This window comes from Nicotiana sylvestris, chromosome 8 (genome assembly GCF_000393655.2).
Source record: "Nicotiana sylvestris chromosome 8, ASM39365v2, whole genome shotgun sequence".
NCBI classification, from domain to species: domain Eukaryota; kingdom Viridiplantae; phylum Streptophyta; class Magnoliopsida; order Solanales; family Solanaceae; genus Nicotiana; species Nicotiana sylvestris.
The window spans coordinates 149,700,479-149,772,567 of record NC_091064.1 but is presented as its reverse complement, the minus strand read 5'-3'; the positions used below and the strand labels follow the sequence as shown (position 1 = coordinate 149,772,567).

The following is a 72,089-nucleotide window of genomic DNA, read 5'->3' as shown; positions in this document are numbered from 1 at the left end:
TCTAAGTTCAGGACTAAATGTCCTTAACTTTTGAACTTGGAACTCAAAGTGAAGGACCAAGTATCTTTAACTTTTGAACTTGGAACTCAAACTTCAGGATCAAGTGTCCTTAAATTTTGAACTTGGAACTCTAAGTTAAGGACCAAGTGTCCTTAACTTTTGAACTTGGAAATCAAAGTTAAGGACTAATTATCCTTAACTTTCTAACTTGGAATTCAAACTTCAGGACAAAATGTCCTTAACTTTTGAACTTGGAATTCAAAGTTAAGGACCAAGTGTCTTTAACTTTTGAACTTGGAATTCAAAGTTTAGGACCAAGTGTGCTTAACTTTTGAACTTGCAATTCAAAGTTAAGGACCAAGTGTCCTTAACTTTTAAAGTTGGAACTCTAACTTAAGGACTGCCTATTTTGAATTTGGAACTCAAAAGAAACAAAAAGCATGTAAGCGCAAAGAAACTTTGAAAATTCAGGACATTTGCTCAAATAAAAACAATCTAAATGAATCTAATTTATAGCAAAAACTTAAAATAGTAGATAAATATAAGTGTATATATCTACTATTCTCTATGCTTCCTTAAAAATGGATGCACTACCGGAGAATATATACAAGTTGTTCTATTATGACCAATTCTTCTGCAACGACCACATTTGAATGTTATTTTTGATGAGTCGGTAGCTGGAATATGCCTTTTCTTCTGCCTTCTACCTGGTGGCACTTTGAAATCTGGAGGTTTAATAATTTGTGACTTAAAACTCTCTGGTACAATCCAAGAATCAATATGTCCTACAGGATGTATTTGTCTTTCATATGTTTTCAGCTAAGATTCCTTTAAGTACCAGTGTGAGCAAAAGTTAGACTTCTTGATGTTTCTCTTCTCGATAGCTGCAATTGCATGTATGCATGATAATTTATCAAATTGAAACTGAAAACAATCACATGTTCTTTTGTTTAAGTCCACCAAGAAAGTAATTCCTTCTTCCTCAACTCTAGAACGACATAAATCAATAGGGAAGACCTTCAATATTGAAAATTATAAGTTAGTACGTTATGTTAAATTATCATTACAATAATAAGCTAAACAAAGAACATAATACTTGCATTCAAAGTAAATTCTAAATCTATCTTTTTCTTTAATTCCTCTTCTACCCAACAAGAAATGTCATAAAAAGCTACTTCTGCTTCATTTCTTCTTTCATAAAACCAACGTTGTAGCTTCACTTGGATGAAATCCATCATTCTTAATATAGGCAGCTCGCTTGCTTCTAATAGCACAGAATTCATTGACTCAACTATGTTTGTTGTGAGCATGTCATATCTTCGTCGTGGACTACAAAAACATGCCCACCTTTCTGGTGGTTCTTCCATCAAGTAGTCATCAGTCTTCTTATCTACTTTTGCTATATCTGACATGTATAGATCAAATTCTTTGCGCCAGTATACTCTTGCATCACTTTGAAAAAGTTTTATGACCTCACTTTTCACTTTTCTTCGCTTTAGGTTCTGCTCCACATGATAGATACAAATCCCATGGTGGCTTTTAGGATATACCTTTGCAATGCCATAAGCAATAGCTTTATGCCTGTCTGATAAAAAAATTAAATTCTCACGGCTCCCAATTGCATTGCGAAGCTCACTAAAGTACCACTCATAGGAATTATTATTTTTCACATCCTGCAATTGCAAAGGCTAGTGGGAAAATTTGGTTATGTACATCCTTTGAAACTGAAATCATTAAAACACCACGAAATGTTTACTTCAAAAATGTTGCATCAACAACAATCACTAGTCAACAATGATTCCAACCAGTTATTGATAATCCATATGCATAAATCATATAAAGAAACCTGAAAGTATAGTATAACAGAAGGTTAACAGAAGTTAAGGACAAGTAGTCCTTAACTTAGACTAACAAGGTCAAAAGTTAAGGACATGTAGTCCTGAACTTCAGGTTAAAAACCCAAAAGTTTAGGACAAGTAGTCCTGAATTTAGACTAACAAGCTCAAGAGTTAAGGACACTTGGTCTTTAACTTAGAGTTACAAGTTTAAAAGTTAAGGACATGCAGTCCTTAACTTAGAGTTACAAGTTTAAAAGTTAAGGACATGCAGTCCTTAACTTAGAGTTACAAGCTCAAAAGTTAAGGACATGGAGTCCTGAACTTAGAGTTACAAGTTCAAATGTTAAGGACATGCAATCCTTAATTTTTTAACTTGCAACTCTAATTTAAGGACCAAGTGTCCTTAACGTTTTTACTGCACACATCAAAGTTAAGAATATCACGTCCTTAACTTTTTCACTGGTTAAGGACAACATGTCCTAAAGTTTATAAAACAGACTAATAATCTCTTTTTTGATTGTTTACCTGTTGTTGTCGTCCATTTTTATGTTAGAATATGTTCCCGGGTTTTTACTTTACATCATATACAAGTATGAAGACAAAAATTCATAATTCTCTTCAGGGGTTCTCTTATTAAATCTGAAGCACATTGAATAGCATGCCACGCCTTGCGATACCCAATGTCTAGTCCATGAAATTTTTGCATTTCTGCCATGACAAAAGCTGGTGTAAGTTCGAACCTTGGGTCCAGAAGATTGTCAATAATGTAACTGCTAATCAACTTTGAAGTTGCATGCCTTTGATCAGCTTTCATAGTGTTAACTGAACGGTCATGATTTTTCTCAATCTTTACTATCTTGAACAGTGTTGAATCTTTAACTCTGAAAGCACGCACACACCACCCACACCTATCATCATTGCATTTCAACGAATATCTTGTTGAGCTTGATCTAACAACCTTGAATTCAAAATGTCCTTTAATTGCTATATTCGAAAAACAGTTAATTATACTCTTCTTTTTGTCAAATATTGATCCCACTTTTATTTCATCCAACAAAGCAGTTTCTCTTAATATCATCATTGGGAATTCTTTTTGTTTCGAATTTGAGCTTCGTCTAGCTAGTTACGTAAAGGTTTTTTCAGCAACTTATTCTTATTACCGGTGCACTCTCTAAGACTTGAATACCCAAAGCTTGTTCGTTACCAATCTCTATAATGTTTTATCCTTCCACTTGAATAGAATCAAATGTTTGAAGCACCTCTTCAGTTATTGGTTGAGCTTTAACCATATCTATTTCCATTATCTGTTGACATTTATTTTGATTGCCATGTTGATTTTCTCTATTGACATATTCAAAGGTACTTGTAGATCCAAATACTCTTTTCGAAACAAAAACAATGAAACGACAACCCTTGAAGAGTGAATGACTTTTTAGTAACTCTATACATGTGTGAAGATCTAAATCTTTGGATACAATCATTCCCTTGCTTGTTTCCAGGTTGATATCAAACCCTATCATTGCTTCAAACTTGTCTCTATCCAATTCGACAACTTCAAAGACCTGTTTAATGAAATCTTCAAATCGAATTGCCTTAGGTACTAGAACAAGCATTGTTTGATTATCAAGATATTTATGTCTGCAGTCCATCTACCGTTAAAAGCAACTATAATACATATTGTTTCTATCCTGCGAGTCAAGAGAATGGGAAATTCAGTACATATTTATTGAGCAATCCTTGTATAAATTAAGGACAGGAACTGTAAGTTCAGGACCAAGTTAAGGACCAAGTGTCCTTAACTTTTGAACTTGGAAATCAAAGTTAAGGACCAAGTGTCCTTAACTTTTGAACATAAAACTTGAAGTTCGGGACCATGATCCTTAACTTTTGAACTTGGAACTCAAACTTTAGGACCAAGTATGCTTAACTTTTGAGCTTGTTAGTCTAACTTCAGGACCATGTGCCCTTAATGATGTTTTATGCTTCAATACCACACAAGAGGGGGGTGATTTGTGTGGTACCTAATTTTCACTTAGCTTGATTATAGAAGGACCTAGTTCTTCTATGTGTTCCAACTACAACTATTGCGGAATAATAAATACAGAAAATAAAGAACACAGAGATTTTACGTGAAAAACACCTGGCTCAAAAGGTGAAAAACCACGACCTACCTTCCAGTAGGATTTTCCCAAACTCTCCACTAACATCACTGAGCCAAAAACTGCATTTACAAAAACTCTTTTGTAAACCTAGGATTAACTCTAATCCCGTTGTGGCACAAAGCCTCAACTGTTGCGACAACTTCAACTTAACTCTAACTTGAAAACTCTAAGTACTTAATATAATTGCTTCTATATAAGCTGAAAGGTACAATGTAAAATCACCTACTATAATTGAACTAGAATAAAAGATAGACACTTGGAACTGGTTCTTCTATCTGGTTCAAGTAGCTTCAGGATTGCACGCTTGAATCACACATATATTGCCTTGCTATTTTGCTCTAAATTCATGTTTAACTTCTGCTTATGTGCATTACCTGTAAAAGAGAACAACACTAATATTTAAGGAGTTAGTAATTAGAGAGACTAGGATACAGATACTACTCTTCTATGGTGGAAGAGTTATAGTTGATCTCATACTCTAACTCTATCCTTTTCCTAAATCGTGTTCTCTTTATGTAAGAAGTCTTTCTCCTTATCCAATATGCAAACTTTTCGATCATGATCAGGAGATATCACTTCTGATAAGTTAGGTTTATCTCCTTCATGTGCATCTCACATGTTTGAGTTGATCATAACTGTCATTCACAAGATGGACCTGGTCCATGTCTGATTTCCTTTTTCATTCTTCTAAACTTCACCTTTACTTGGGCCAAAAAATTCCCCCTTTTTGATGATGACAAACTTTGTCCTTTTCACTCACTTTGGCTCTGTCAGAACTCAACTTATTCATCAAAAAGTTAGAAAAATTTACTTATCATCAAGGACTAGTTCATTAGGTTATAAACATCACTTATTCAGAATATGTAAAGCAAACACAATATCTCTTCCCCCTTTTGGCATCATTGAAAAGTTGCATAAACAAAGTGTAAGTCCAAGAATTTTAACAATTACTCATGGCCATTGGGGCAATTGCAAGTGCAATCATGGATCAATCATCAGTAATCAGGCAAATATATTTAAACTATCAAGGAAATATTAACAGCCAACAAGAGCAAAAATAGTAGATATCATTGATAGAAGATATGTTGCTACCACAATCCACAAATAGAAAGCAAAAATATTCAAAACATGAGCAAAAAGAAAGAGAAATCCCTAATCTGGGTCACTGTGGTACTAGACAGGTTCAGGAGATGAAGGCTAGAATTCCTAAGGCTTGGGGGAGCTAGAGGGTTGGTTTTGGGCTTGGAGAAGATTCAGAATATTTTGAAGAATGCCATCATTCTTATCCTTTTCCTTGGTAAGCTCATTTCTGAGAGCATCCCTCTCAGATTCAACCTCTTCTAAGTGAGCCTTCAGCCTAGATATCTCAGTATCCTTGGCCCCACTTTCCTGAACTAGAGCCCTGACTTTACTATTAATAAGGGTCTTCTTAGATGAACCAGGTTCATTGGGAATGGCATTGAATAGATAGTCACAAGCAATCAGAGTATTAATGCCAAAATGGTCCTTGCTTGTGGCCATTTCCCACTTCTTCAGAGGAACCTTGCACCGATCCAGAACAATAGTCAGAATAAATCCATAAGGGGTGGCATGGGCCTTGGAGCCATTGATAACCCTGTCTAGTAGCTTGATGATGAATGCATGCTAGTTGATTTGCCATCCACTTTCAAGGCACTCCATCAGAACTAAGTCCATATAGTTAGCAATGTGCCTTCTTTCCTGCCTGGGCAGTAAGCACTTGTTGACAAACTCAAAGAGGACTTTGTGTTGTGGCTTCATTTCACACTTGTGCACAAACTTGGCCTCATTCACTTCTTCAATATCACAGAATCTCCTAGTGATTTCAAGGGAAGGAGGAAGGGAATCCAGACTTGGCCATATTTGCCTAGTGTAGTCATCATATCCCTCAGCAGGGATGTCAAGAATCTCTCTCAGCTTCTCTGCATCAAAGGTCACTTGAACTCCTTTCATTTGGCTGGCGACTCTGCCATCTTTGACCTCTGCATTGGCCATGAATTCAATGATTTCATTCCTTGCTAGCCTTCCATCCATCTGAAGGACCATGTCCTTCCAGCCCTGAACAGCTAGTGCATCAACCAAACAAACCATTCCTGGTTCCACCAAGTCTTTCAGCAATCTACCCTTCAAAATATTTCTTTTGCCAAACTTGGCCAGCTTGTTTTGTTCACCATCAGACTCACTCTCTTCTTCACCACTCCATTCCTCTTTTTCAGCAATATTTTTAGGTTCAATAAGAGATAAGAATGCATCAAAAGTACATAGATTCTTTAATTGAGATCTAGTTTTAACTCCAGAAGTTGGGTCAGTAAGGATGTTCTCAATGGGATAAGAACTTTGATACTTGTAAGGTTTCACAACCAACTGATTTCTGTTTGGAGTTTCTCCCATGTTCTGTAGCTGAGGAATAGGCTCATGAATAGGTTCCATTTGAGAGTTAGATTCACTTTTTCTTTGTTCAGTTCCCCCCTGTCAGGTTGCCCTGGATGGAAGAACATGTTCCATCACCTGTTCCTTCTTTTGGTGCAACTTTAGCTTGAGTTGTGACTTCACTCAATTATTTTACCAGCTCAATAGCTTCATCTTCATGTTCATATCTCTCAGAAAGAATGTTAGTTTCATCAAAAACCATATGTACACTCTCTTATACACACAAAGTTCTTTTGTTGTACACTTTATAAGCTTTACTATGTGAAGAATATCCCAAGAATACTCTCTCATCACTTCTGGGATCAAACTTGCCTAGGGAGTCCTTTCCATTATTTTGCAAAACGTACTTGCATCCAAATGCCCTAAGATGGGATATATTTGGCTTTCTCCCTTTAGGTAACTCATAGGGAGTCTTCTCTATAAGAAGTCTGGTCATGCACTTATTAATGATGTAACATGCAATATTTACAGCCTCTGCCCAGAAGCTATGGGGCAGTTTACTAGAAAGAAGCATAGTCCTAGCCATATCTTCAAGAGTCCTATTCTTTCTTTCAACTACTCCATTTTGTTGAAGAGTCTTAGGGGCAGAGAAATTATGATCTATACCATGCTTATCACAAAATTCAGCAAACTTAGCATTTTCAAATTCAGTTCCATGATCAGACCTAACTGATGCAAGTTGATTACCTAGTTGTTTTTGAGTTTTTATAACAAAGGCAACAAACATGTCAAATGCTTCATCCTTAGATGTTAAAAACAAGACCCAAGTAAACCTAGAGTAATCATCAACAAGTACCATCACATATTTCTTACCACCTCTGCTCAATGTTCTCATTGGACCACAAAGATCCATATGAACCAGTTCCATCCACCTGGTCGTGCTTACCACTTTCTTGCTTTTAAAAGAGGATCTTACCTGCTTCCCCCTTGCAAAATCGTCATAAACTTTGTCTTCATTGAACTTGTTGTTAGGTAACCATATCACCAGGTCCTTGGAGACTAGTTTGTTGAGTTGATTTAGAATTGCATGACCAAGTCTTTTGTGCCATAGGAAGGGATCATTGTCCAACACACTTAGGCAAATGAGTTTGTTTTCTGAGAGAGTGGACAAATCTACAATATAAATATTGTTAACTGTTTTTCCCTACAAAACAATCTTGTCAGTGGTAAGATTAATCACAAAATATTTGGTCGAGGTGAATGCTACCAAGTTACCTCTGTCACACAATTGTGATACACTGATTAAGCTATATTTCAAGCCATCTATCAAGTAGACATTCTAAATGGAATATGAGTCTGTCTTACCTACCTTTTCAACTCCAATGATCTCACCTTTCTTCCCATTTCCAAAGGAGACATTACCTCATTTTAGGTCCTCAAGTGAAAGGAAATGGTTCTTACTTCCAGTCATATGCTTTGAGCAACCACTATCCATGTACCATATTTGGCTACTTCCCTTCACTTGGTCCTGCAAAATGAAATCAGGAGTTAGTCTTAGGAACCCAAACTAGTTTGGGTCCCTTTCTATAGGCAAAAGGGTTAATTAAATTCCTTTTAGCCCATCCAGGCAGCCTATTTTTCTCTTGAACAAAGATTTTATTCTTTTGACTGACCTTTTATTTTGTATTACATTCACTTTTGTAATGACTAGTCTTGCCATAGTGTGTGCAGATTTTGTTCTCAAGAAGTGTGATGTACTTGCTTTTCGGATCCCACTTAGGTGTTGGGGTTCCATATCCAAGACCTCTCTTACTGCTACTGTGATGCTCTTGCAGCTAGGAAAACTGCCTCAGCGGACTTATTCCATTTGCAAGTTCTTTCTAGTTCATGCTTTACCTTGCCTAGATCTTCTCTTAGGACTCTTATCTGCTCATCTCTCTTGTACAACTTATCCTTCCTTTTTCCTAGATTTTCTTCTAAGGTGAGATATGTGTGATAAGCTTTCTTTTTACCTGTCCCTAATTTCAGTTTAGATTTTCAGATCTAAGTTCTAAGATAGTGGTGTCAAGTTCAAGAACCTGGTTCTTCAACTCAGTATTTTTACTATCACTTTCACTAGCCCTAAGTTCCAGATTTTTGCACTTGGCTTTTAGGATCACACATTCCCTAGACAGATGTTCCTTCTCATTGTTTATGACCTCAGACTCATCAATGAAGTCTAGCAGTAATTCAGATAGCTTTTCTTTAGACAGAAATTTAATCTTGTCCTTTAGATGAATCACACTTACCTCTTGTTCATCGTCTGATTCTCCAATGGCCATAAGTTCTTTTTCATCTCCAGCTTCATCTTCTGAATCCTCATCTGAACTTTCTCCCCACGTAGCAACCATAGCCTTTGTTGATCCTTTGTTTTTCTTGGGTTGAACCTATTCCTTCTTCATGTTTCTTCGTTCAGCCCTTTCTTTCTTCCATTCAATTTCCCACTAAGGACAATTCTTAATCATGTGGTCAGTCTTACCACATTTGTAGCAGCCCTTGCTGGTCTGTTTTTCAGGGGCCCTTGGTTTGTTGAAGGTTGCACCTCTTGAAGGACCCTTTCCTCTCATTAGGTACTTCTTGAAATCCCTTGTGATCATAGCCATTTCATCATCCTCTATGTCTGCACCTTCAGCTATTCTAAGAGCTAGGCTTCTTTCCTTCTTGGGCGCATCCATCTTCATGGTTTGCCTTGTCAGTTCATAGGCAGTGAGATTTTCAATCAGCTCATCCAACTTGAGAGTGGCAATGTTCTTTGATTCCTGAATAGCAGTGATTTTGCTTTCCCAAGTTACTGGCAACACCCTTGTCAAGATTTTCTCAACCTTGTCTTCTTCAAGAATAATTCTTCCAAGAGACTTAAGTGCATTTGTCAGTGTTGTAAACCTTGTGGACATTTCTTGGATGGTTTCATCTTCCTTCATGGTGAAATTTTCATATTGAGAATACATCAGCGTTCCTCTTAATCTCTTTACTTGAGGAGTTCCTTCATGGGTCACTTGTAGAGTGTCCCAAATCTCCTTAGTAGTAGTACAGCTTTGAATTCTGCTGTACTCGTCTGGACCTAGTGTACACACAAGCCATTTCTTGGCCTTGGCATTCTTTTCCCATTCTTCAAATCTTCAGCAGTGCAGTCAGCTCTCTTCTTTCGCACGTCCACTCCTTCGGCATTCTTCTTTGTAGTAGCTAGGGGACCATCAATAACAATGTCCCAAAGTTCATAGTCTTCTCCTATGATGTGGTCTCTCATCCTTTTCTTCCACCATGAATAGTACTAGCCATTAAAGAGTGGAGGCCTAGCAGTGGATTATCCTTCCCAGTTTCTAGGTGGTGCACTCATCTTGATCTGTTCCTAAGGAGTTAGCCTCTTCAAGGATAACCTACTCTGATACCAATTGATGTTTTATTCTTCAATACCACACAAGAGGGGGATGATTTGTGTGGTACCCAATTTTTGCTTAGCTTGATTATAGAATGACCTAGTTCTTCTATGTGTTCCAACTACTACAATTGTGGAATAATAAATATAAAAAATAAAGAACACAGAGATTTTACGTGGAAAACTCCTGACTCAAAAGGTGAAAAAACCACGACCTACCTTCCAGTAGGATTTCCCAAACTCTCCACTAAAATCACTAAGCCAAAAAAACTGTATTTACAAAAACTCTTTCGTAAACCTAGGATTAACTCTAATCTCGTTGTGGCACACAGCTTCAACTATTGCGACAACTTCAAGTTAACTCTAACTTGAAAACTCTAAGTACCTAATACAATTGCTTCTATATAAGCTGAAAGGTACAATGTAAAATGACCTACTACAGTTGAACTAGAATAGAAGATAGACACTCAGAACTGGTTCTTCTATCTGGTTCAAGTAGCTTCAATATTGTACGCTTGAATCACACATAAATTGCTTGAAAAATTGCCTTGCTATTTTGCTCTCAATTCATGTTTAACTTCTGATTATGTGCATTGCCTGTAAAAGAGAAGAACATTAATATTTAAGGAGTTAGTAATTAGAGATTGACTAGGATACAGATGCTACTCTTCCATGGTGGAAGAGTTCTAGTTGATCTCATACTCTAACTCTATCCTTTTCCTAAACCATGTTCTCTTTGTGTAAGGAGTCTTTCTCCTCATCCAATATGCAACATTTTCAATCATGATCAGGAGATATCACTTCTGATAAACTAGGTTTATCTTCTTCACATGCATCTCACATGTTTGAGTTGATCATAAATGTGCTTCGCAATATGGACCTGGTTCATGTCTGAGTTCCTTTGTCAGTCTTCAAAACTTCACATTTACTTGGGCCAACACTTAAATTTTGAACTTGGAACTCAAACTTCAGGACCAAGTGTCCTTAACTTTTGAACTTTGTAACTTTAAGTTATGGACGGAGTGTCCTTAACTTTTGAACTTGGAACTCTAAGTTAAGGACCAAGTGTCCTTAACTTTTTCAAAACAATTTGCAAAACCAGGACACTATGTCCTTAATATTCAGAACAACAGCAAAAAAGTCAAGGACATTGTGTCCTTAACTTTTTCAATACAATTTGCAAAATTAGGACACTATGTCCTTAATATTAGTAACAACAGTCAAGTCAAGGACACCAAATCCTTAACATTATGTCCTCAATATTTATAGAATATTCACAGGACGCGATGTCCGCAACGTTATCAATCCAGAAAGGCAAAAAAAATTAAATTCCTAGTAACGAAATAAAAATCAACAGAAACACACAAAAGCATAACTTACTATAATTTTATGTCAATTTTGGACGAGAAAATTGAATCCAATAGTTTGAAATCGGAAGAGAAGCTTCTGCAATTTTGGACGATCATAGTTTTTGCTGTTGCTTCGGAAATTAGTTACGTGCTGCTGCTGCTGATTGTTAATAAAGAGCGTAGGTACAAGCTTATAACAGAAGGGTATTTTCGTCCAGGCAGGTAGAGTTTATTAAAGCAGTGGCTAAAGACTAAAAATATTTAAAACAGTGGCTTAAAAATAAAGACATGTGCTATTAATGGCTATCAATACACATCACCCAAAATATTCATTGTCTTTGCTTCAACAAATGGATGCCTCTGAACAAGTATAGTGCGACATACGTGCTTCTACTTAAGCTTCCCACTAACTTAGACATTCTATTTACAATAGGAGAAGCAATACTCTATTTTTATTGGACTCGCATCAATATATTATGTCATGAAGTTTAATCTAAAGAGACCATTATATCTAATAAATTGAACTACGATTATTGACCAAAGGGAGTGAGAGAAAAAAGAAAGAACAAAGTGTCGAGAAAGGATTTGAAAAGTATTGTGCAGTGTTTTAAAGGCGCGACACGAGGTGAAGCATTTTACCTAATATATGAAAACATAAGCCTCGGAGCGTTGAGGGAAGCCCCATGGATCTTTAATTTTTTATATTTTATAATTAATATAGTAAAAATAAATATTAAAATAAGATAAATGTACATTAAAATATAAAAATTTCAAAAGAATATAAAATATGTGGAATGTAAATATAACAACTTCATTAATGCTAATTTGAATTAGCAATGAACTATAAAACTAAACAAAAACGCTTTATCAAAAAAATTAATTAGACTCTAAGAAACAAATTGAGTAGAAATTTATAAATTAACTTGAAATTAAAGAGCAAAATAACTTGAAAAGAAAGAAAATCAAAGAAAGAACACATACTCAGAAGCATCGGACCATAAATCATGAAGGATGATGGGTTTTTATTTTATAGTTTGTAAATTAATCATTTTTATTCGTACCCGATAGAAGACGAAGAGAAAGAATAAAAATTACGACTAACAATAAAAAATCTTTGTACCTTTTGATTTTTTAACTTTTTAGAATGTAATGACAAGTTGAAATTTTTGTTTTTTGTTAAAAATCTCTAAGGACTCGTTTAACAATTTTAATTCTAATTTGGAAAGATTTATGGGCTTAAGCCCCACGCAGAATGAGAAAGTTGATGGGCTTAAGGTCTCTTAGTCTATATTTTGATGATCCAACAAACTTTCTGTATAGAACCAGATAAAGGACTTGATACATGCCTGGTATAATCATTCAGCAATGGACTCAAGATAATCTGGGCAGAGTGCCTTTAGAGTCCACAAGAACCAGTTTAGGGACCTGATCCCTTGGTGTTTCCCTAACAGAAGTATAAGACAACTCTATAGCTAGAAAGCAACTTCAGAAAGTGACTGCCTGCAACTATGCACGCTACAGTGCAGCAGTCACTTCCCATTGGGAAGATGCTTGTACCAACCAAGAACAGACATCATCCTTGGGATGTCTTTTGAAGTATAATGATATTGTGTAAGGCATAAGATATTCACATGAGTATTTTTTTGATATTCTCTCAAGCATTGAAGATCTCATCCAGCATTAAAGTCACAAGTGTGTCAAGAACAAGAAGACAACTACTACAGACCAGTTTCACTAGGAGTCTATGTGTGTCCTTAGTTGAGTTGTAATCTTGTGTTTTGTTCTTCATTGTAACTCCTATCTTGCTTTCTTAGAAGCTTTGTTTTAGGAAACTCAAAATCATAAACTATTTGAGGTTGTGTTGTGCCTAGAGTTAGTCATAAGTTGAAGTCTTTGAAACTAGTGAGTGACAAAGTGGCTTGTGATAAGTGTATTACAAGTTAGAGTGAGTAAAGTCTTTGTAATAGAGTCATTACAAAGTGGCTTGTAATAGTGTAGTGACAAGCTAGTGAAGTTGAAATCCTACCAGTGTAGATCGTGGTTTTTGTACTCTTAAGTTGGGATTTTTCCACGTAAAAATCCTGTGTCTTATTTACATACTGTTTCAGTAGTTAGCACTAAGAGAACTGATATAGGACTAGGTCTCTATACAGTTGGTGGACTCATATAAACTATCAATTGGTATCAAAGCAGGTTCTTTCTAAAAGGTTAACACCTAGAACGGATCTCAATGGCTACTCTACCTAACTTTGAGGAAGAACAATCAACCTACAGACCTCCTAGATTTAATGGTCAGTATTACGGCTGGTGGAAGACTCTTATGCATCATTTTATAATGGCAGAAGACTCCGAGCTATGGGACGTCATTTGTGATGATCCATATGTTCCTATGAAGAAGCTTGGAGAATCTGGACTAATGGTGCCAAAAACCAGAAAAGAATACGGCGATATTAATAGAAAAGCTATTGAGAAGAACTTTCGTGCCAAGAAGTTCTTGGTATATGGTATAGGACCTGATAAGTACAATAGAATGTCAGCCTGTCAATCTGCCAAGAATATATGGGAAGCATTGCAAACATCACATGAAGGAACTACTCAGGTTAAACAGTCCAAGATTGACATGTTCACCACTGAGTATGAGCTTTTTAGGATGAAAGATGATGAGTCTATACAAGACATGCACACTAGATTCACATCTATCATAAATGAGTTTCATTCACTTGGATAAATTATTCCTAAAAACAAGCTTGTAAGGAAGGTTCTTAGTGTTCTACCTAGCTCTTGGGAGAGTAAGGTGAATGCCATCACTGAAGCTAAAGATTTACAAACTCTAACCATGGATGAGCTCATTGGAAATCTGAAGACATACGAGATGAAAAGAAAGAAATACAGTGAAAGAAGAGAGCCAAAGAAGGAGAAGAACCTGGTGCTCAAGGCTGAAAACAATGACTCAAGTGAACAAGATAGTAATATGCCTATCTCACTAAAAGATTTCAAAAGATGGTTCGAAGAAATGATGGCATACCTAAGAGGGGCAGTTCAAGTAAACCAAGGAACTATGATCTCTGTTACAAGTGAGGAAAACCAGGGCATTTAATCAAAGACTGCCCACTTCTGAAACAGGAGCATTACAAACACAACTCTGATAAAGCAGCAAAAAGAATTCAGTTCCTGACAAACGATTCAGCCGAAAAAGTGTAGCTGACAATGTTGTAAAGCAAGCTCTTGCTGCATGGGGAGACTCCTCCAGTGAATCAGAAGAGGAACCAGATGTAGGAAACAGTTCCATGATGGCAGTGGAAAATGAAGCAAAGGAATATGATTCATTGTTTGCATTGATGGCTCAGTCCAGTGATTGATGAAGAGGATGACAATGATGAGGTAAATTTCAGGGATGTTCAGAGAAATCTGAAGTCCTACTCTTCAAAGAAATTGATGTTCTTAGCAAATGTTCTAATTGATACATATTATAGTCTTGTTAATGATAAAGATGTCCTAATCATAGAGCTAGGAGATGCTGAACAATCTAGAGATGATCTGGTGGTCTGTGTGGTTGATTTAAATGAGACCATAGGCAATCTTGAAAAAGAAAAAGAAGTTCTAACTGAAAAAATAAATATTGTAGAAAATGAGAGAGATGATTTGATGGTAGTGGTTGTTGACTTGAAGGAAACCGTAGAGAACCTTAGCAAAGAAAAGAATACTCTAGTAGTGTCGCACCCCCTTTTTTGCCTCCGCGGAGAGAGGTCCGGGTTTCGACAATCATGGGGTGTAATAACTCATTTCCTTTTGGGAATTGGGTATTTGAAGAGTTGCCACCTAACGGGTTATGGTGCATTAGGGCACCTAGAGTGATTAACTCTTGGATTGGTTTGCATTACTAGAAATTAAGGTAAGGGCTCGAAATGACCTCGAGGGGAAGGTGTTAGTCACCCCTCTTGGTCTACAACTGTAGGTCCCGGCCAAACTTATATTCACAAATTAGTCCATTGCAAATAAATAGACAAATCAAATAGGTTGCAAGAAAAGCACATTGGATAACTCAAATAATAAGACAAAGATTTTGAGCAAGTGTGACGACCCGACCAGTTGTCTCATGAGTTACCGCTCTATTTCCCCCATTTCTGCTTCTTATTGCATTGTCTATTGGTTCTATATTTGATCGGATTGGTTGGCTCGGGTTCAGAAAGGATTTGGTAAGGTTTGAGACACTTAGTCTCTTTTGAGGAAGTTTAAGTTGGAAAAGTCAACTGGATGTTGACTCATGTGATAGAGGGCTCGAATGTAAGTTCTGATGGTTTGGATATCTTCGGGAGGTTATTTGGGACTTAGGAGCATGATCGGAATGAGTTTTGGAGGTTCGGAGTAGATTTAGTCTTGACTTGGCGAAGTTGTTATTTTGGCGATTTTTGGTTAAGCGAGATTTTGATATAGGGGTCGAAATGGAATTCCGAGATTTGCAGTAGTTCTGTTGTGTCATTTGGTATGTGTGTGCAAAATTTCAAGTCATTCGGACATGATTTGGTTGGGTTTTTGATCAAAAACGTAATTCAGAAGACTTTGAAAACTTAGGCTTGAATCCGATGTGTTTTAGTTGATTTGATGTTGTTTGAGGTGTTTTGAAGATTGGTATAAGTTTGAATATGGTTATAGGGTATGTTTGTGTTTTTGGTTGAGGTCTCGGGGGCCACGGGGTGATTACAGATGGTTGACGGAGAAGTTTGGAATTTTGGTGAAGCTGCAGATTTGTTGTTTCTGTTGTTTCCGCACCTGCGGATTGGGGACCGCAGGTGCGACGCCGCAAATATGGAAGATTGGCCGCAGAAGAAGAATTAGGCTGGAAAGGCTGGAGCCGCAAAAGCGGTTCAGGAGCCGCCCCTGCGATGGCATAGGTACGGGCAATGCATCGCAGATGCGGTTTTGGTGACATAAGTGAGGACGGCAAATGCGGTGGTCTTGACCGCAAAAGCGGGAATATGGCCGCAGATGCGAAATCCCTGGGCCAGAAAGTATAAATTGTTTTCTTCGCGATTTTTGAGCTATTCCACCATTTTTAAGCCAGCTTTGAAGCTTTTTGGACGATTTTGAAGAAGGATTTCAAGGGAAATTCATTGAGGTAAGTATTTTGGACCTAAAACTCGTTCTTATGGTATTATTTGACGTATTAGAGCTATAATTAATGGAATTTAACGGTTAAGACTGGGAAAAAGTAGGGCTTGGTATTTTTATTTTTTTTGGCAATCCGCTAGGCAAGCGCCTAGGGCTAGTTTTTTATATATAACAAAATTAAAAAACAAAATACAATGTCATGATCTCCTACAAAATAAAAGGAATTAAATTTGAACTAGACTATTATCAAAATTGAGCACTGCACTCAAAATTGATATCACATTAATTTAAACCACAAATCTAGGCCGAAGATGTCCTTTGCTTCCTTGTATTTCCAGTCCATTGAAGCCCAATTCAAATGTGTACCATGCTGGTATTGGAGACCTATACTTGAGGATTTGAGGGACCATTTGTGGTTGGTTTTTGGTACTTTTGATATGTATGAACTCGTGGGGAGATAAGGAATCTATTGATGTGAATTTTTTTATTGAATTCCGAGACGTGGGCCCTGGAGTCGGGTTTTTATAATTTCGGGATTTAATTAGTTAATTGATTATTTTTACTTGGGCTTCGTTCCCTGAGCATATTTTGACGCCTTGATTCTGATTTTGGATAGATTCGACGCGAGTGGAGGCCGATTCGAGGGGCAAAGGCGTCGCGGGCTAGAGTTTGGACCGGATTGAGGTGAGTAATGATTGTAAATGATATTCTGAGGGTATGAAACCCCAGATTGCACATCATTGTGCTATATTGAGGTGACGCACACGCTTGATGATGAGCGTAGGGTCGTGCACTGTTGGGGATTGTGACTTAGTCCGTCCCGAATGACTATCTTACCACGTGTTTGACTGAAATCTATTTGCTATCATCATTATCTGAGTTGAATGCCATATTTGGGCTTCGTGCCAACTATTTGAACCCTTCGGGGACTTTTATTGATATTTCCTCATTGTTTTGACTTTATACTTGAACTCAGTCATGTTATATTTTACTGTTTTCGTTCTCATCCATGTTTACTTTGTTTTAACACTTAAATGATCTTTTAAATGATATTTTGGGCTGAGAATCGTGTTTTACTATGTTGTGAGGAAACATTTGATATTGATTATGAGGCCAAGGGCCTGAGATATGTACGCCACGAGGTGGCTTTTTGATATGAGGCCGAGAGCCTAGTGATGATGCCACTAAATGGATTGATATTGTGCTTGGGCCGTAAGGGGTCCCTCCAGGAGTCTGGACACCCCCATTGAGCGCGGGTACCCATTGTGACGTGAGAGATAGCCTGGGGAGCTGGTGTTGTTCTATGATTTTACCCGAGGGGTGATCCTTTATGTGTTTACCTTTCCTATTTGCCTGTCATTTGCTTGCTTAATTATTAAAAAGGCATTTCATGAAGTTTAAACTGAACTCAGTGATTTTACACATCTTTATTGTTTCACTGTTTTTACCGAATTTTTACTGCTTCCTTATAGCATGTTATGTGACTTACGTGTTTTCTTGCTCTCGGTCTTTATTTATAAATATTACTCACTGAGTTGTAGTACTCACTTTACTCCCTGCACCCCGTGTGCAGATTCAGGCGCTGTTGATCTTGCTTCCGAGGGTTGAGAGCTCCCAGTAGATTTCGGAGTTCACGAGGTAGCTGTTTGGCGTCTGCATTCCCGTGTTTCTCCCCCTTTATCTCATTTCTTTATCTGTTAGTGATTCTATAATAGTTTAGTAGACACTTCGAACTTGTAGTACATTGATAGATGCTCATGACTAGTGACACCCCGGTATCGGGTTGTATTGGGTTGTTCTTCTGCATAATTGTACTGTTGACTGCTTAAACCTTGGGTTATTTTATCATGCTTTAAACTTGAATCTTATTATTTAACTACTTAAAAATTGAAATGGGAAGTGTGAGCTGGCCTTGTCTTCACGAGAGGCGCCATCACGATCAAGTCCGGGTTTAGGGTCATGAAAAGTTGGTATCAGAGCCTAGGTTACATAGTTCTCACGAGTCATGAGCAGGTTTAGTAGAGTCTTGCAGATCGGTACAGAGACGTCTATATTTATCCTCGAGAGGATGGAGAACCTTTAGGAAAAACTTCATATTCTTGAAATTCTTGTCGTGCGAATTTTTTGATCCGAGTACTAAACTTCTGTCATTCTATTCTCTCATATATGGTGAGGACACGCGCTACCGGTCAGGATGGACGACCACCAGTACCACTAGTTGTGGCCACTAGAGGCCGAGGACGTGGTTGTGGTCGCGATAGTGGCAAAGGTGTGGCCCGCACAGCAGCTAGGGCAGCACCGACAGATCCACCAGTCGCCACAGTTCAGGATCAGGTTCCAGTTATGGACGCTTCAGCAGCACCAGCTCATGCACCAGCTATGCACATTGTGATTCCGGGTCTTTAGGAGGCCTTGCCTCAGATTCTATCAATTTGCACGGGCCTAGCTCAGGCGGTCTCAGCTACTACAGCCGCAGCTACTTCTCAGGCCGGGGAGGCAATCAGGCTCCTGCCGCTCGCACACCTGAGCAGGTCATGCAGGGACTTTAGACGTCAGGGGCACATCCAGTCCAGCTGGTTGCAGCCGCTCAGGACTATGTAATTCCTTCCATGCCAGAGGATGAGCAGCGTAGGTTGGAGAGGTTTGGTAGACTTCAGCCTCCGACCTTTAGTGGTGTAGAAGGCGAGGATGTACAGTGTTTCTTGGATAAGTGTTAAAGGATGCTTCGTACAGCGGGTATTCTGGATACCAGCGGGGTCGCTTTCACTACTTATCAGTTTTCTGGAGTTGCCTTCACTTGGTGGGAGACTTTTGAGTGTTGTAGGCCTATTGGTGCAGCACCCCTTACTTGTTAGCAGTTCTCCATTCTCTTTCTGGAGAAGTATGTGCCGCAGTCTCGCAGAGAGGAGCTGCGTAGGGAGTTTGAGTGGTTGCTTCAGAGAGAGATGATTGTGACGTAGTATGAGATGAGGTTCTCCGAGTTATCTCGTCATGCTAATTGGTTGGTTCCGATAGATAGATAGAGGATTAGGAGGTTTGTTGATGGCCTCACTTATCAGCTTCATATTCTCATGACCAGGGAGAGGGTGACTGGTGCTACTTTCGAGGAGGTTATGGATATTTCCCGTGAGATTGAGTCTGTTTGTCGCTAGGAGCGAGAGGAGAGGGAGGCCAAGAGGCCTCGAGGATCTGGTAGATATAGTGATGCTTCTTCGAGAGGTCAGTTTCAGCACGACAAAGGTTGTCCATTCAGGCATGCTCAGCCAACTCGCCCATGTTATCGTGGGGTGTCATCGGGTCATGGTTCTCACAGTTCTCATCAGGTCCAGTCATCACTTAATACCCTTCCATCTTAGAGTTCGTCCCGTGATCCATCAGTTCAGAGCTCTTCTATACCAGGTGCATCATCTAGTCATTCCGGTGCGAGAGGATCCCTTTAGTCCCCTTCTCCAGCACCTGGGAGTTGTTATGAGTGTGGAGAGATGGGTAACATGTAGAGGCAGTGCCCTCATCGTCTTGTGAGTTCATCTTAGCAGATGGGTCAGTCATCGGCTTCAGTGCCAGTTACTTCACCACCACCCGCCTAGCTAGTTAGGGATGGAGGTCAGTCAGTTAGGGGTTGCCCCAAAGGGGAAGATCGATCAGGCGACGGTCAGGCCCGTTTCTATGCACTTACAGGAAGACCCGATTGATATGAGCATGCTCGATGAAATTACAATCAAGGATCTATATTTACCATCTGGACCAATCATGAGAGCTAAAGCTAGAAAAGTTCAAGAAGTAATGCATGTGCTGGAAAAGAAACTACGTGACATGAAATCAGAAGTCATAGGTGTGGATGAGAATTTAAAATTTATACACGTATCTCAAATGATCCAAAATGGAGATACTCATGATTCTTAATCAAATGGTGATTAACTAACTTGTGATTAACTATTTTGTATCTCTCTTAATAATATATTTTGTAATACTTTATTTTTAGAATATATTACTTTGAGTGTGTTTTTATTTTTGTAGGCATGCAATATTTGGTAAATACTTTGGGAGAATTGGAGCAAAGGAGTGATATTTAATGCTATCCAACATTCACAAAACTGTCCAACCAATGGCCTAACTTCAAATATTAATATGTTCAAGTGTAGATAAATTTGTGCTACAAAATTTATCAATATTAAAGTTATTGAAGTCTAGATTCTAATGAGCTAAACCGTTCTTAATTTGAAGCTTCCTACCTCAAGTTATGGCTATACAAGCTACAGCTGTACAAATCTGGACACAATTACACTAGTCCACTTCAAAATTAGCTGTGGAATAGAATACAATGAATTTAGCTGTGAAACTTGCCAAACGTGTAGCCTCATATGTCTTATTTTCATAGAATCAAGAATTGTGCAATTTCAACACTCCAACACAAAATTATGGACTTTCTACCAAGACTTCACCAATCTGCCGAGATTTCCAATACAAGAGATTCAATCATTCATATTTGGTGGAAACATTGAATTGAATTGTTCTTGTGAACTCATTTAAAAGGTGCAGCAAGTAGTTAGATGATATGACTACATTTGTAGGCCACCATAAGATTTCTTGTAGGACTTTTAAGGCCAACATTGTTGAAGATTGCATGTAGCCACCATTGAAGACCATTTTAGTATTTGTTTTCATATTTGTAGTTTGGTAAAGAGTAGTTGAAATGATTCTATAAATAGCCATTACTCTTTCATTGTAAGATCAGATTATTGAGTGTTATATGAAATATATTCATCTCTTTGAGAGTTTAGGAGAGTACTCCTCAAGTTCTACCAAGAACTTGTCTTGATTGCTTCAAGGATAGTTTCTCCTTGTAAGTAATCTTCTATCTTAGGTGATAGATTAGGTTACTTGATTATTGCTCTTGATGTTGTGGACTTAATATATCCATGGTTGTTTGCGCTTCTAATCTTGGGGTCTAATCTCCTTGTAAGTTTCATAATTTTATCTTTTATCCTACGTCACTTCCTATCATATTCGTCATATATCTTTTGATCTTTGGGTTCCGCATCATTTGGTATCAGAGCCGTGTTGAATATATTGTCCTATATATTTGTTCAAGTTTTGAGCTCTTTATTTAAAACAAAAGAAAAAAAAGCAAACAAAAAAACAAAAATTAAACAAAAAGACAAAAAAAATATATATCCAAAAATACTCTAATCTAGAGCACTCTTTTGATTTTGCATTTTTTTAGTCATCTATTCTTTTTATTCAACAAGTAGTATTTTACTTAAATACTACCTATTGTGATCCTTTTTTGTGCTCTCTGAATCAAATTATTTTATTCGGGTATCTCAAGTTATGATTAAATCCATATAGTTAATCCTCTGTATTCAGCTATTCTTGTTGAATTTTGTTGTTTCCTTAGTTTATTTATTTCAGCATCATTGTTTCTTCTCTTGTCAACTCATGAGCTCTTTATATTAAAATTCTACAATAGAAACTTTCTTTTGAAGTCATCCAAATTTAGTTACTTGGCAGAACTATAAAGGAAAACTCTATAGTAGTAAAAGGCTTGAGTGGAGAGAGAAAAAAAGAAAAAAAAACCAACATTATTGAGGGACAAACACAAGGGTTGTGTGACATTGAGCGAGTGTAAACACGTGAGGGAGTGTTTTTAGGCCCTAACTTTTTATTTATTTATTGTATAAGAATGTCAACCGCAAGTATTGGTGCTGAAAGCATAGAATGAGTAAATGCCAATCGAGATATATTGGTTGCCCTTCAAGCAATGCACCAAGAATTTTCAAAGATGAGCATGAGATTAGATAATATGTAAGAGAGGCTCAAAGAAAATAAAAATAGGAGCAAAGTCCCAGTGAAGGAAAGGAGGCAAGAACAACCACGTGTGCAACCACGGGTTGGTGATGAACATTTTGATGACATTGAAGAAGATAGTGAAAATGACTATGTTGATATAGGAAGACATGGTCAAAGAGGGGGTAGAAGAGAAGGAAGACCGCGAAGGATACTGAGGAATGAAGAAGGAATTGATAGGAATTTGGGTAGTATTAAGATGAGCATCCCTTCCTTTCAAGGGATGAGTGATCGGGCTGCCTATCTAGACTAGGAAAGAAATGTTGAGAAGGTGTTTGATTGCCATAATTACTCGGAGAAGAAGAAGTTAAAATTGTCAATTACCGAATTCACCAATTATGCTTCAATATGGTGGGATAAGATAGTTGTGAATAGAAGGAATAATTTGGAGAGACCAGTTTCTACTTGGGAAGAGATGAAGGTTATTATAAGGAAACAATTTGTTCCTTCACACTACCATAGAGATATTCATATGAAAGCAATGCATGATGGTTACAAGAATAGATATTCACTTGAAAAAGATGGAAGGAAGGTGAAACTTTCACCTTTAAAACCAAAGCAAGTTTTTGAAGATCAAAAGAAGTTGAGAGATTCTCATGGGAATAAGGAAAACGAGAAAAAAAGAGCATAAGAAAAAAGAAGAGAAAAAAATAAATGAGAGAGAAAGAAAAGATGATTTTGTGAATATTGAGAGACCCAATTAGCAAGAAAAAAAGAGTGAAGAGAAAATGAAAAACATTTGTGAGGAAAAAGAAGTTGAGGTAAAAGAGAGCAAAATAAGCCTATGTGCAATTCCAGAGAGTGTATGAGTGCTTACAAATCTAGGTCACACCTTGTGGTTCTTTTATATAAAGGATATTATTTGAGCGCTAATGAACTAACCATTCATTTGCCTAGTGTTGCTTCTTCACTTTTGCAGGAATTTAAAGATATATTTCCTGAGGATGTTCCAAATGGATTGCCACCAATTCGAGGAATTAAACATCAAACTGATCTCATCCCGGAAGCGTCTATTCCAAATAGGCCAGCTTATCGAAGCAACCCTGAGGAGACGAGAGAGTTGCAGAGGAAAGTACATAAGCTTTTAGCAAAAGGACACGACCGTGAAAGTATGAGTCCATGTGCAGTGCCAGCGTTTTTAGTGCCAAAGAAGGATGAAACTTGGCGTATGTGTGTTGATTGTCGCGCCTTTAACAAGATAACAGATCAAAAGCCAATTTCATTATTTAGTGAAAAACTTGGAGGGGCTATATTGAATTATTCAACATATGATAAGGAGCTTTATACATTGGTGAGGTCATTGGAGACATGGCAACACTACCTTTGGCCAAAGGAGTTCGTTCTTCGGACAGATCATGAATCTTTGAAGCATTTGAAAGGCCAAGGAAAGCTCAAACGAAGGCATGCCAAGTGGGTTAAATTTATAGAAATATTTCCTTACCTGATTCAATACAAGCAAGGTAAGGAAAATATAGTTGTTGATGCACTATCTCATAGGTATGCGCCCTTTTGTCAACTTTTACATCTAAGTTGTTGGGATTTGAACATATTAAAGAATTGTATACTAAAGATCATGATTTTTGTCAAATATTAGAAGCATGTTGATATACTTCTTTTGGTAAATATTATAGACCCGAGGGTTATTTATTTAGAGAAGGTAAACTATGTATTCCTATGTGTTCTATAAGAGAGTTACTAGTAAGAGAAGCCCATTCTAGAGGCTGGATGGGGCATTTTGTTATTCAAAAGACTTTGGACATATTGCATGAATATTTATTTTGGCCTCATATGCGTAGGGATGTCAAAACAATTTGTGTCCAATGCATATCGTGTCGGCAAGCAAAGTCCAAACTCTTGCCTCATGGGTTGTACACACCTTTACTTGTACCTAGTGGACCTTGGGTTGATTTGTATATGGACTTCGTGTTAGGACTACCTAGGTCAAAAAGGGGGATGGATAGCATATTTGTTGTTGTTGACATATTCTCTAAAATGGCTCATTTCATACCATGTCACAAAACTGATGATGCTACTCATGTTTCTACTTTGTCCTCTAGGGATGTTGTTAGGTTGCATGGCATTCCTAAAACTATTGTGAGCGATAGAGATGCAAAGTTTTTTAGCCACTTTTGGAGGGTTTTGCGGGGTAAGTTGGGAACTAAATTGTTATTTTTTACTTCTTGTCATCTCCAAACTGATGGTCAAATAGAAGTGGTTAATAGAACATTAGGTTCTTTACTGCGTGTTGTGATTATAAGGAACTTGAAAAGTTGGGAAGATTGTATACCTCTTATTGAATTTGCATATAATAGAATAGTGCATTCTTCTAGACGCTTTTCTCCGTTTGAAGTTGTGTATGGTTTTAATCCTTTGACACCATTAGATTTGGTTCCTTTACCTCTAAAATAGCTGGTTAACTTAGATGGTAATAAGAAGGCTGAGATGATGAAGAAAATCCATGAACAAGCACAACAACAAATTGAAAAGAAAAATAGAAAGTATGCATCGAAAGCTAACAAAGGAAGAAAACTTGTGACCTTTCAACCAGGAGATTGGGTTTGGGTACACATGAGAAAAGAAAAATTTCCAACTAAAAGAAAGACCGAGTTGCATCCACGTGGAGATGGACCATTCCAAGTCTTGGAAAGAATCAATGATAATGCATATAAAATCTATGTGCTAGGTGAGTATCAAGTAAGTACGACTTTTAATGTCTCTAATCTTTCTCCCTTTGATGTAGGTGAAGATTCGAGGACGAATTCTTTTGAAGACCGGGATAATGATACGAGAATGCTCAATGAAATTGCAATCAAGGATCTATATTTACCATTTGGACCAATCACTAGAGCTAAAGCTAGAAAAGTTCAAGAAGTAATGCATGGGATGGAAAAGAAGCTACGTGACATGAAATCAGAAGTCATAAGTGTGGATGAGAATTCAAAATTTATACACGTATCTAAAATTATCCAAAATGGAGATACTCATGATTCTTAATCAAATGGTGATGAGCTAACTTGTGATTAACTATTTTGTATCTCTCTTAATAATATATTTTGCAATACTTTATTTTTAGAATATATTACTTGAGTGTGTGTTTTTTTGTAGGCATGCAATATTTGGTAAATACGTTGGAAGAATTGGAGCAAGGGAGTGATATTTAATGCTATCCAACATTCACAAAACTGTCCAAACAGTGGCTCAACGTCAAATATTAATATGTTCAAGTGTAAATCAATTTGTGCTACAAAATTCATTATGATTAAAGATATTGAAGTCTATATTCTAATGAGCTAAACCGTTCTTAATTTGAAGCTTCCTACATCAAGTTATGGTCATACAAGCTACAGCTGTACAAATCTGGACAGAATTATACTAGTCCACTTCAAAATTAGTTGTGGAATAGAATACAATGAATTTAGCTGTGAAACTTGCCAAACATGTAGCCTCATATGTCGTATTTTCAGAGAATCACGAATTGTACAATTTCAACACTCCAAGACAAAATTATGGACTTTCTACCAAGACTACACCAATCTGCCGAGATTTCCAATACAAGAGATTCAATCATTCATATTTGGTGGAAAACATTGAATTGAATTGTTCTTGTGAACTCATTTAAAAGGTGAAGCAAGTAGTTAGATGATATGACTATATTTATAGGCCACCATAAGATTTCTTATAGGACTTTTAAGGCCAACATTGTTGAAGACTGCATGTAGCCACCATTGAAGACCATTTTAGTATTTGTTTTCATATTTGTAGTTTGGAAAAGAGTAGTTGAAATGGCTCTATAAATAGCCATTACTCTTTCATTGTAAGATCAGATTATTGAGTGTTATATGAAATATATTCATCTCTTTGAGAGTTTAGTTTGTTCTCCTTAAGTTCTACCAAGAACTAGTCTTGATTGCTTCAAGGTTAGTTTTTCTTTGTAAGTTATCTTCTTTCTTAGGTGATAGATTAGGTTACTTGATTATTGCTCTTGAGGTTGTGGATTTAATATATCAATGGTTGTTTGCGCTTCTATGGGTATAATCTCCTTGTAAGTTTCATAATTTTATCTTTTATCCTACGTCACTTCCTTGTCTTCACGAGAGGCGTCATCACGACCGGGTTCGGGGTTAGGGTCGTCACAAGTTGGTATCAGAGCTTAGGTTACATAGGTCTCATGAGTCATGAGCAGGTTTAGTAGAGTCTCGCAGATCAGTACGGAGACGTCTGTACTTATCCTCAAGAGGCTACAGAACCTTTAGGAAAAACTTCACATTCTTGAAATTTTTGTCGTTCGAACTTGGTGGTCCGAGTACTAAACTTTTGTTGTTCTATTCTCTCATAGATGGTGAGGACACGCACTATCGGACAAGGTGGATGGCCACTAGTGCCACCAGTTGTGGCCACTAGAGGCCGAGGACGCGGCCGTGGTCGTGGTAGGGGCAGAGCAGCTAGAGCAGCACCTGCAGATCCACCAACTGCCCCAGTTCAGGATCATGTCTCAGTTATGGACGCTCCTGCAGCACCAGCTCAGGCACCAGCTATGCCCATCATGATTTCGGGTCTTCAGGAGGCCTTGGCTCAGATCTTATCAGTTTGCACTGGCCTAGCTCAGGCGGTTTCAGCCACTACAACCGCAGCTACTTCTCAGGCTGGGGGACGCAATCAGACTCTCGCCGCTCGCACACCTGAGTAAGTCGTGCAGGGACTCCAGACGCCGGGGGCACATCCAGCCCAACCGGTTGCAGCTGCTCAGGAATATATAGTTCCTGCCATGCCGGAGGACGAGCAGCATAGGTTAGAGAGGTTTGGTAGACTTCAGCGTCCGTTATTCAGTGGTGCAGAGGGAGAGGATGCCCAGGATTTCTTAAATAAGTGCCAGATGATGCTTCGTACAATGGGTATTCTGGAGACCAGTAGGGTCGCTTTCACTGCTTATCAGTTTTCTAGAGCTGACTTTACTTGGTGGGAGGCTTTTGAGAGGCGTAGGCCTATTGGTGCAGTACCCCTTACCTGGCAGCAGTTCTCCGTTCTCTTTCTTGAGAAATATATGTCGTAGTCCTGCAGAGAGGAGCTGCATAGGTAGTTTGAGTGGTTGCATCAGGGAGAGATGACGGTGACACAGTACAAGGTGAGGTTCTCCGAGTTAGCTCTTTATCCTATTTGGATGGTTCCGACAGATAGAGAGAGGATTAGGAGGTTTGTTAATGGCCTCACTTATCAGATTTGTATTCTCATGACCAGGGAGAGGGTGATTGGTGCTACTTTCGAGGAGGTTGTTTATATTGCCCGTGAGATTGAGTCTGTTCGTCGCCAGGAGAGAGAGAAGAGGGAGGCCAAGAGGCCTCGAGGATCTGGTAGTTACAGTGGTGCTCCTTCGAGGGGTCTGTTTCAGCATGGCAGAGGTCGTCCATTTAGGCATGCTAAGCCTGCTCACCCAGGTTATCGTGGGGCATTGTCAGGTCATGGTTATCACGGTTCTCATTAGGGCCAGTCATCACTTAGTGCCCTTCCAGCTCAGAGTTCGACCTGTGCTCCATCAATTCAGGGCTCTTCTATACCGAGTGCATCTGCTAGTCACTCCGGTGTGGGGGGAGTCCCTTCAGTCCCCTTCTCCAGCACCTGGAAGTTGTTATGAGTGTAGTGATATGGGTCATATGTGTTGGCAGTGCCCTCGTCGTCTTGCGAGTTCATCTCAATAGAGGGGTCAGCCATCGACTTCAGTGCCAGTTACTTCACCACCACCCGCCCAGCCAGCTAAGGGTGGAGGTCAGTCAGCTAGGGGTCGCCCCAGAGGGGGAGGTCGATCAGGTGGCAGTCAGGCCCGTTTCTATGCACTTCCAGCTAGACCTGATGCTATTGCTTCGGATGTTGTTATTACAGGTATTGTTTCAGTCTGCCACAGAGATGCCTCTATATTATTTGATCCCAGTTCCACTTTTTCTTATGTGTCATCATACTTTGCTCGTTATTTGGGTACGTCCTGTGAGTTTCTTACTTCACCGGTTCATGTATCTATCCCGGTGGGCGATACTATTATTGTAGACCGTGTGAACCGATCATGTGTGGTGACTATTGGGGGTTTGGAGACCCGAGTGAATCTTTTATTATTATGTATGGTGGATTTCGGTGTCATTTTGGGCATGGATTGGTTATCTCCGTGTCGTGCTATTCTGGACTATCATGCTAAGACAGTCACGTTGGCTATACCGGGTGTGCCATAGATCTAGTGGTGAGGTGTGACTGATTATGTTCCCAGTAGAGTGATCTCATTCTTGAAAGCCCAACGTATGGTTGGGAAGGTTGTCTTTCGTATATAGCTTTTGTAATGGATGTCGGAGCTGAGACTCCCAGTATTGATTCTGTCCCAATTGTGAGGGATTTTCTCGATGTGTTTCCTGCAGACCTACCGGGCATGCCACCAGATAGGGATATTGATTTTGGTATTGACCTGGTGCCGAACACTCAGCCAATTTCTATTCCACCGTATCGTATGGCACCAGCGGAGTTCAAGGAATTAAAAGAACAGCTTCAGGAACTCCTTGATAAAGGGTTCATTCGGCAAAGTGTGTCACCTTGGGGTGCGCCGGTTCTATTTGTGAAGAAGAAGGATGACACTATGAGAATGTGCATTGGTTATAGGCAATTGAACAAAGTAAAAATTAAGAACAAGTATCCTTCGCCTCGCATTGATGATTTATTCAACCAGCTTCACGGAGCGAGAGTGTTCTCCAAGATTGATCTCCGTTCAGGTTATCACCAGTTGAAGATCAGGGACTCGGATATTCTTAAGACAGCTTTCAGGACCCGATATGGTCATTATGAGTACTTGGTGATGTCTTTTGGGCTGACTAATACCCCAGCAACGTTCATGCATTTGATGAATAGTGTGTTCCGGACTTATCTTGACTCGTTTTTCATAGTCTTCATTGATGATATTCTGGTATATTCGCGTCAGGAGGAGCACGTAGAGCATTTGAGAGTTGTGTTGCAAAGATTGAGAGAGGAGAAGCTTTATGCAAAATTCTCCAAATGTGAGTTTTGGCTCAGTTCAGTGGCTTTCTTGGGGCACGTAGTGTCCAGTGAGGGTATTCAGGTTGATCCGAAGAAGATAGAGGCAGTTTAGAGTTGGCCCAGACCGTCCTCAGCCACAAAGATTCGCAGCTTTCTTGGTTTGGCGGGTTATTATCGCCATTTTGTTTAGGGATTCTCATCTATCACATCCCCCTTGACCAAGTTGACTCAGAAGGGTGCTCTATTTGTATGGTCGAACGAGTGTGAGGAGAGCTTTCAGAAGCTCAAGACAGCTTTGACCATAGCTCCAGTGTTGGTCTTGCCATCAGCTTCAGGTTCATATACCGTGTATTATGATGCTTCGAGAGTTAAGATTGGTTGTGTGTTAATGAAGGAGGGTAGAGTTATTTCTTATGCTTCTCGTCAGTTGAAACCCCATGAGAAGGACTACCATGTTCATGATTTGGAGTTGGATGCCATAGTTCACGCATTGAAGATTTGGAGGCATTACTTGTATGGCATATCTTGTGAGGTGTTCACTGTTCATCGTAGTCTTCAGCATTTGTTCAAGCAAAAGGATCTTAATTTGAGGCAGCGAAGATGGTTGGAGTTGCTTAAGGATTATGATATCACTATATTGTACCATCCGGGAAAGGCCAATGTGGTGACCGATGCCTTAAGCTGAAAGGCAGTGAGTATGGGGAGTTTGGCATATGTTCTAGTTGGGGAGAGACCTCTTGTAGTTGATGTTCAGGCCTTGGCCAATTGGTTTGTAAGGTTAGATATTTCGGAGCCCAGTCAGGTATTGGCTTGTGTGGTTTCTCGGTCTTCCTTATATGATTGCATCAGAGAGCGCCATTATGATGATCCGCACTTGCTTGTCCTTAAAGACAGAGTTCAACATGATGATGCTAGAGATGTGACCATTGTGTTGAGGATGCAGGGCCGGAGTTGTGTGCCCAATGTGGATGGGTTTTGGTAGTTGATTTTGGAGGAGGCCCATAGCTCACGGTATTCCATTCATCCGGGTGCCATGAAGATATATCAGGATTTGAGGTAGCACTACTGGTGGAGAAGAATGAAAAAAGATATTGTGGGATTTGTAGCTCGGTGTCTCAATTGTCAGCAGGTGAAATATGAGCATCAGAGACCATGTGGCTTGCTTCAGCATATGGATATTCCCAAGAGGAAGTGGGAGAGGATCACTATAGACTTTGTTGTTGGACTTCCATAGACTATGAGGAAGTTCGATGCTATTTAGGTGATTGTGGATCGGCTGACCAAATCCGTGCACTTCATTCCTGTGTGTACTACCTATTCTTCAAAGCAGTTGGCAGAGATCTATATCAGGGAGATTGTTCGGTTGCATGGTGTCCCAGTTTCCATCATCTCAGATAGGGGCACTCAGTTTACATCGTAGTTTTGGAGGTCTGTACAGTGAGAGTTCGGTACTCAAGTTGAGTTGAGCACAACTTTTCACCCTCAGACGGAGGGGCAATCCGAGCGCACTATTCATATATTGGAGGACATGTTGCGTGCTTGTGTCATTGATTTCGGAGGATCATGGGATCAGTTTCTACCGCTCACAGAGTTTGCTTATAACAACAGCTACCAGTCGAGTATTCAGATGGCTCCACATGAGGCTTTATATGGGAGGCGATGTAGATCTCCAGTTGGTTGGTTCGAGCCCGGTGAGGCTAGGCTATTGGGGAATGATTTGGTGCAGGATGCTTTGGAGAAGGTGAAGGTGATTCAGGAGAGGCTTCGTATAGCGTAGTCGAGGCAAAAGAGTTATGCTAACAGGAGGGTTTGGGAGGTGTCCTACATGGTTGGTGAGAAGGTTCTGTTGAAGGTTTCGCCCATGAAGGGTGTTATGAGATTTGGGAAGAAAGGGAAATTGAGTCCTCGGTTCAGTGGGCCTTTTGAGGTGCTTTGGAGGATTGGGAAGGTGGCTTATGAGCTTGATTTGCCACCCAGCTTGTCGAGTGTGCATCCGGTATTTCATGTTTCTATGCTTCGGAAGTATATTGGGGATCCCTCTCATTTTTTGGATTTCAGCACAATTTAGTTGGATGAAGATTTGACTTTTGATGTGGAGATAGTAGCTATTTTGGGTCGTCAGGTTCGGAAGTTGAGGTCAAAGAATATAGCTTCAGTGAAAGTGCAATGGAGAAGTCGGCCCGTGGAGGAGGCTACCTGGGAGACCGAGTGGGAGATGCAGAGTAGATATCCTCACCTGTTTGAGGCTTCAAGTATGTTTCTTGATTCGTTCGCGGACGAACGTTTGTTTAAGCTGGGGGGGATGTGACGACTCGGCCAGTCGTCTCATGAGTTACCACTCCGTTTTCCCCATTTCTGCTTCTTTATGCTTTGTTTATCCGTGTTATGTGGTCTCGGGTTGGTCGGAATGAATTTGGTAAGGTTTGAGACACTTAATCTCTTTTGAGGAAGCTTAAGTTGGAAAAGTCAATCGGGTGTTGACTTATGTGTTAGAGGGCTTGGATGTGAGTTCCGAGGGTTCGGTTAGTTTCAGAAGGTGATTTATGACTTAGGAGCGTGATCAGAATGAGGTTTGGAGGTTCGGAGTAGATTTAGGCTTGAATTGGCCAAGTTGATATTTTGACGATTTCCGGTTGGTAGGCGATATTTTGATATAGGGGTCGGAATGGAATTTTGAGAGTTGTAGTAACTTCGTTGGGTCATTTGGGATGTATGTGCAAATTGTCAGGTCATTCGGACGTGGTTTGGTTGGGATTTTGATAAAAAGCGGAATTCGGAAGATTTTAGAAAGTTTGGCTTGAATTCGATGTGTTTTGGGTGATTTGATATTGTTTGAGGTATTTTGATGATTGGAACAAGTTTGAATAAGGTTTTAGGATATTTTGGTGCCTTTGGTTGAGGTCTCGGGGGCCTCGGCTGAGTTTCGAGAGGTTGAACGGATCATTTTGGAGTTAAGAAAATTGCAGAAGTTGCAGGTTCAGCTGTTGCAGGTTTTTACTCTTCGCGTTCGCGAGCGGACCCTCACGTTCGGGAAGAGTCAGTGGAATGTTGGCCTTCGCGTTTGCGAGAAGGGCTTCGCGTTCACGGAGGGCTGGGAAGTGAAGCATCGCGTTCGCAAGAAGGGCTTCATGTTTGCATAGAAGAATTGGGTCAGCCAGGTTAGTATGCATCACGTTCGCGAAAGGCATTATTGCGTTCGCGTAGGTTTGAGAGGTTGAAGCATCGCGTTCACGATGGTAGGGTCACGTTCACGATGGTAGGGTCACGTTCGCGAAAGAGATTTTTGGTCAGCAGAAATTTTGGTCTTCGCGAACGCGAGGCTTTGACCGCGTTCGCGAAGAAGGAAATTGGGCCTGGGCAGAAGGTTTTTAAACTCGTCTTGTCCGCGATTTTGGGGCTTATTTCCTCCATAGTTGGTCATTTTGGGAGATTTTTAAAGGAGATTGAAGAGGGATTCAAGGGGAATCGTTGGGAGGTAAGATTCTCGGACTTAAAACTCGATTATTATGTGAATTCCACCTAGAAAATCATGGAGTTTAGGCTAAAAATTGAAGAACTAGGGCTTGGAAATTTGGACTTTTGATTGGGGATTTGAAGGATCATTTGTGGTCAAATTTGAGAAATTTTGATATGTATGAACTCGTGGGAAGATAAGGAATCTATTGGTGTAAATTTATTTGAATTTCGAGACGTGGGCTAGGGGGTCGGGTTTTGGTAATTTCGGGATTTTTGCCCATTATTGATTGTTTTCGCTTGGGCTTCGTTCCCTTAGCATATTTTGACGTCCTCGTTCTCATTTTTGGATAGATTCGACGAGAGTGGAGGCCGATTCGAGGGGCAAAGGCGTCGCAAGCTAGAGATTTAGCCGATTCGAGGTGAGTAATGATTGTAAATGATGTTCTGAGGGTTTGAAACCGTAGATTGCACATCGTAAGTGCTATATTGAGGTGAGGCACACGCTCGATGACGAGCGTGGGGTCGTGCACTATTGGGGATTGTGACTTGGTCCATCCTGATTGATGATTTTACCGCGTATTTGATTGAAAATTATTTGCTATCATCATTATTTGGGCTGAATGCCATATTTGGGCTTCGTGCCAATTGTTTGAACCCTTCGGGGCTTTTTACTGATATTTTCTCACTGTTTGACCTTATATTTGAACTCAGTCATACTATTTTCCCACTGTTTTCATACTCAGCCATATTTACTCAGTTTTATTACTTAAATGATATTTTAAATGATGTTTGGGCTGAGAAACACTATTTTTACTGTTGCCTAAGTGGCTTGTGAGGATTTTGACTGAGTAAGGCCGAGGGCCTATGTTGTGAGGAAACGTTTGATACTGATTATGAGGCCGAGGGACTGAGATATGTACGCCATAAGGTGGCTTGGTTGATATGAGGCCGAGGGCCTAGTGATGATGCCAGGAGGTGGCTTGATATTGCGCTTGGACCGTAAGGGGCCCCTCCAGGAGTCTGCACACCCCCAGTGAGCGCGGGTACCCATTGTGATGTGAGATTGAGCCCGAGGGGCTAGTACTATTCTGATATGTTGCCCGAGGCACGGATTTGTTGATAGTGTGCCCGATGGGCGAACTTCTATTTGTTTACTTTACCTTAACTGTTCATCAATTACCCGTTTACTTGTTAAAAAAGGATTTTACTTAACTTTTATTGGTTTATTGCTTTTAAATGATTTTACTGCTTCATTATAGAATGCCTTGTGCCTTACATGTTTTCTTACTTTCAGTCGCTATTTACATTTGTTACTCACTGAGTTGGAGTACTCACTTTACTCCCTGCACCATGTGTGCAGATTCAGGCGTAGCTGGTCCCGCCCCCGAGTGCTGATTCATTCCAGCTTCAGGCGGATCTCGAGGATCTTTAGGTAGCTGTTGGCATTTGCAGCCCGGAGCTCCTCCCTATCTCTTTCCTTTATGTCATTAGTTTAGTATTTAAACTCTGTAGTTACATTTGAGGACTTAGTGTTGTTAGATTCTCCTGACTTGTGATACCCCGGTTAGGGCTGTGTCGGGTTGTACTTCCATACTTACTTGCTATTATTCGCTACTTAGTATCATTAAATCATGTTTTAGACTATTTTTATGTTGTTTAAATGCTTAAAAAGTGAATTGGGTTTAATTGACTGGCCTTGTCTTCATGAGAGGCGCCATCACGATTGAGTTCGGGGTTAGGGTCGTGACACTCACATCTAGCTGAATCGTGCTGCAGTCTAACACATACAACCTGTCGGCATGATACTTCCGGAGCATAGACACGTGAAAGAATAGATGAAATCCCGATATACTAGGAGGCAAAGCAAGCTCATAAGAAACCTCCCCAACTCGTCTCAACACCTCAAATGGACTATAAACCTTGGGCTCAAGTTGCCTTTCTTCCCGACCCTCATGATTCCCTTCATCGACGATACTTTCAAGAGAACCTTTTCACCGACTATAAGTGATAAATCACGCACCTTCTGGTCCGCGTAACTCTTCTATCTAGACTGTACTGTACGAAGTCTCTCCTGAATCAACTTTATCTTTTCCAAGGCATCCTTCACCAAATTGGTACCATATAACTTAGCCTCGCCTGGATCAAATCATCTGATGGGCGAGCGACATTGCCAACCATATAAAGCCTTAAATGGTGCCATCTCTATGCTGGACTAATAACTGTTGTTACAAGCAAACTCGTCCAGAAGTAAGAATCGATCCCATTGACCTCCGAAGTCAATCACACATGCTCTAAGCATATCCTCCAAGATTTGAACCGTCTGCTCCGACTGCCTGTCGGTATGTGAATGAAAGACTGTGCTGATCTCTGCCAGAGTCCCCAACTCACTATGTACTGTCTTCCAGAAATGCAAAGTAAACTGAGGGCCTCTATTTGATATGATGGAAAGAGGCACACCATGCAACCGAACAATCTCCTGAATGTAAATCGGGGCCAATCTTGAAGAATACATGGTCACAACCAAAATGAAGCGGGTCGACTTGGTCAACCTTTCGACAGTGACCCAAACTGCATCAAACTTCTTCAAGGTCCACGGCAACCCAACTACAAAGTCCATAGTAATGCGCTCCCATTTCCACTCAGGTATAGTCATCTGCTAGAGTAGGCCACCTGGCCTCTGATGCTCATACTTAACCTTCTGGAAATTTAGGAACCTCGCTACATACTCAACTATGTCCTTCTTCATTCGCCGCCACCAATAATGCTGCATCAGGTCGCGATACATCTTTGTAGCACCTGGATAAATAGAATACCAAGAACTGTGTGCCTCCTTTAGAATCTTCTCCCTCAAGCCATCAACATTAGGAACATATATGCGACCCTGGAGTCGTAGAACACCATCCTCACCGATAGTAACCTCATTGGAACCACCCTATAGTACCATCTCTCTTAGAACCAATAAGTGTGGATCGTTGTACTGGTGAGCCTTGATCTGCTCGAATAATAAAGATTGAGCGACTATGCATACAAGAACTTGGCTGGGCTCTGAAATATCTAACCTCACAAGTTTGTTAGCCGAGGACTGAATGTCCAAAGCTAATGGCCTCTCATTTGCTGAAATGAATGCCAAACTAGCCATACTCTCTGCCTTTCTGCTCAAGGCATCCACAACTACATTCGCCTTGCCCAAATGATAAAGGATGGTGATATCATAATCTTTTAGTAACTCAAGACACCTGCACTGCCTCAAATTGAGATTCCTCTTCTTGAACAAATGCTACAAGCTGCGATGATCGGTGTAAACCTCACAGGACACCCAATAAAGATAATGCCTCCAGATCCTAAGATCTTGAACTATCACGACCAACTCTAAATCATGTACGGGGTAATTCTTCTCGTAAGGCTTCAGCTGACGTGGAGCATATACAATAACTCGCCCATCCTACATCAGTGCACAACCCAAACTAACGCGTGAAGCATCGCAATACACCATGTACATCCCTGAACCGGAAGGAAACAGTAACACTGGTGCTGAAGTCAACACGGTCTTGAGCTTTTGAAAGCTCGCCTTACAATCATCGGACCATCGGAATGGAGCACCCTTCCGGGTCAATCTAGTAAAAAATGCTACAATAGATGAGAAGCCCTCCACAAACCGACAATAATAACCTACTAACCCCAAGGAGCTCCTAATCTCCGTTGTTGTGGTAGGACGAGGCCAACTCTAAACTCCCTCGATCTTCTTGGGATCTACCTTAATACCCTCACCTTATACAACATGCCCTAAGAATGCCACAGAATCTAACTAGAACTCACACTTGGAGAATTTAGCATATAGCTTTTGTTCCTGCAAGGTCTGAAGCAGTACTCTCAAATGCTGCTCGTGCTCCTCCATGCTACGCGAGTAGATCAAAATGTCATCAATGAATATAATGACAAACGAATCAATATATAGCCTTAACACACGATTTATCAAATCCATAAACGCCGTCGGGACATTAGTCAAACCGAAGGACATCACTAGAAACTCATAATGGCCATATCTAGTCCAGAAAACCATCTTTGGAACATCTAAATCACGAATCTTCAACTGATAGTACCCTGATCTCAAGTCAACCTTTGAGAACACCCTAGCATCCTGCAACTGGTCAAACAAGTCATCAATATGTGGCAATAGGTACTTGTTATTGATGGTAACTTTGTTCAACTGGCGGTAATCAATGCACATCTGTATAGTCCCATATTTTTTCTTCACGAATAACATCGGTGTACCCCAAGACGACACACTCGATCTAACGAATCCCTTTGCTAGCAACTCCTCAAGTTGTTCTTTCAATTCCTTTAACTCTTTTAGAGTCATACGGTACAGTGGAATAGAGATAGGCTGGGTACGCAGAGCCAAATCAATATATAAATCTATATCACGATCTGGTGGCATGCCTGGTAGATTAGAAGGAAATACATCAGAGAAATCTCGGACTACGAGCACTGAATCAATCGCTGGAGTCTCTACAACCATATCCCGAACATGAGCTAGATAAGCCAAATAACCCTTCTCGATCATGTGTAGAGCCTTCATAAAAGAGATAATATGACTAGGTGCACTGACGAATGAACCCTTCCACTCCAATCTAGGCAAATCTGACATCACCAAGGTAATGGTCTTGGCATGGCAATCTAGGATGGCATGATATGGAGACAACCAATCCATGCCTAGGATGATCTCAAAGTCGGTCATTTTGAGCCATAGAAGATCCGCTCTAGTCTCATAACTATATAATGTAACAATATAGGAATGATAGATCCGATCCAACACAACAGAATCACCCACCAGTGTGGACACATATACAGGAGTACCCAAGGACTCATGAGGAACACCCAGGAAATGAGAAAATAGAGATGACACATATGAATATGTGGACCCTGGATCAAATAATACCAAAGCATCCCTACCGCAGACAGAAATAATACATGTGATCACGACATCTGAGGCTACTGCATCCGGTCTGGTTGGGAAAGCACAGAACCTAGATGGAGCACCGACTGACTAGCCTCCACTTGACTGGCCTGCACCTACCTGGCCTCCTCCAGGCTAGCCTCCACCTCTAGGACGACCTCTACCCACCTGCCCTCCGCCTTTGGGCGACCAGACGGCTGGTGCGACAATTGGTGCTGTAATCATAGGATGATGACCCTGCTGCACTACCTTGCCCTGAAGCCTGCGGAAAAACCTCTTCATGTGGCTAAGATTCCTGTACTCGTAACAACCTCTTAGAGCATTGGGCTACTGACCTGAAGACTGACCTTGATAGCCTAAATACCCACTAGAGGAACCCTGAATAGCTGGTGGACAGTAGGAGCTCTCTAGAATGGCACTGAAATAGGACCGCACTGGAGCACCCCGAGAAGGCACTAGTGCTGGATATGTGGGCCTGCTAGACTGACCTCTGCCCCCAGACTAAACCCTCCATAATATCGAAGCCATTTTTCATGCAGCATCTGCTCACGACTCCATTGATGAACACCCTCGATCCTCCGAGCTATCTCCACAACTAACTCGTAAGAAGTCCCTATCTCAACCTCTCGAGCCTTGGTGGACTGGATACTTGAATGTAAACCTGCAACAAACCTCCACACTCTATTTGCATCGGTGGGGAGTATCATAAGTGCATGGTGAGACAACTCAAAGAATCTTGCCTCATAGTCGGTCATTGACATCTGAACCTATTGGAGATGCTCGAACTGAAACCATAACTATTCCCTCTGAGAGGGTGGAATATACCTATCCAGAAAAATACATGTGAACTGGTCGCAAGTCAAGGGAGAAGAACATGCTGGTCTACCAAGAAGATAGGACTGCCACCATCTACAGGACCTACTCTTAAACTGAAAGGTGGTACAATCCACCCCGTGGGACTCCAATATGCTTATGTTGTGCAGTCTATCCCTGTACCGATTAATACCGATGTTTGATATACGACAACTACATGCCCAGGAACTTGAGCAGTAGGGGTCTGTGCTCCCCCCTCCCGCCTGAGATGTGGCTGGGTCTGCTAGATATAAACCAGCCAGAGTCATAGAATCTATGAACCGCTGCATACGGCCCATGACCTCTTGGAATCCTGGTTTGGACGTGTAATCTACTAGGACTGGCCTCGCTGCAAGAACCTCGCCTTGCTCCTCAATGATAGGACCCTCCACTGGATCCACTGGTGGTACAAATGGAGCAACTCTAGGGCGCCCTCATCTTGTGCCTCGGGCTGGAGCCCTCCCTCGACCTCTGCCTCGACCTATAGCAATAAGGGGAGCAGCTCCTCCAAGGTCGGGAACATCCACTGCGCGCGTTTTCACCATCTGTGAGAGAATAAGAAAAAGATACTTAGTACAACATCAACAACATGATGAGATAAAGAAAAAGTAGTTTCCTAACACCCTATAGCCTCTAAAAGATAAGTACAAACGTCTCCGCACCGATCCACAAAACTTTATTGGGCTTGCTCATAACATGTGAGACCTACGTAAACCTAGTGCTCTGAAACAATATTGTCATGACCCGATTTCCTCTATAGACCGTGATGGCGCCCAACGTTGCCGCTAGGCAAGCCAACAATGAACTAACTATGTGCTTGTTCCTTTTAACAATTTCGAAATAGTTGATTTTTATTTATTAAGTAAGTAAGAGGCGAAAAGTTTAACGAAATAAGGCATAAACCACTATAAGAACAAGTGGGGTGATGTAAATACTCAAAGTCATCAAATGTCTACTAACACATTTTCTAAGACCTGGTGTCACAAGTGTATGAGCTACAAGTAGAATATACAAAACTCTAAACTACTATCTGAAATAGAGTAGACAGAAAATAAATACAAAAGAGAGACTCTGGGTGCTGTAGAACGGGCTCGGAAAGTAGCTCACCACTTAGTCTCGGGGTACCAGGTATGCGCACCGGGACGATTGCCAGATGCACCTGCCTCAGATCCTGCACGATTAGTGCAGAAGTGTAGCGTGAGTACATAAACAACATGTACCCAGTTTAACCTCGAATAAAGAGTGACGAGTTGTCGACATCGACACTTATTATGGGCCACAATAAAATATGGAAATTCTAAATACATGGGTTATGTAATTACTAATAATAACTCAATAACAAGTAGTAAATAAATAATTCTTCCACTAATAGAAAATTTCAAGTCATTTTCTGTAATTAAATAATCATAACCTCTCAAACCATAAAATAATATCAAGTATACTTAGGCTCCAAGTGTTATGACACACGATTCAATGCCGAGGTCGTACGGCTCGATCCCAAAAATATACTGTGTGCACTGCTGAGGGTTGAAGGCATTAACCATAGATACATCTATTAACATGCCAAGGCAAACAACCTGCTCCCATAAGAATAGAGAAGTTTACCTCGCTCGTGGAAGTACTTGCGACGTGAGAGAATATGGATTTCTCAAAGTTACTAAATATTCTTCAATTCTTTCTCGAAAATAAGAAATCTAACTTGGATGTATCAACTTTAAAATCTTTAGTCTCAACTCTATTTAAGATAATTAATATGCATAACAAATATGACAGTTGATAGTTTATATGGATCCACCACACTATTGGGTACCTGGTCCTCTATGAGTTTCCACTAAAAATACTAATGAACCAAACTGTATAGAGATCTGGTCCTATATCAGTTCCCACAGTGCTAACTACTGAACCAGTATGTAAATGAGACACACGATTTTTATGTGGAAAAATCCCAACTCAAGGGGACAAAAACCACGACCTACACTAGTAGGATTTCAACTTCACTAACTTGTAACTACACTATTACAAGCCACTTTGTAATGACTCTATTACAAAGACTTCAATCACTCTAACTTGTAATATACTTATCACATGCCACTTTGTCACTCACTAGTTACAAAGACTTCAATCACTCTAACTTGTAATACACTTATCATGAGCCACTTTATCACTTACTAGTTACAAAGACTTCAATCACTCTAACTTGTAATATGCTTATCACAAGCCACTTTGTCACTCACTAGTTACAAAGATTTGAACATATGACTAACTCTAGTCACAACACAAACTCAGATGGTTTATGATTTTGAGTTTCCAAAAACAAAGTTTCTAATAAAGCAAGATAGGAGTTACAGTGAAGAACAAATAACAAAGACTCAACAAACTTAAGGACTTAAGATATCTTCAATCTTTGGATCTGGTCCTTGAGGTTGCAGCAACTTTGTTCTTGAGAGAGGTGTTTCTAGCACTTGAAAGAATATCACTAAAAATGCTTAAGTGAATATCTTGTGCCTAGCACCAGGTTGTTATACTACAAAAGACATCACAATGGTGATGTCAATTCTTGGTTAGTACATGTCTTTTCCCAATGGGAAGTCACTGCTGCACTGTCTGCTGCACTGTCGCGTGTACAGTTGCAGGCAGTCACTTTCTGGAGTTGCTTTCCAGCTGTATAGTTGACTTATACTTCTGTCAGCGAACACCAAGGGATCAAGTCCCTAATCTGGTTCTTGTGAATCTGAAGGCACACTGCTCAAATTATCTTGAGTTGATGACCTTGAATGATTGTACCAGGCATGCTTTAGGTCCTTTATCTGGTTTTATATAGAAACTTTGTTAAATCATCAAAACATAGATTAAAAGACCTAAAGTCCATCAATTTTCCCCTTTTTGATAATGACAAACTTTTAACATCGATGACTATTTGACTTAACCAATTAAGGTACTAGCACCTTCATATGTTCCCCCTGACTCCATGTTTTCCCCTTAATTACTTGCTACAATTTCAAATCGATTCTTCCCCTTTTTGGCATCAACAAAAAGACACAGTTAGATAAAATGTCATGAAGAAGTCTAACAAAGCTAACTCATGCTACATATGTGCACACAACATGATAGAAAAGAGAAGCAAAAAGGAAAACAAGCATTGTACAAGCAAAAGAAGAGTTGTTTCATTGATAAGAAATTGGATTGTTTCAATAGGAGAAGCAACGGTGAAATCCAACATGCCATCACAAAAAGATAAACAAAAAGAAAACAACAGAGCAAAAGATAACCGGTAACTGAGAGGATCCTAGGGGGAACTAGAAGAGGGAGGCTTGGAAGAGGAGGCAGCTATGGTTTGAGAACCAGGTCCATGCGGGAATTTGCAGATAATTGTTATTTAAGCAGTCTCTCCCGCAGGTTCTCCACTTGTTGCCTAAGTCCAGAACTTGTCTCATACCTGCCATCTTCGAGATTGCCGGGTCAAACGTGCAACCCTACAAGACTTTTCTGAGTTCTCAAACTCTCCTGCCCAAGGCCACTGTCACTTAGAATGGTCTTCATTGAACTAGGTCCTCCCACAGTTTCCCACTATTTTTTTCTAGACATTTCAACAGACTTTCCGTTCCTGCTTGCAACAGCCATAGTGTCACCTTTAAACAAATTTTTCTCAACCACAACCTTCTTAGATTTTCCACCACTCTTCACAGCTGTTCCACTTTGTTTTGTTTTCTTTTTTTTTCACAGCTTCCTCTGAAGCCTCAACCACAGACTTTTGGACTTTTGTAGATCTTTTCACTAAGAAACTAGGTTCCTCCACAGCATCTTTATCAACCTCAACAACTGGAATGTGTTTGTCAGCCACAACTTCCCCCTATTTCATCAACCTCTTCTTCTTTTTCTTAATACTCTGCTTACTCTTCTGTAAGGCAGACTCAAAAGCCTATTTCTTCTGCAACCTCCTGGTTTGTTTTAGCTTAAAGAGAATCAGGTTCTTCAATAGGTTTTTCTGTGATGGTGTCATGAACCGGAGACTCGAAAAGCACCAGAGTTCTTTCATCCTTTAAGAATTGAGTTTCTTCCCCCTAAGATTCAGGCAGAGGGGAGGCTCCTTCATTCATAAGACTCTTAGAAGTGATAGCCATGATATTTAGTGTCGCTTCCTTTTCGTGGGAGCCACTAATCCTAGAACGGAGGAGTTCAAGTACTGATCAGAATCTTCCTCAGAGACCTCTGACGCCTGAGGAGTAGCATTTTTGGTTTGTTCAGAAAAAAGAGGAGAAGTAGGGTTTGCAACACATGGAAGTGAGACAGGGTTTGACGGAAGAGTAGAGGTGACTGGAGATGAAGAGGAAACCAGTATGGGTACAGTAGTATCAGGGATAGTGAAGAAGTGGGTTTCTGGTGGTGGTGTTAAGGGAGGTGGAGATGTGGAAGTGGTGTTGGTGACAGGAGAAGGAGACGATTGTTCGTTGGCCATGGTGAAAGAAGTGGTAAGGAGTTCTGAAGAAAAACTTAAAGAGATGCAAAGGGAGATAATTGTTCAGAACTGCTGGGAGTGTGAGGGTTTTATGGAAGAAAGAGCTAATAATGAGAGGGGAGAGGAACGAGTTCTGAAAAGTTTTGAAATGATGGTAGGTTTGTGGTAATACGTAACGTGTAGAGGAAGTGAAAGGATTTAAGAGACAAAACGTGTTATGTAGTCTCTAATAAGTCAATGATGTGGTAGTTGAATTAATTTTGTTATCCTTTTAAAAAAGCACGCGAAAAACACATTACTACTAACCCGTGGTACAGGAACCTAGTTTCTGATCTGTTTTTGTAAAAGGGTTTTGCAGCTCTCCTCTGAAGTTCAACATTATACCTTTAGCTTCTATGATCGTCATGTGTGTGTACTTGCAACAGTATAGATGTGAGTTAGGCCTAGTCAGAAAATACTTTAGCTAATTTTACCTTGGTGTGACTATCATAGTCATGTCAGTAGAACCAGGTTCTCAATTAGGTTTAAGTAACCCCAGCGCCATCCTGTTTCTCAAAGTGTTCCCTGCTCAGAGCTTTGGTGAAGATATCTGCAGTTTGATCTTCTGTGTAACAAAATCTCATACAAATAAGACCTTTTTCCACATTGTCCCTGAGAAAATGGTGTCTGACATTAATGTGCTTGGTTCTTTTGTATTGAATCGGGTTCTTTGCCATTATGAGAGTATTGGTGTTGTCACATAGAAGTGGTACACAATCAATGTATACACCAAAATCTTCCAATTTTTTCTTGATCCACAGTGAATGAGCACAACACGAGGCAACTGCAACATATTCTGCTTCAGTTGTTGAGAGAGATACTGAGTTTTGTTTCCTTATACCCCATGAGATAAAACATTATCCAAGGAAATGAGCCATTCCAGATGTGCTTTTCCTGTCCACCAGAAAGCCTGCATAATCAGCGCCAGCATAACCAATAAGGTTGAAATCGTCACCTGAAGGATAGTACAGAACCAGGTTTTGTGTGTCTTTAAGATATCTCAGAATTCTCTTAGCAGCCTTCAGATGAGATTCCTTAGGATTTGATTGGAACCTTCCACATACTCCCACACTAAATACAATGTTAGCCTGCTGCCAGTAAGGTAGAGTAGAGATCCAATGATTCCCCTATACATTATTTGATTTATAGGTTATCTAGAATCATCCATGTCCAGCTTAGTAGTAGTAGTAATAGGGGTATCGGTCACCTTTGATTCTTCCATATCAAACCTTTTTAAGAGTTCTTTGATGTATTTCTGCTAACTGATACACATTCCATTTATGAACTGCTTCACTTGAAGACCCGAGAAGTCATTCAGTTCCCCCATCATACTCATTTCAAACTCACTTCCCGTGAGTTTAGCAAATTCTTCATATAATGAGTCAGCTGTATCTCCAAATATGATGTCATCCACATAAATCTGAACAATGAGCAGGTTCCTTCACCGTTTCTTCCAAACAATGTATTGTCAATCTTTCCTCTTGTGAAGCATTTTCCAAGAGAAACTTGGATAGTCTCTCGTACCAGGCTCTAGGGACTTGCTTTAATCCGTACAGTGCCTTATCCAATTTGAATACATGTTCAGGATGTACATGACGTTCAAAACCTGGAGGTAGCTTGATATAGACTTCTTCTTTGAGAAAACCATTCAGGAAGACACTCTTCACATCCATTTGGAATAGGGTGAATTCCATACGTGAAGCAAAGGCAATGAGGATCCTAATAGCTTCCATGTGAGCTACTGGGGCAAAAATCTCATCATATACTTCTGTCAGCGAACACCAAGGGATCAAGTCCCTAATCTGGTTCTTGTGAATCTGAAGGCACACTGCTCAAATTATCTTGAGTTGATGACCTTGAATGATTGTACCAGGCATGCTTCAGGTCCTTTATCTGGTTCTATATAGAAAGTTTGTTAAATCATCAAAACATAGATTAAAAGACCTAAAGTCCATAAATTTTCCCCTTTTTGATAATGACAAACTTTAACATCGATGACTATTTGACTTAACCAATTAAGGTACTAGCACCTTCATATGTTCCCCCTGACTCTATGTTTTCCCCTTAATTACTTGCTACAATTTCAAATCGATTCTTCCCCTTTTTGGCATCAACAAAAAGAGACAGTTAGATAAAACGTCATGAAGAAGTCTAACAAAGCTAACTCATGCTACATATGTGCACACAACATGATAGAAAAGAGAAGAAAAAAGGAAAACAAGCATTGTACAAGCAAAAGAAGAGCTGTTTCATTGATAAGAAATTGGATTGTTTCAATAGGAGAAGCAACGGTGAAATCCAACATGCCATCACAAAAAGATAAACAAAAAGAAAACAACAGAGCAAAAGATAACCGGTAACTGAGAGGATCCTAGGGGGAAATAGAAGAGGGAGGCTTGGAAGAGGAGGCAGCTATGGTTTGAGAACCAGGTCCATGCGGGCATTGCAGATAACTGTTATTTAAGCAGTCTCTCCCGCAGGTTCTCCACTTGTTGCCTAAGTCCAGAACTTGTCTCATACCTGCCATCTTCGAGATTGCCGGGTCAAACGTGCAACCCTACAAGACTTTTCTGAGTTCTCAAACTCTCCTGCCCAAGGCCACTGTCACTTAGAATGGTCTTCATTGAACTAGGTCCTCCCACAGTTTCCCACTATTTTTTTCTAGACATTTCAACAAACTTTCCGTTCCTGCTTGCAACAGCCATAGTGTCACCTTTAAACAAATTTTTCTCAACCACAACCTTCTTAGATTTTCCACCACTCTTCACAGCTGTTCCACTTTGTTTTTTTTCTTTTTTTTTTAACAGCTTCCTCTGAAGCCTCAACCACAAACTTTTGGACTTTTGTAGATATTTTCACTAAGGAACTAGGTTCCTCCACAGCATCTTTATCAACCTCAACAACTGGAATGTGTTTGTCAGCCACAACTTCCCCCTATTTCATCAACCTCTTCTTCTTTTTCTTAATACTCTGCTTACTCTTCTGTAAGGCATACTCAAAAGCCTATTTCTTCTGCAACCTCCTGGTTTGTTTTAGCTTAAAGAGAATCAGGTTCTTCAATAGGTTTTTTTGTGATGGTGTCATGAACCGGAGACTCGAAAAGCACCAGAGTTCTTTCATCCCTTAAGAATGGAGTTTCTTCCCCCTAAGATTCAGGTAGAGGGGAGGCTCCTTCATTTATAAGACTCTTAGCAGTGATAACCATGATATTTAGTGTCGCTTCATTTTCTGGTGACTCCGTGGGAGCCGCTAATCCTAGAACGGAGGAGTTCAAGTACTGGTCAGAATCTTCCTCAGAAACCTCTGACGCCTGAGGAGTAGCATTTTTGGTTTGTTCAGAAAAAGGAGGAGAAGTAGGGTTTGCAACACATGGAAGTGAGACAGGGTTTGACGGAGGAGTAGAGGTGACTGGAGATAAAGAGGAAACCGGTATGGGCACAGTAGTATCAGGGATAGTGAAGAAGTGGGTTTCTGGTGGTGGTGTTAAGGGAGGTGGAGATGTGGAAGTGGTGTTGATGACAGGAGAAGGAGACGATTGTTCGTTGTCCATGGTGAAAAAAGTGGTAGGGAGTTCTGAAGAAAAAATTAAAGAGATTCAAAGGGAGATAATTGTTCAGAACTGCTGGGAGTGTGAGGGTTTTATGGAAGAAAGATCTAATAATGAGAGGGGAGAGGAACGAGTTCTGAAGAGTTTTGAAATTATGGTAGTTTTGTGGTAATACGTAACGTGTAGAGGAAGTGAAAGGATTTGAGAGACAAAACGTGTTATGCAGTCTCTAAAAAGTCAAATGATGTGGTAGTTGAATTAATTTTGCTATCCTTTTGAAAAAGCTCGTGAAAAACACATTACTACTAACCCGTGGTACAAGAACCTAGTTTCTGACCTGTTTTTGTAAAAGGGTTTTACAGCTCTCCTCTGAAGTTCAACATTATACCTTTAGCTTCTATGATCATCATGTGTGTGTTCTTTCAACAGTATAGATGTGAGTTAGGCCTAGTCAGAAAATACTTTAGCTAATTTTACCTTAGTGTGACTATCATAGTCATGTCAGCAGAACCAGGTTCTCAATTAGGTTTAAGTAACCCCAGCGCCATCCTGTTTCTCATAGTGTTCCCTGCTCAGAGCTTTGGTGAAGATATTTGCAGTTTGATCTTCTGTGTAACAAAATCTCATACAAATAAGACCTTTTTCCACTTTGTCCCTGAAAAAATGGTGTCTGACATTAATGTGCTTGGTTCTTTTGTATTGAACCGGGTTCTTTGCCATGATGAGAGTATTGGTGTTGTCACATAGAAGCGGTACACAATCAATGTATACACCAAAATCTTCCAATTTTTGCTTGATCCACAGTGAATGAGCACAACACGAGGCAACTGCAACATATTCTGCTTCAGTTGTTGAGAGAGATACTGAGTTTTGTTTCCTTGTACCCCATGAGATAAAACATTATCCAAGGAAATGATCCATTCCAGATGTGCTTTTCCTGTCCACCAGATAGCCTGCATAATCAGCGTCAGCATAACCAATAAGGTTGAAATCGTCACCTGAAGGATAGTACAGAACCAGGTTCTGTGTGCCTTTAAGATATCTCAGAATTCTCTTAGCAGCCTTCAGATGAGATTTCTTAGGATTTGATTGGAACCTTTCACATACTCCCACACTAAATACAATGTTAGCCTGTTGCCAGTAAGGTAGAGTAGAGATCCAATGATTCCCCTATACATTATTTGATTTATAGGTTATCTAGAATCATCCATGTCCATCTTAGTAGTAGTAGCAATAGGGGTATCGGTCACCTTTGATTCTTCTATATCAAACCTTTTTAAGAGTTCTTTGATGTATTTCTGCTGACTGATACACATTCCATTTATGGACTGCTTCACTTGAAGACCCGAGAAGTCATTCAGTTCCCCCATCATACTCATTGCAAACTCACTTCCCGTGAGTTTAGCAAATTCTTCACATAATGAGTCAGTTGTATCTGCAAATATGATGTTATCCACATAAATCTGAACAATGAGCAGGTTCCTTCCCTGTTTCTTCAAAACAATGTATTGTCAATCTTTCCTCTTGTGAAGCATTTTCCAAGAGAAACTTGGATAGTCTCTCGTACCAGGCTCTAGGGACCTGCTTTAATCCGTAGAGTGCCTTATCCAATTTGAATACAAGTTCAGGATGTACATGACGTTCAAAACCTAGAGGTAGCTTGATATAGACTTCTTCCTTGAGAAAACCATTCAGGAAGACACTCTTCACATCCATTTGGAATAGGGTGAATTCCATATGTGAAGCAAAGGCAATGAGGATCCTAATAGCTTCCATGCGAGCTACTGGGGCAAAAGTCTCATCATATACTTCTGTCAGCGAACACCAAGGGATCAAGTCCCTAATCTGGTTCTTGTGAATCTGAAGGCACACTGCTCAAATTATCTTGAGTTGATGACCTTGAATGATTGTACCAGGCATGCTTCAGGTCCTTTATCTGGTTCTATATAGAAAGTTTGTTAAATCATCAAAACATAGATTAAAAGACCTAAAGTCCATCAATTTTCCCCTTTTTGATAAAGACAAACTTTTAACATCGATGACTATTTGACTTAACCAATTAAGGTACTAGCACCTTCATATGTTCCCCCTGACTCTATGTTTTCCCCTTAATTACTTGCTACAATTTCAAATCGATTCTTCCCCTTTTTGGCATCAACAAAAAGACACAGTTAGATAAAACGTCATGAAGAAGTCTAACAAAGCTAACTCATGCTACATATGTGCACACACCATGATAGAAAAGAGAAGAAAAAAGGAAAACAAGCATTGTACAAGCAAAGAGTTGTTTCATTGATAAGAAATTGGATTGTTTCAATAGGAGAAGCAACGGTGAAATCCAACATGTCATCACAAAAAGATAAACAAAAAGAAAACAACAGAGCAAAAGATAACCGGTAACTGAGAGGATCCTAGGGGGAACTAGAAGAGGGAGGCTTGGAAGAGGAGGCAGCTATGGTTTGAGAACCAGGTCCATGCGGGCATTTGCAGATAACTGTTATTTAAGCAGTCTCTCCCGCAGGTTCTCCACTTGTTGCCTAAGTCCAGAACTTGTCTCATACCTGCCATCTTCGAGATTGCCGGGTCAAACGTGAAACCCTACAAGACTTTTCTGAGTTCTCAAACTCTCCTGCCCAAGGCCACTGTCACTTAGAATGGTCTTCATTGAACTAGGTCCTCCCACAGTTTCCCACTTTTGTTTTCTAGACATTTCAACAGACTTTCCGTTCCTGCTTGCAACAGCCATAGTGTCACCTTTAAACAAATTTTTCTCAACCACAACCTTCTTAGATTTTCCACCACTCTTCACAGCTGTTCCACTATGTTTTTTTTTCTTTTTTTTTCACAGCTTCCTCTGAAGCCTCAACCATAGACTTTTGGACTTTTGTAGATCTTTTCACTAAGGAACTAGGTTCCTCCACAGCATCTTTATCAACCTCAACCACTGGAATGTGTTTGTCAGCCACAACTTCCCCCTATTTCATGAACCTCTTCTTCTTTTTCTTAATACTCTGCTTACTCTTCTGTAAGGCAGACTCAAAAGCCTATTTCTTCTGCAACCTCCTGGTTTGTTTTAGCTTAAAGAGAATCAGGTTCTTCAATAGGTTTTTCTGTGATGGTGTTATGAACCGGAGACTCGAAAAGCACCAGAGTTCTTTTATCCCCTAAGAATGGAGTTTCTTCCCCCTAAGATTCAGGCAGAGGGGAGGCTCCTTCATTCATAAGACTCTTAGCAGTGATAGCCATGATATTTAGTATCGCTTCCTTTTCTGGTGACTCTGTGGGAGCCACTGATCCTAGAACGGAGGAGTTCAAGTACTGGTCAGAATCTTCCTCAGAGACCTCTGACGCCTAAGGAGTAGCATTTTTGGTTTGTTCAGAAAAAGGAGGAGAAGTAGGGTTTGCAACACATGGAAGTGAGACAGGGTTTGACGGAGGAGTAGAGGTGACTGGAGATGAAGAGGAAACCGGTATGGGCACAGTAGTATCAGGGATAGTGAAGAAGTGGGTTTCTGGTGGTGGTGTTAAGGGAGGTGGAGATGTGGTAGTGGTGTTGATGACAGGAGAAGGAGACGATTGTTCGTTGGCCATGGTGAAAGAAGTGGTAGGGAGTTCTGAAGAAAAAATTAAAGAGATGCAAAGGGAGATAATTGTTCAGAACTGCTGGGAGTGTGAGGGTTTTATGGAAGAAAGAGCTAATAATGAGAGGGAAGAGGAACGAGTTCTGAAGAGTTTTGAAATTATGGTAGGTTTGTGGTAATACATAACGTGTAGAGGAAGTGAAAGGATTTGAGAGACAAGACGTGTTATGCAGTCTCTAAAAAGTCAAATGATGTGGTAGTTGAATTAATTTTGCTATCCTTTTGAAAAAGCACGCGAAAAACACATTACTACTAACCCGTGGTACAGGAACCTGGTTTCTGACCTATTTTTGTAAAAGGGTTTTGCAGCTCTCCTCTGAAGTTCAACATTATACCTTTAGCTTCTATGATCATCATGCGTGTGTACTTGCAACAGTATAGATGTGAGTTAGGCCTAGTTAGAAAATACTTTAGCTAATTTTACCTTAGTGTGACTATCATAGTCATGTCAGCAGAACCAGGTTCTCAATTAGGTTTAAGTAACCCCAGCGCCATCCTGTTTCTCAAAGTGTTCCCTGCCCAGAGCTTTGGTGAAGATATCTGCAGTTTGATCTTCTGTGTAACAAAATCTCATACAAATAAGACCTTTTTCCACATTATCCCTGAGAAAATGGTGTCTGACATTAATGTTCTTGGTTATTTTGTATTGAACTAGGTTCTTGACATGATGAGAGTATTGGTGTTGTCACATAGAAGCGGTACACAATCGATGTATACACCAAAACCTTCCAATTTTTGCTTGATCCACAGTGAATGAGCACAACATGAGGCAACTGCAACATATTCTGCTTCAGTTGTTGAGAGAGATATTGAGTTTTGTTTCCTTGTACCCCATGAGATAAAACATTATCCAAGGAAATGAGTCATTCCAGATGTGTTTTTCCTGTCCACCACATAGCCTGCATAATCAGCGTCAGCATAACCAATAAGGTTGAAATCGTCATTTGAAGGATAGTACAGAACCAGGTTCTGTGTGCCTTTAAGATATCTCAGAATTCTCTTAGCAGCCTTTAGATGAGATTCCTTAGGATTTGATTGGAACCTTTCACATACTCCCACACTAAATACAATGTTAGCCTGCTGCCAGTAAGGTAGAGTAGAGATCCAATGATTCCCCTATACATTGTTTGATTTATAGGTTATCTAGAATCATCCATGTCTAGCTTAGTAGTAGTAGCAATAGGGGTATCGGTCACCTTTGATTCTTCCATATCAAACCTTTTTAAGAGTTCTTTGATGTATTTCTGCTGACTGATACACATTCCCTTTATGGACTACTTCACTTGAAGACCCGAGAAGTCATTCAGTTCCCCCATCATACTCATTTCAAACTCACTTCCCGTGAGTTTAGCAAATTCTTCACATAATGAGTCAGTTGTATCTCCAAATATGATGTCATCCACATAAATCTGAACAATGTGCAGGTTCCTTCCTCGTGTCTTCAAAACAATGTATTGTCAATCTTTCCTCTTGTGAAGCATTTTCCAAGAGAAACTTGGATAGTCTCTCGTACCAGGCTCTAGGGACCTGCTTTAATCCGTACAGTGTCTTATCCAATTTGAATACATGTTCAGGATGTACATGACGTTCAAAACTTGGAGGTAGCTTGATATAGACTTCTTCCTTGAGAAAACCATTCAGGAAGACACTCTTCACATCCATTTGGAATAGGGTGAATTCTATATGTGAAGCAAAGGCAATGAGGATCCTAATAGCTTTCATGTGAGCTACTGGGGCAAAAGTCTCATCATAATTGATCCCTTTCTCCTGATTGTATCCTTGGACAGCAAGCCTTGCTTTGTTCCTTGTAGTATTTCCATGTTCATCCAATTTATTCCTGAATACCCACCTGGTCCCTATGATGGTTCTGTCTGAGGGTCTAGGTACCAGATGCCATACCTTGTTTCTTTCAAATTTATGTAGTTCCTCTTGCATTGTGGTAATCCAGTCTGCATCCTTCAAGGCTTCCTTGATATTTTTGAATTCTATTTGGGATAGAAATGCTGAGAGGGCTCGGGAATTTCTGGTTTTTGATCTTGTCTGAACTCCAGAATCAAGGGGGGTGATTATATTATTAAGTGGATGGGAGCTTTTTTGTTTCCAATTTGGGACTGAATTTTGATTGGTAGAGGGACTAGGTAAGTTAAATGGATTTCTTTGCACTCCTTGTTCTGTTACTTGTGGAGTGCCTTGCACTGCATCTCCAACTCTTTCTTCAGCTTTAGTGGTAGTACTTGGGGTACCAGGTTCCTCTTGAGAAGTGGAAGAGGATGTTACATTGTCTTCACCTGTCTCCTTCATCTGGCTCATCATATTAGCCTTGCCATTTGAGATATCAGATATTTTCCCAGGAACCAAAAGTGGTTCATTATCTTGATCATCTCTTTTTCATTCTTTGTTAGAAGAGGGTGTCTCGTTGAATAACACGTGAACACTTTCTTCCACACATTGTGTCCTTTTGTTGTAGACTTTGTTCTAAGAAATAGTGTCTGGGTGAATCTTAAATAGTCGTCCACAATCACAAAAATATACTTCTTTCCACCTCTGCCTAGTATTCTCATAGGACCACACAGATCCATATAAAGGAGTTCGAGTGGTTTTGATGTGCTAACATCCTTCTTTGGCTTAAAAGATGATTTCACATATTTTCCCTTAGCACATGCATCACACACTCTGTGATCCTTGAAATTTGAATTTGGCAGACCACGAACCAAGTCCTTCTGTATCAATTTATTCAGAAGTGAGAAGCTTGAATGCTCCAATCTTCTATGCCAAAGTTCTGCATCATTATCAACTGCCTTCAAGCAGATCATATCACCAGATTCCCTCCCTGCAGGGCTTTCAGTGAGAGAATATCCATGGTGTTTCCAGTCATGTGCTTTGAGCATCCACTGTCCATGATCCATTGCAGTTTGCTTCCTCTCACTGTTCCCTGCACATATTAATTATGGGTTAGATTTAGGAACCCAAACTAGTTTGGGTCCCTTGTAATGAAAAAAGGGTGGATAAGAGCTTTTCTAGTCCATGCAGGCAATATGTGATTTTTGCGAGTGGTACCTGGTCCCTCTTTTGTAGTCACTTTTTCAGCAAACACTTTGTTTTTCTGAAGAGATTGAACCCTGACCTGGAAATTTTCTTTGAAGTGCCCATTATTCCCACAGTGGGTACAAAGCCAGTTATCAGGAACAGTGACATACTTGCTGTGAGGGTTGTAAGGAATTTTCTCCTTTTGAAACCCAATTCCCTGCCTGTTTCCACTAATGTTGAAGTACATGGCAGTGACATCATCTAAGGACCAGGTCTACTTCAGAGATTTATTAAGATCAATTTTTACTTTCTCCAATTTAGCTTGAAGTTGCCTATTTTTCTCGAGTTCACAACATAGACTAGTTTTCACATCATTTAATTCCTTCTCAAGCTTGATGTGGGTCTCACTAGATACTTCCTTCCCTTTTCCAATACTTACAATCCTATGTTCTGATTTGAGTCCCTCAATGGTTTCCTCTAGGTCTGTGATTCCCACCAAAAAGTCATCTCTTTCTTGCTCAGTAGTTGCAATTTTCTCTTCTAGAGTATTCTTTTCTTTGCTAAGGTTTTCTATAGTTTCCTTCAAGTCATTTCTCTCATTTTCTACACTATTTATTTTTTTAGTTAGAACTTCTTTTTCTTTTTCAAGATTGCCTATGGTCTTATTTAGATCAACTACACAAACCACTAGATCATCTCTAGATTGTTCAGCATCTCCTAGCTCCATGGTCAGGACATCTTTATCATTAACAAGACCATAATATGCATCAACTAGAACATTTGCTAATGACATCAATTTCTTAGAAAAACAGGACTTCAGATTTCTCTGAACATCCCTGATTTACCTCATCATTATCATCCTCTCCATCATCATCGGACTGAGCCATTAATGCAAACAGTGAATCATATTCCTTTGCTTCATTTTCCACTGCCATCATGGAACTGTTTTCTGCATCTGGTTCCCCTTCTAATTTACTGGACGAGTCTCCTCATGTAGCAAGAGCTTGCTTCACAACATTGTCATCTGCACCTTTTTGGCTGAAATGTTTGTCAAGAACCGAGTTCCTTTTTGTTGTTATGTTAGAGTTGTGTTTGTAATGCTCCTTTTTCAGAAGTGGGCAGTCTTTGATGAAATGCCCTAGCTCAGCACTTGTGACATAGATCATAGTTTCTTGGTTTGCTTGAACTGCCTCTCTTAGGTATACCACCATTACTTCGAACCATCTTCTGAAATCTTCTAGTGAGATAGGCCATATCACTATCTTCTTCGCTTGAGACATTATTTTCAGCCTTGAGCACCAGGTTCTTCTCCTTCTTTGGCTCTCTTCTTTCACTGTCTTTCTTTCTTTTCATCTCGTATGTCTTCAGATTTTCAATTAGCTCATCCATGGTTAGAGTTTGTAAGTCTTTAGCTTCAGTGATAGCATTTACCTTACTCTCCCAAGAACTAGGTAGAACACTAAAGACCTTCCTTACAAGCTTGTTTCTGGGAATAATTTCTCCAAGGAAATGAAGCTCATTTATGATAGATGTGAATCTTATGTGCATGTCTTGTATAGACTCATCATCCTTCATCCTGAATAGCTCATACTCGGTGGTGAGCGTGTCAATCTTGGATTGTTTAACTTGAGTAGTTCCTTCATGTGTCGTTTGCAATGCTTCCCATATTTCCTTGGCAGACTGACATGCTGAGATTCTATTGTACTCATTATGTCCTATACCACATACCAAGATCTTCTTGGAATGAAAGTTCTTTTCTACAGCTTTTCTGTCAATATTGCTGTACTCTTTTTTGGTTTTCGGCACTATTGGTCCAGATTCTCCAAGCTTCTTCATAAGAACATGTGGACCATCACAAATGACGTCCCACATCTCTAAATCTTCTACCACTATGAAATCATTCATACGAGTCTTCCACCAGCCGTAATACTGACCATTGAATCTAGGGGGTCTGTAGGTTAATTATCCCTCCTCAAAGTTAGGTGGAGTAGCCATTGAGATCATTTCTAAGTGTTAACCTTTTAGAAAGAACCTGCTCTGATACCAATTGATAGTTTATATGGATCCACCACACTATAGGGTACCTAGTTCTCTATGAGTTTTCACTGAAAATACTAATGAACCAAACTGTATAGATATCTGGTCCTACATCAGTTCCCACAGTGCTAACTACTGAACCAGTATGTAAATGAGACACATGATTTTTACGTGGAAAAATCCCAACTCAAGGGGACAAAAAACACGACCTACACTGGTAGGTTTTCAACTTCTCTAACTTGTAACTACACTATTACAAGCCACTTTGTAATGACTCTTTACAAAGATTTCAATCACTCTAACTTGTAATATACTTATCACAATCCACTTTGTCACTCACTAGTTACAAAGACTTCAATCACTCTAACTTATAATACATTTATCACAAGTCAATTTGTCACTCACTAGTTACAAAGACTTCAATCACTCTAACTTGTAATATGCTTATCACAAGCCACTTTGTCACTCACTAGTTACATAGACTTCAACTTATGACTAACTCTAGTCACAACACAAACTCAGATGGTTTATGATTTTTAGTTTCCTAAAACAAAGTTTCTAATAAAGCAAGATAGGATTTACAGTGAAGAACAAATAACAAAGTCTCAACAAACCTAAGGACTTAAGATATCTTCAATCTTTGGATCTGGTCCTTGAGGTTGCAACCGCTTTGTTCTTGAGAGAGGTGTTTCTAGCACTTGAAAGAATATCACTAAAAATGCTCAAGTAAATATCTTGTGCCTTGCACCAGGTTGTTATACTACAAAAGACATCATAATGGTGATGTAAATTCTTGGTTAGTACATGCCTTTTCCCAATGGGAAGTGACTACTGCACTGTCTGTTGCACTGTTGCATGTACAGTTACAGGCAGTCACTTTGTGTAGTTGCTTTCCAGCTATATAGTTGACTTATATTTCTGTCAGGGGAACACCAAGGGATCAGGTCCCTAATTTGTTTCTTGTGAATCTGAAGGCACACTGCTCAGATTATCTTGAGTTGATGACCTTGAATGATTGTACCAGGCATGTTTTAGGTCCTTTATCTGGTTCTATACAGAAAATTTGTTAAATCATTAAAACATAGATTAAAAATCTTTAAGTCCATCAACAGTACAATTAAAGCATGATGTAAACCTAAGACTACCCGGACATCTCACGGAATATAGCTATGCATGGGCTCTCGTCACCTAGTGCGTACATAGCTCCCCACACAAGTAACTGACCACAAAAATATACCTAAACGGATGAGTTCCCTCTTACAAGGTTAGGCAAGATACATACCTTGTTCTCAAGCTTATTTGCAGTCCACCAATAGCTCTACCTTGTTGCTTCACGATCCCAAAGCAACAAAGATATAAAGCCAGTGTGATCCATTACTTGTACTCGAAGCTTGTACCTGAAATACATGTTTAGAATAAGAAATTGAAACTTTAGTTTTATTTAATATTTTATAGTAAAATTGGTCCTTATTTTTGTAACTTGCAACTTTAGTTGTATTTCACAGTAAATAGTGAAGCTTATCAAACCTATGAGTGGCAGAACTATCAAGGCGATCACATTTCTTGCAGTGAAATTTATTTCCAATTTTGTCAACCTTCTTCGAGCATTTCTTGCACCCCAAATATGACCATTCTTTCTCAAGTAGAAGATTCACTACAGTCGCAACAATCCAAATATGTCCTTCCTGAAAAGAAGTCAAGTTGTAGCAATGTATCTTGCAAATTTGATTGTTGGAATCTATATATAAATGCCAAGAGCATAAGCTGTGAAAATTCCATTTATTTCCAAAACCAAAAAAATAAGCAACTAAGCATAGATATTAAATTAGTTCCATTAAATGATACCTTCAATAGTTCAATCTATAAGCATTCGAATGCATAAGGGAATATCACATCAACAGAACCATTTAGGATTTCAGTTGTACAATGTTCCTCCTACTGTAATCATTCGAGAAACAGAGAGGAAAGACATTGCAACCACACCACTACTAACCCTGCTTTCCACTGCACCAAGAGCTGATGCTTGGGCTCTAAGTCTTAAGGGGAAGATTTTAGATTTTAATACCCAACAAATAGGACCAATACACACGGAAAATAATGCTATATTTTCACATACACATAAAATTGCTAATTTGATTCCAACTGAACCATTCAATAGTAAAGAAAGTGTGAGGCCAAGACATATGTCTATAACAAAGTTTTCCTACCAACTTATATAACGGGGATTCCAAAAAATATATATGTGCACATTTAGGAAAACAAATAGTATTTATAGACCTAACAGTGTTATACATACACAACATAACATTAGTTAAATACTAAAGGAGTTTAATAGATTAGTCACCTCCATGCAGTTGACCAATTCTCTAATAGTTTTAACTTCTACCGTTCCAGTAGCCAACTTATCAGAAACAGAATAACTACGCTGAGAAGGTATTTGACTGATCCTGGCAGAGTTAGCTTCATTCACACTTGCCAATCTGTATTTACGCAAGGTTGTATTAGTTTTAACCATAAACAATTATTTGCGTAGTATCCACATAAACTTAATTTATGAAATAACTAACCTGGACTTAAAATCAACAGCTTGAGGAAGATCCGGGTTAATCCAGAGCTTTGAGACATGCCAAGTATTACGCACAGAATATTTGCCTATATATAACTTTAGTTTCTGAACCAAAATATTAACATAAAAAATTTATCCCATGTCATCAAGACAATAGAAATACCTTGAAATTTGTGAGCTTTTATCAACTGCATAACAACTATGACCGGCTGATAGAGTGATCCCTCTAAATGAGGCAAGATTTGGTCAACGAATTCTCCCCAAAATGTTGCCAAGATATTATTCCTCCTGTGTAATTTATGTAACAACTTAATCAGATAATGATAAGTAATCATGTTAATATATAACAAAGTAAATTTATAGACGCAATCTTACTCATGATCTTCAAGTTCCACATTCATATAAGCGCTTTTTTTATCACCTTGGTTATGGGATTCTACTTCACCATAACTTACAACCTCTCCAATGACATCTATAATAATTTAAAAAAAATGATCAGGAGAAAGTTGATAAGACATTCAAATAAAAGAACTGCGAATTGAATACTTACCGAAGAGTTCACTTTCTTCAACATCAATTTTGTTTATCAAATACTCATAAGGTTTTAAGTCGAAGATACTCATACCAAAAAGATGATCATTTGCTTCCTCTACAATCGTCTTATGAGTAAATGCCAACTTCAATTTATGCCGCGTGTATTTAAGTTTCATATAATTTGGTCCAACCACAAAGTTCTTCATAAAGTACAAACCCAATTCTTGTATCTTTGGTTTGAACATACGTATAAGAGACCGACCAACAGTCGCATGAATACGATCGCCCTAGAAAAAAATTCATAATTAATATTGAGTCAGACAAATACTCAGTTGTACAGTGTTGTCACAGAGTATATTAAACAGTGAAGCATCAATGGGTAAATCCTATATGTGAATGCTTGCCTTTCCAAAATAACACATACAACATATTAGATATCCCAAAAAGTTCTCGCACATAAAATACTAAATTGCAGATTAAGAGTTAGCATCATTTACACCTAATCTATATATATGGAAAAGCTGTTTTCGAGGTATCTCCATCTAGATCATAAAAATTAAAATTGCAGTTGATTAAATACACGTGTAACCTAATGAATTTCATAGTACAAAGTAGAAGATGAAGATTGTAGTCAAATTAGGAGAAAATATAAATGCAACTAAAAAAGAATACACCTTTTCGTCTTGAATAATTAATTCAAGGGAGACGGTGTTGTATGGTTAACGTGCTACAATCTCACTACTCGTACCTTCAAATTCCAACTCATCTTGTTACTCGATATATTGCTGATATAGTCAAACATCGTCATATTTGTTCTTAGAGAAAATTTGATAAGAGGATTGTTTGTAGTAAAGTATATGCTCGGTGCAGCTATATATATATATATATATATATATATATATATATATATATATATATATATATATATATATATATATAATCTTTTTACTTGCAGAAATTTCCGTAAAAAGAGCCGTAAAATAGTTTCTAGGCCGAAAAAAGCTCTTATGGAATTTAGGGTTTATATATAGATTTACAAATCTTATGTAGTTTATATCGAAAAAAAGTTCTTATGAAATTACAATAGTCTACATTTAGGGTTTATATATAAAATTCCAAAATTAAGGAGGATATATATAGAATTCCAAAATTAAGGAGGATAAACATACCTCGATTGAGAATCCTTTCCATGTAGAAATCCCTAAATTTTAGTTAATTAAGATTCAGATATGAGGAAGTGTTGCTTGAGTATGATTTTGTAGACATAACATTGGTTATTGTTGATGAGTATCTTCTCATCTTGAGATCATACGGTAAGCAATCTTGAAACCCGTTTAGGAAGACAAAGAGAGTTGGGAATGTTTTTAGGAAGACAAAGAGATTAGATGGTAAATATGCTATGAAACCCGTTTTTTTATGAAGGCAGAGATCACACGATTTTTTTTTTTACTTTTTAATATTTTTTGATTATTAAATAATAGTAATTTTACAAAACAGAGGCACTAATTTTGGGAGGATTGACTGTTTTTATTGCCGAAAATCAGGCAATAAATTTGGGATTGCTAATTGTTTGTAGACCGAAAAAATTTGTTACAACTTGGATTTTTAATAAATTAATTTGCAATGTGTATTTTTAAGATTTTGCCACTTGGCATTCTAATAATTTGCCACTTGGCTAAATGAGGAGGCAAACTTCTTTGCTTTAATATATATATATAGATTATTATTATTATTATTATTATTATTATTATTATTATTATTATGTCTCTTTAATTAATTTAGCTGCCCATAATCTTTGTTGGCCCAAATCTCATTCATCTAGCTAATACTTACTCTGCCAACTAGGCCCAAACCCACCTTGGCAGCAAACATCCTAATAACATTAGCCTTTAAACCAAATTATTCCAAATTTCCTACAATTCCCAAATCATCGTCTTCCAGGACAACTTTGCCGAACCTCACCTACACCTTTCGTTAATTCTTTTGATTTGTTTCTTTATGTATGTTTCTATTTTCTTACTTTCTTTCCTTAATTGTTTTCCTCTTCAAATTTGTGAAGAAATTTAGATTTTTACTTCGTTTTAGAGCCGAGATTTTAGCTCCAATTTTAGCTCAAACCACTGTCACGATTGGCATGCTCTTCTTCCCATTTTGACATTCGTAGATTCAAGTCAATTAGATGAATGTGGACAGATTTTGAGGTAAGTGCTTCATCTATATTCATTCGATCACAATTTTGGAAGTTTAAATTACAGAATTTGTTTTCCGTTTTGATTCTTAGAGAAGCACGATTTTCGAATTATGTGGAACTAACGACTTTCTTTTCCTAATTTCATATTCTGATTTTACTCCCCAAATCCCGAATCCCTTGCCTACGGGGATTTTAACTTTAAATTCAATTCTTTCCTTTGTACGCGATCTACTCGACATACTAACAGGCCCTAAGGTTAATTGGCTACTATAATATTGACTAGTTCTATGCACTAAGGGAGGCTGGGGAATCACTACTTTTGACCACAGCTATTCCCTGCGATTATCATACATATTTTTTTTTTACTAAGATTCATTACACTAGTTGCTCTTCAACTCTCGCTTTGCCGGCTGTAAGTCGAGGCAAAGTTTATTTCTTTTCATCCTTCTCGATATTTCGATTCTTTCATGTTCCTGCTGTTCAAAGTTCATCGATGCAATCATTGGTTTATTTTGCTGTTGAAACTCTTTTCGCGGGCTATTTATTTGGATTTCTGGTTTTCTTATTAATTTGGCACTTTACAACAGGTTAGTTTCTGGTCGACGCAATTTTTAATCTCTTTTATGTGGTAGTCATGTGTAGAGTAGTCGCTTTTAATTTATTTATGTTGGAACTGCTCGAATGCACGAAGCATTCAGTTAGGAAGCGATAAGGTCAGTCTTTCCTCCCTCTCGATTCTGTCATGTTTTGGTTTAAATAATTTAATACACTGTTTAATAGTGAATATGTGAGCCTGTGCTTATAGGCCAGGATGAATGTTTTGCGTGTTTTCTACCTGAATATGTTCAAACATTCATATAGATTCCATATCATTAGGTTAACAAAGTCTGCCTTTATTTTAAGATCAATAGTGAAGTTATGTCATTCTGTTTGTCCTCCCATGAATATCAAGTACTCTGTATCAAATTGCTTTATGTGAATCTGTATAAAGGCATGCTCACGTAATTGTACTGCAACTAGGATTTTAATTTTGATCCCATGATCTGCAGAACATGTATTCTTCAAAAACTAACAGTCTAAGATGTTTAGAGTCATGCCTTGTTGGCATCTTGTTTGTTTAAATTAATAAAGACACAGAATGAGTAGTTAAAGATCATGCCTTTAGGGAGTAATTTTTTACTGGTTAATAATGAAACTGTGTTTAGTTTTTCAGTCTAGATACATGCTCCATTTGTGCAATTCGAGGGTCTTATTTCTGTTTGGGGTGAAAACCGATCGTAATGGGTGTTTGGACCCTTTTTAAGTCGCTTGAAGAAGGGTAAGGCCTAAAAGATCAACCTATTTGTGAGGTTGCTTGAAGTCGTATAGCTCAAGTTGTTGTGCAGTCTCTTTTCTTTATGTATTTCTTTCACTGGCCTTGTAATAATTCGTAATGAACGCTACAAAACAGCGGAAAAGAGGCTTACTTGGGGTTGTAGTTGATTGGGATTATATGCTACGTGTTTGTGGGTTTCTTATTTTAATTTGCTCATTCACTTTGTTCGTATATCTAGGATTAGAGTTCATCTTGTCTAGAATTGTATTTAGTAACAAACTAGTGGTAATTTTGAATCTATTTTTTGAACTTATATAAGGGTTTTACGCCTAAAACAGGAAATTTCTTTTGGCCTTTGACCCATATCTCTTTTTTTTTTTTTTTTTTTTTTTTTTGTGTGTGTGTGTGTGGAAAGTAATATTATTACTTTTTAAATTTATAGCTAAACACCCGCTTTTACAAAAAAAAAAAAACCCACATTGCTTTCTATTTATCAGGAATATATCACGTTTTGGGAACTTTTTCTCACCAGACTAATGCTCCATTTTTTAATTACTCTTGTAAGTCATTCAATGTACTTTATTTTGGACTACAACTGATAACATCTTTTTTTTTTTCATCCTTATAACTAGCTAGAATACTATCTTGTTCTTGGTTATTTTGTCTATTCTATCAAACAAAGGGTGCTTTGCGTTTATTTTATAACCCTTTAACTACTACTTAATTAATTGGGAGGCCAACATGAGCCATTTCTTGTCTTGTATGTTATATGGTTGAGTCTTTACATGTTTGCCTTATGTGACGCTTAGCTGAATCAAAAGTAGTAACCTTAGCTTTATTTGAGTTTAGGACTTCCTTTTAGATAGTGTCCAACGCCTCCTGGACTATAGGAATGGGATGGGTAGGCTTATGAAGACACGATTTAGAATCAATTAGTGCACTTTAGGTAACAACTTAAAGATAGTTAGTGGATGTAACGACCCGACCGATCGTTTTGAGTTCTAGCGCGTTGTTCGGCAGTTTGAGGCTATGAGCAGCTTCACTTCAGATATTATGATTTGTACGCATCATCAGAATTGAATTTTGGGAAGTTTGGAATTGATTTTGAAAGAAAATTTTCATTTCGGAAGCTTTAAGTTGAAAGAATTGAGTAAGGTTTGATTTATGAGTAAACAACCTCGGAATCGGGATTTGAAGGTTCCAACAGGTTTGTATGATGATATTGGACTTGGACCTATGTCCAGATTGGGTTTTGGATTACCCAGGAGCGTTTTGACGCCTATTGTGGAAGTTAACCTTTTTTGGAAGAATTTCATAAATTTGGGTTGAAGCACATTTCAATGTTATCGATGTCCGTTTAGGATTCTGAGTTTGGGAATAGCTTCGTATGGTGATTCTGGCATTAGGAGCGCGATCGGAAGTGTATTCGGAGGTCATTTTGGAGTCGTTTGACTAAGGTTAGAAATTTGAAAGTTTTTGAGAATATTGATCGGAAGTGGACTTTTTGATATAGGGTCAGATTCTGATTCTGGAAGTTGGAGTAGGTCCGTAATGTCGAATATGACTTGTATACAAAATTTGAGGTCATCAGATGTGATTTAATAGGTTTCAGCATCGAATAAAGAAATTTGAAGTTCTAAAGTTTATCAAGTTCGAAATGGAGTGTGATTCATGGTTTTAACATTGTTTGATGTGATTTGAGGCATCAAGCAAGTCTCCGTTATGTTATGGGAGTGGTTGATGTGATTGGACGGGGTCCCGAGGGCCTCGGGTGGATTCCGAGTGGTTAATGGATCGATTGGCGTTGGGAGGAAGATGTGAATGTTGCTAGAGATTCAGAGCGTTCATGAGATGCTAACAGAAGGATTTCAAGGGATTTGGCGGTTTGGTTACGCAAGGTTAGGTCAAGTAGAGATAAAGAATCTTTGGGGGGGGGGGGGGGAGGGTTCCAAAGTTATGTAACAGGCGACTCCAAGCTAAGTGGGAAAGTCCTGCCACCTACGATTGGATTGCTTGGTTATCTGCTTGTGAGATTTCTGGCTATCGGCATAATGGCAAGTTATTTCAGCTAAGGGAAAAGAATATAAATGCTAATTTGAGCGAATGGTTTGAGAGATGTGTGCCATAAATGGCCTTATCAATTCTTGTTCGAGCTTTGGGAAGACTCAGGATTTGTGTTTCGTACGGAGATGTTTACAAGGAAGTGATTCAATCGGGTGCTCCATGAAGATGGGTGTTTATGTGCCAGCGGAGCATTGGAGTTGATTATATTCGGGACCAAGCTAGAGTGGGTGACTCTGTGAGCACGTGATTTTTGCCCTAAACTAATTATTCCCAAAAATTCAAACAAAACAATTTCTTTATTTTTACAATTTTTGTGAATTTTGGTGTCACTTTCTGATAGTTGTTTGCATTTTATTTGTGCATGTTAATTCATATGAAAATACAAAAATATGCATTTAGGATATAAGTTCATATTTTAGGATTAAGTAGGGGTTAATTTGTTTTGGAACAAAATATAAAAATCACAAAAATAGTCCACTTTGCATTTTAATCGTTTTAATTGTGAATTTGCCGTGAAATAGGTTTTAAATAATTTTAGAATTTAATTAATTTAGCTTTGACATCTATTAGAATTTTTATTTTTAATTGTGCATCCTCATAAAATTAGGGAAAAATAAAACAAAAATACAAAATGAAAAATGAGTAAAAGAAATAAAAAGAACAAAAAAGGGGGAATAAATAAAGAGGGCTGCTCACAATTGGGCCATTTCAATTAAATTCACCCAGCCCAAAGAAAAAATCAGACCAAACACACCCCAGAAACCGGCCCAAACCCGTCCCTCTACCCGGTCCGCCCCTCTTGCCCTCGAAACGACGTCGTGTTCCCAGTTGATCCGGACCGTCGAGGTTATCAGATCTAACGGCCAGGACTTCCCCCTCGTTATTATATAAATGTCCGAAAATAACCCACCCCTCTCAGACCCCCCCCGTCCATCTCATCTCTAACCTAAACCCTAAAAACCAGCCGCCCCCATTTTCACCGGAGCTCGCCGGCGGTGAACTACACCTACTCCAAAGTACCCCAAAATAACACCACGAGACCTCCTCTTCTCCCTCGTCATGAATCCACCACCCGTTTCCTTCAAATCCAGCCCTAGCTCGTTGAATCCTCGATCAAAGATTCTCCGGCCAAAACCCAAAGTAACCCAATCACCACCAAATTAACACCATGTGATCGCCTGGGCTTCCTCTACCCAACCCCCATAGTCCTGTCTCTCGAATCTACCTGGAACAGCTCGAATATCAAATCGAAGGTTTTCGACCAAAACCCTAATGCAAAATCTCCATGATTTCGAACCCTAACAACCCTAACCAGGTGTTTTCTTATGAAAACACGTGGTTAAGGATGTGACGGGTCAGAAATTTCGGGGAATTTGGAGAAACAACCACTGGCTGGAGCTCTTTATTGTCAGTGAGTTCTTATTGGTATTTTCTTTTATTTTCAATTTCTTTTTCCTTTTCTGATTTTCTGCATGTGTGAATTCCATGGTCCATGTCTAGTTTAATTTGCGTTTTAAATTTTTGATAATATTGTTCTAGTCTTGTGTCCTGATTTTTGTGATTAAGTCTAGTTGTTTGTTTGATTTTAATATGTTCCAATTCCTGATCTTAGTTTGATTTTAGTTAAGCCGTTGATAATTTGTTAATTAGTTTTACTAAGTTTTGCTTGAATTAATTTCTGGTGTTCCTTTAGTTTAGGTTAATTACTAATTAGTTCAGTTTCAGTTTAATTAATCATCATGATTTGTTGAATTTGGTTATAGTTGATAGTTTAGTTTGGTCACTAATTCTGGGTTCAATTGCTAGACTCAATAAGAGTTTAAATCGGGATAGATGTAGAGTTTAGGAAAATGTTTGGTTATAAATGTACTTTTAGTTTAAGTTCAGGGGTAGTTTAGGCACGGAAAAGGGTTGTTTTGTTAAAGAATAGTAATTTCAAAACCAAAATAAGGGTAGTATAGGTATTCTAAAGGTAGAAGAACACCCTAGGGCCTTCTAGAAGGGGGCCTTGGTGTAAGTTTCAGTTTTTAGAAGCAGTAACTTGAGTAACAAGTTAGGAAATGAGGGTGTTAACTTGTGTAATAAGTTAGAAAACAAGGGACTAATAGGCAATTGAAAATCTGAAGCTTCCCCTTAGTTTTGCCTATAAAAGGCAGTCTTTATTGCTTTGTTGAAGGAGGTTGGAACCCCAAAAAAATTCCCCCAAAAAGTTTTCTCTAGTTTTCCAGATCTGAATTTGAAATTCAATATTCAAAAACCAAAAACACTAGAAAACCTTCAAAATCCAAAAAAAAAACTATTGTTCCACTGTTAAACCTTAGGTTAGCTTCAAGTTTTAGTTATGGATTCACATTCTTAAGTTTGATCTTTGATTGCTGAAGTTCAGAAGATCATTCCGAGTGATTTTGGGGCTAATTAAGTTGGATTTTGTTTGAGTTTTGCTCTGTTGAAGTTTCAGAAGTATTTTGAGTTTAATTCCGAGGTCGTTTGGGTTTATTCGAGTCTGTTTCGGGTTGATCTGTTATTCCTGTTCGATTTCGAATACTTCTGGATTATTGAATTCATTGCTGGACTGTTCTTTTGATCATCTGCTCCTTGATTGTTCAACACTGTGGGTCGTTGTACATTGCCGCTGCATTACTGCCATAACTGACCTCTTCTCCTTTCTTATTTGCAATTTCCAGGTATTATCCTTGGCTTCATCTGAATTGTGAAGGATCCATGTAATTTTCTGATTTGGAGGCTGAATGATGAAGAGCTTGAGTTAATTGCTGAATTTGCTTGGTTTTTGTTTAGTATTAAGATGAAGCAGTCACGTTTATACAAAACATGTGTATCGTTTGGATAGGTTCTGGACTATATTGACTGATAGACTATTAAACATAAATCTGCTTGGTTGAACTACTAATTACATGTTTGTGTATCTAAGAAATGCTGTTATTTTCCAGATTCTCATATGAGTTAAATGCTGATCCAGTTTTGGTAGTCGCAGAAAACAGGTCCAAAATGGTTTCATGTTTCCACTGCTAAATTCAGGTCCCAAAATCATGAGATCACCTGGAAGTTGAGTGCTGGTTTAGTCTTGTTAATTTGAACTAGTGTCATACGGTTAACTGCTACTACAATTGTTCTTAATTGGATTTTACCTTTAGTCACACTTAGAAACTCAATAATGAATAAATGAATAGGACAATTTGTCACCTGTCTTTGAATTGTTGACTTGCACGAAAATTAGCTGGTTTGTTTTGGGAGTGATTAGGCTGCTCAGATCCGTGTGAATGCCGCATTGTTTCCTTCCAAGCTCGACTCTGGGATTGTTGGTCTGCATTTGCAAAGGTGACTTGGGCCCTCTATTGCGTTGGGACTATAGCATCCCTGTAGGCCCATATAATGGAGCAACCTTTCTCATAGATAGGGCTTTGGTTTATTAATTAATTAAGGGATTATTTTAGAGACAATAAAAATAGAGAATCATAGTTGCTTTTAGGTTTGCCTTTTAAATAATAAATGAGACAAGCCCCGCCAAATATAATGCACAATCGCGGGGCCCTCAATAAATGGTTGAACTAAAATACTTAGAATTTGGAGGGCCATTTAATGAATTTCACGGTCTTCCCCAAAATAAGAATGCCTTAGACTCTTTAGGCGTGATTTAATTAAATTACTTTCCTAAACTCGGGTGCGCATTGATGCGACCCAAATCCAAATCTCAACGGAGTCAACTGTGTTAACAACCACGGGTGCATTGATTGCGACATGGTTCGAGACGCATTTCGCGATGTTGCAATTCTTTTAAAATAATAATAAAAGCAGTTTGTGAATAAAAGGCACATAGGTTAGCATGTATCAAAATCAGATAAAATCAAATACAATAGTTGAGCGACCGTGCTAGAACCACGGAACCCGGGAATGCCTAACACCTTCTCCCGGGTTAACAGAATTCCTTATCCGGATTTCTAATTCGCGGACTGTAATACAGAGTCATATTTTTCCTTGGTTCGGGATTCAACCGGTGACTTGGGACACCATTAATCTTCCAAGTGACGACTCTGAATAATTAATAATTAAATCCCGTTCTGATTGTCCTTTAATTGGAAAAACTCTTTTATGCCCTTGCGGGCGTAGGTGAAAAAGGAGGTGTGACAGCTCTGGCGACTCTGCTGGGGACCTAACCTAGAATCTCTGGTTCAGGGTTCAAGAATTCAAGCTTAGAATAATTGTTGTGTCGGCTTTATCTGATCTCCTTACATGTTTCATGCTAAATGTGCTAATTACCGCTTTGATATTATCTGAACTGTATATAAGCTTTGTCGAAACCCTTCTCTTCTCACCTCCGGGGATGTGCTTACTGGTTGAGACTCCCTATTCTGTTAGTGTCATACGCTGAAATAAAAAAGAAGCTCGGATAAGTTGCAAAGCCGGATGATCTCGCGGGTCCCCGGTATGCTGCCCCCTCCTCGACTCGAGTTGTCCGCTCAAGTGCACTGTTTAGAACACATACCCAGGTGTTGAACCTAGAATAACTTGACTTCATGCCGGATCCCTAGTAGGAGCGCTTAATTACATCATGCTGCATTTGACTTAGGGGACTCAACACAGGGGTTGGGTCCGTCTAGGGCTAGCAACCTGAAATGAAAAGACCATCCTGATGCAACCTACTTGTTCTGTACATATATTTGTTTCGAACCGGCATGTTGACCGGCTTTTGAATCTCGGGAATGTTGGAAAATTGAGAAAAATAGGAAAAGAGAAAAAAAGAGAAATAACAGTTGGGGAGTTAATTGATTATTTTAGAAAAACCAATGACCAAATACTGTCGAAACTCTGCCGAAATTTTGAGAAAATAGAAAAAGGAAATTTTTAATTTTTAATAGTTTACTAAAAAGCAAAGGAAAAATAGAAAAAGAGTCTTTTATTTTTGGAAAGTTATTTGTTGAAAAAGAAAAGAAAAAGAGTCTTTGTTCTAGTTTGGAAAAAATAGGTTGTTTGTTGTTTAATGAAAAAGACAAGAAGAGTCGTTATTTTGTCTTGTTTTCAAAAATAGAAAAGGAAAAATAGTTTGTCTTGCCATGGAAAATGAAAAGAAAGAGCCTTGTTTTCAAAAATATAGTTAGTTTCTTTGCCCGAACTACGTAGGTTTGATTCTTACCGGATGTGAGATACGTAGGCAACCCTCATCGGGTCCAACCTCCCTTTTGCAAAAAAAAATATATCAATTTTCGTCGTAAATAAGTTAGGTGATGCCGTTTTTGTCAAAAATAGTCGAATGTTCCCGAAAGGGACGCCGGAAGGCTGACTTTGCAAAGACGGCCATTTTTGGTCATTTTGATTTTTGATTGGTTGACTCTCACAGCCTTAAAATCTTCGTTCTTGGGAGTGCTGAAAGGCCGTGTTTGAAAACCGAGTCTGTCATTTTAAATTTGGAAAAGGAAATAGTTAATTTTGTTTTGAGTCAAATAAAGTTTTATTTTTGCTTAAACCACCTTAATAAATGTGCAGGATGAGCACGATGCAAAACGAACCTTTCTCAGTAATGACTAAAATCCCTTTCGAGTTGTGGCTATGGTGGAACGATTTAGGCAAAGAAAGACAAGACGAAGTCAAGAAATATCTGAAAGGTCTTACGGGTTTGTTGGAAATCAAGCCTCGGGGTCATATTATAAGAGCGTTGGTCACTTGCTGGGACCCGGCGCACAATGTCTTCCACTTCTCAGATTTTGAGCTCACCCCAACTTTGGAGGAAATAGCCGGGTACATTGGAAATGTTGAGGTTCCGTTAAGAGGAAAATATCTGGTTGCTCCAAGAGCCATCACAGTGCATCAGTTTTTAGACTCATTAAAGATATCTAGGACAGTCCATAATCCAGATTTGGCAAAAGGCTTCTGCACTCTGCGCTTCATATACGACAGGTACGACCATGTGGGAGGGTTTAACAAGACGGACATCAAGCTATGCAGTAAAAATAACCGTAAAAAATGGGATGAGCACAGACGGGTGGCTTTCATGATAACCTTTTTGGGCCTCCTGGTGTTCCCAAGGAAAGACGAGAATATTGATATAAAAGTATTCGGGGTCGTCAGTACCTTGCTTACTCAAGATGAAAGCACTCTTGTGCCTATGATCGTGTCTGACATTTTCCAAGCCCTCACTGCATGCAAAGCTGGAGGCAAATTTTTTTAGGGGTGTAACTTGTTGCTACAAATGTGGATGACCGAGCATCTACGCCATCGTTCCCAGCTCTTGAGTTATGGTTCGTCTGACAAAACCTGTATAGGAGAGTTTTACACAAGGATTGACGGGGTTAGTCTGCCTGAAAGAGTAACAGCGTGGATATCATACATTCATACTCTCAAGGACAGTCAGATACAGTGGACGTTGGGATGGTTGCCTGTTGAAGAAATCATATACATGCCAGCAGCTAGGTCGTATTTTCTTTTGATGGGACTTAAGAGCATCCAGCCTTATACTCCATGTCGGGTTCTGAGACAACTCGGGAGATGTCAAACAGTGCCACGGGAGGAAGATCTTAGTGCTCAAGTAATTGAGATTAGCCCTGACGGACAGTTTCCCGAAGCAAAAGTCCGCGAGATTTGGAATGAATGTCAATATCTACAAGCAGATACTTGTGTGCAGGATCAGGCCAAAGGAGAAATGTCGCCAGAATACCTCGCATGGTACAGAAGAGAATTGGAGCATCAGAGGCCAGCTAAAAGACCCCACATCCAGGATTTCACTGAATCATCACAAGAACAATGAGGTTGGCTAGCAAAAGAAGAAGGCTATCAGGCTGAAATCGGCAAGCTGAAACAACAGATTGGAGCTCTGAAATTTGAGAACAGTGTGCAAGTTGCTGCTGATCAGGGAGAAAAGAACAGGTTGGCCCAAGAAAACGAGGCGCTTAGGGCCCAAATCCAGCAAATGAGGATAGCTGCCAATAACCAACAAAGGAGCCGGTCGGATGAGCGGTTGATAAAGGGGCTGAAAAAGGAAATTAGTGAGTGCCTGGATGAGCTGATAAAATCCGAAGGCACCATAGCTGGACTCCGGGCACAGTGGGTAAAAAGAACAGAAGAACGCACGCATTACATGCAACAATTAAAAAGGGATTATGAAAAGACCATTGCTAGTCTGAAAAGAAAAGTGGTCACTCTTGAGGATAAAGCCGCTAAGCAAACTAAAGCTTTTAAAACCGAAAGTGGACACTACTATGATTTACTAGCCCGAATGGAAGTAGAAATACAGCAGTTGCAGGATCAGCATATTCAAGATTCTCATGTGTTGGAGGCTCGCAATAATCAAGTAAGGCGATTGCTTATAGAAAAGGGTCGAACAGGAGACATGATTGAGACCATTGCCCACGCCATCCTTAGGCGATGTCGGGCATATGAAGACATGACCCGCACTACTTTCTTCTCGGTAGTGATGATTTATGTCAAGCGAACCATGTATGAGCTGGAGCAACTTGAAAGGGATTTGGCACCTAAGCCCGCGGCGAGGCCGAACGATTCCCCGCGGGCATCCACTTTTGAAGAACTAATGTATTCATAGAAAGAGTCTGTATTTTCCATTTTAAGTCTGTTGTTTGTCAGTCTGTTTTCTTTTTGCTTCCAAGTATGCTAGTATGTTCGGAGTCTGTATTTGAGTTTAGTTAGAGTCTGTTATTTTCCATTTCAGAATGTTTAGTTTGTAATAGAATGTTATGGTAATGAAAATTTGAAAATTCCCAAAAGATTTGTTCCTTTATTTTGGCACTTAGTTTCACGAACTACGCCTGGTCTGATTCGTGCGGGGTCACGATACGTAGGCAATCTCCATAGGATTCGACCGTAACCGAGTAAAGAAAAGAAAACAAAGAAAGGGAAAGAAGAAAGGGAAAAACGGAAAGACAAGAGAAAAAAAATGATGAATGAAAATAAGAGAAGAGAAAAAAAGAGAAGAGCGGAAAAACAAGAAAGGAATAGAATAAAGAAGGAAGGAAAGGAAAAAGAAAAAAAAAGTAGAAAAGAAAGAGAGAAAAGAAAAGAGAAAAGAAAACAAAAAGAAAAGAGAAAGCTTACAGTTGGAACTAAGGAAATGTCGGGATGACGCATGCGATCGAACAAATGCATAATAGAAATGGTTAACTGTATAGGTGCATTCATGCCCAATGTGCGGTTATCCAATCTGTTAAAGCCTAATCGCTAACGGAATTGTTGTCTAAATGTGTGAGTCCAGGTAGGTGGTTAGTTGTTTGGCATTCTGGCAACCCATCCATACAACACCCGGTCTAAAGATAAAGTGAACATGACTGGCC

The 72,089-nt window shown here is 39.2% G+C and overlaps 3 protein-coding genes and 1 long non-coding RNA gene across 7 annotated transcripts; 2 read left to right on the top strand and 2 right to left on the bottom strand.

Moving 5' to 3' along the window:
- The first annotated feature begins 13,382 nt into the window (after positions 1-13,382).
- On the top strand, positions 13,383-13,880 carry LOC138875832 (uncharacterized). The gene has a single exon (XM_070154705.1). The coding sequence runs from the start codon at positions 13,383-13,385 to the stop codon at positions 13,878-13,880; it is 498 nt and encodes a 165-aa protein (XP_070010806.1).
- Positions 13,881-38,631: 24,751 nt separating this feature from the next.
- LOC104213296 (replication protein A 70 kDa DNA-binding subunit A-like) lies at positions 38,632-59,614 on the bottom strand. Of its 4 annotated transcripts, XR_011401741.1 has the most exons (10): positions 59,395-59,614; positions 58,242-58,512; positions 58,067-58,163; positions 57,855-57,979; positions 57,693-57,777; positions 57,470-57,605; positions 56,653-56,810; positions 56,408-56,522; positions 39,486-39,549; positions 38,632-38,923 (listed from the first exon to the last, which is right to left on the bottom strand). XR_011401741.1 is itself a non-coding variant. In XM_070155398.1 (9 exons), the coding sequence occupies exons 2-8, from the start codon at positions 58,468-58,470 to the stop codon at positions 56,444-56,446; spliced, it is 909 nt and encodes a 302-aa protein (XP_070011499.1). In that variant the 5' UTR covers positions 58,471-58,512; positions 59,395-59,614; the 3' UTR covers positions 38,893-38,923; positions 56,408-56,443. The 4 variants fall into 4 exon arrangements, 3 of the variants coding, with proteins under 3 accessions (XP_070011499.1, XP_070011498.1, XP_070011497.1); XM_070155398.1 differs by lacking the exon at positions 39,486-39,549 and having other exon boundaries at positions 38,893-38,923; XM_070155397.1 differs by lacking the exon at positions 38,632-38,923 and having other exon boundaries at positions 39,468-39,549.
- On the bottom strand, positions 50,908-51,323 carry LOC138875831 (secreted RxLR effector protein 161-like). Its single transcript, XM_070154704.1, has 2 exons — positions 51,258-51,323; positions 50,908-51,177 (listed from the first exon to the last, which is right to left on the bottom strand). Exons 1-2 carry the CDS (start codon positions 51,321-51,323, stop codon positions 50,908-50,910), a joined length of 336 nt encoding a protein of 111 aa, XP_070010805.1.
- A 533-nt stretch (positions 59,615-60,147) lies between the features above and the next one.
- LOC138876477 (uncharacterized) lies at positions 60,148-66,791 on the top strand. The gene is made up of 2 exons (XR_011401777.1): positions 60,148-60,426; positions 66,480-66,791. It is a non-coding gene; the product is annotated as an uncharacterized lncRNA (long non-coding RNA).
- Positions 66,792-72,089: the final 5,298 nt, after the last annotated feature.

Excerpts from the sequence above, each read along its gene's own strand:
- LOC138875832 (XM_070154705.1), top strand. The coding sequence starts at position 13,383 with ATGGCTACTCTACCTAACTTTGAGGAAGAACAATCAACCTACAGACCT.
- LOC138875831 (XM_070154704.1), bottom strand. The coding sequence starts at position 51,323 with ATGTGTATCAGTCAGCAGAAATACATCAAAGAACTCTTAAAAAGGTTT. Across the intron at positions 51,178-51,257 it reads TTGATATGGAAGAATCAAAG|GGGAATCATTGGATCTCTAC; the intron begins GTGACCGATACC and ends AACAATGTATAG.
- LOC104213296 (XM_070155398.1), bottom strand. The coding sequence starts at position 58,470 with ATGTTCAAACCAAAGATACAAGAATTGGGTTTGTACTTTATGAAGAAC. Across the intron at positions 57,980-58,066 it reads GTGGAACTTGAAGATCATGA|GAGGAATAATATCTTGGCAA; the intron begins GTAAGATTGCGT and ends TAAATTACACAG. Across the intron at positions 57,606-57,692 it reads GCTGTTGATTTTAAGTCCAG|ATTGGCAAGTGTGAATGAAG; the intron begins GTTAGTTATTTC and ends GCGTAAATACAG.